The sequence below is a fragment of the Mustela lutreola genome, chromosome 2, assembly GCF_030435805.1.
Source record: "Mustela lutreola isolate mMusLut2 chromosome 2, mMusLut2.pri, whole genome shotgun sequence".
NCBI classification, from domain to species: Eukaryota; Metazoa; Chordata; class Mammalia; order Carnivora; family Mustelidae; genus Mustela; species Mustela lutreola.
Genome location: NC_081291.1, coordinates 7,717,023 through 7,786,041, shown reverse-complemented (window position 1 = coordinate 7,786,041; position 69,019 = coordinate 7,717,023). Strand labels below are relative to the sequence as shown.

The window sequence follows — 69,019 nt, the reverse complement described above, 5'->3', positions numbered from 1 at the left end:
CAGCAGGGAGTCTGCTTCCTCCTCTCTCTCTCTCTGCCTGCCTCTCTGCCTACTTGTGATCTCTCTCTGTCAAATAAATAAATAAAATCTTTAAAAAAAAAAGATTTTATTTATTTGACAGAGAGAGATCACAAATAGGCAGAGAGGCAAGCAGAGAGAGAGAAAAGGAAGCAGGCTCCCTGCTGAGCAGAGAGAGTGGGATGCGATGTGGGGCTCTATCCCAGGACTCTGGGATCAGGACCTGAGCGGAAGGAAGAGGCTTTAACGCACTGAGCCACCCAGGCGCCCCTAGATGAGCTTTTAAAAAAATAAGTACATTTAAAAATTAACTTTATAAAATCAGTATAAATGGCAAATCAGTTATCTCTTGCACTGAAAAATAACTATTGTTCCTATGTCCTCCGGATCCCCAAGCTGGTAGGTGCTAGGATTATTACCACTTCACAGGGAAAAAACTGAAGCACAGACAGGTCGAATTAGAGACCTGTCCCTACAGAGCTAGAGAATGAGAGAGCCGGGCTTCAGACCCCGGTAGGCGAGTTTCATGCGCCTCTAGATTGGAGAGAACTAAAAATTTAAGACAAGGAAAAGCCAAGCAGGAATCCTGCGACCATTGGACCGTGAGGCCTGAACTGTGTGGGGTTAAAGGGAGAAGAGCGGGAACGCCTGGGTAGCTGAGTCCGTTAAGCATCTGCGCTGGGCTCAGGTCATGATCTCAGGGTCCTGGGATGGAGTCTGGCATTGGGATCCTTGCTCAGCGCGGAACCTGCTTCTCCCTCTGCCTGCCGCTCCCCCTGCTTCTGCTCTCTCTGACAGAGATAAATAAAATCTTTTTTAAAAGGCGGGGGAGGGGGGAGGAAAGCGGGTCGGAGAGTGGAGTCATGAGCTGAGATGACGAAATCGAGCCGGTGGAAGGGACAGTGCGAAGTGGGGACAGACCGGACCGCCCCCCCCCACTCCAACCCAACCCGCGGCCTTGCGCCCTCGCCCACTCTTTGCCCAGGGGTGCCGGGCACCTGCGGGAAGGGCGGGGAATCGCGGCTCCTTCCCCACCGCGCCTCTCCGCCCTCTCCCCGCCTCCTTCCCCGCCGATCGGAGGCCGCCCCCCCCCCGCCCCCGACGTCCAAGACCCCGCAGGCCTCGCCGCCCCAGGGCCAAGGTTCCCCGACGGCTGACGCGCCATAGCGAAAGTTAAGCGGGAGTCGCTCCCGGCCGGGACGCGGACCCTCGGGTTTCCCGGAAGCTCTGCGCGCGGGTGGCACCACTGTGCCCGGAGCCGCCTTGGTGCCCCGGGCATCCCCACCCCGCGGCAAGAGCTAGAAGGCTACGCGGCGGCCGAGGTGAGCTCGCCGGCCGCTAGGGCTGTCCACCGATCTCCAGTGCAGGCAGGGGCGCACCGGGCCTCGAACCCGAGGGTCTGATTCCCGGCGGCTCGGACCACGCGACTGGGTGCGCCGCGCCGCAATGACAGCCGGAGTGGTCGCCGCGCGGGGGCAGCGCAGCTTGGTGACTGGCGGCGGGGGCGGGGGGAGCGGCCCCTCTGCCCTCCCAGCCGCGGGAGGCCGGGGGCCGCGGGGACTTTTATTCTGACACGGCCGGCGCCCGGCTCTGCTTAGTCATGGTGACCTGCGCGCGCTCCACGCCTCCCCCCGGCGCAGCGATGGAGGCGCCCGGGCCTGGGCGACGGAGGCGGAGCTCGCGCGCGGCCATGGCGGGGTGAGTGAGGCGGCCTGCGCCCGGGCTGTGCGAACGGCGGGCCGGGAGTGCCCCGGGGGTCGGGGAACGGGGCGCCGCGGGTCCGGTGGCCATGGGGTTCCCGCGGCCTCGCGGAGGGCCAGGAGGGCGCGGCTCTGAGTCCTCGGCTTTTGTTGGACGGCGCGACCCGAGGGGTGGCCCGGGAGCTACGCACGCGGGGCGAGAGGCCCAGGGAGTGCCCCTCGGACCGAGGGCCCGGGAGTCCGGCGCGCTGGGGAGTTGGTCTGCGCCTTGGGGTTGGCAGTGAAAAGGCCGCACGGCAGGGGTCACTTCCTCCCTTCTCCAGGCCTTGGTGGCGGCTCCGGCAGGACATGCGCAGTCTCCCACTGATCGCTTCGTGGGGGAGAAGTGCCCGGTGTCCTAGGGGCACCGTTGACCGACTGGCCAGAGATCAAGAGGCAGGACAGGGGCCTCGGCCGGGGAGAGGCGGCCAAGCGGCGCCCTGGGCCCGGCGGAGGAGGGTGAAGTGGCAGGCACAGTGAAGTGGGCAGCCAGCCAGCCGCTCGCTTACTGACCCCTGAGCAGTGCCAGGCCCCAGGCAGGACGTGGGGGAGGCACATGGGAGGGTGGGCACAGCCTTGACCTACACAGGGCTCCCTGCCTTCAGAAGCCCTGCCGCTGAGGGCCAGAGACATGGGCCATCCCTCAACAAGCAAGCAGTGGAGGTCATTATGGTTTCTGACAAGTGCTGTGGTGGAAATGAAATAGAGAGGAGATGACTCTGCTGTGAGTCCGGGAAAGATCAGTGGAGAACCTGGAGGGCCTCTTGCAAATCCCCATCTTCTCAAAGCGGATCTTTCAAAACACAGCTCCTGCCCTGGCCCTCCAGACTCCACAGGTTTCATGGAAACCTATGTATCGCTCCTTAAACTTCTCTCTGACTCTCCAGATGGTCTCTCTCATTCTGCCTCTGAGCCTTTGAACTTGCCATTCCCTCTGCCTGGAAAACCCCTTTCACATGTACATCCTTCTTGTCTCAGCTCTAACACAGCCCTGGACTACCCGATCTAAACTAACTGCCCCAAGGCACCCTGTCACAATGCTGTTGTACTTTTTTTTCACAACCCCAACTTCTCCTCAAGTCTTGCTTATTTTACTTATGGCCCATCCCTCCCCAGGTGACATCTCCAGGGCGGCACAGTTTATGTCTGCCTTTCTCCTCTGCTATGTCTCCAGTGCCTAGAACAGTGCCTGGCACACAGTAGATACTGTGAATGAGCTAGATAATGCTCTGTTGGGAAGGGATAGAGCTGGTAGGTGGAACAGAGTGAGCAAAGGAAAGAGGCGGACAGAGGCTGACTGTATATAGGGTAGGACACTGCAAGAGTTTCGTTTTACTCTTCATGCCATAGGGAGTTGGGGGGGGATTCTGAGCGGCGGTGGGGGGGGAGGGGAGACATCGTCTGACCTGTGTTTTAGGATGGACTCTTGGGCTCTGAGGCCATGTGGTAGTTAATGAGCACAAATGGACATTGCTTCATCTGGGCTTGGGAAGGAAAACTGGTCTAGGAGTCGCTTTATCTTAAAAAAAGGAGGCCTGACCCCCAGGCCCTGCCCCCAGCCCTGTGCTCTCCCTCCTCCAGGCCTCTGAGTGCCAGTGGTGGTGTTGTCCCTTGTCACCTGGAACCCCATGCAGCCGGAACCCAGGCCTAGCGGGGCTGGGGCCCGCACCCGATTCCTTCCCCTGAGGTCACAGCGCCCTGAGGGGGCAGGGGACACGGTGATGTACGCCTCCACCGAGTGCAAAGCCGAGGTGACGCCCTCCCAGCACGGCAACCGCACCTTCAGCTACACGCTGGAGGACCACACCAAGCAGGCCTTCGGCATTATGAACGAGCTGCGGCTCAGCCAGCAGCTGTGTGATGTCACACTGCAGGTCAAATACGAGGACGCGCCAGCCGCCCAGTTCATGGCTCACAAGGTGGTGCTGGCTTCATCTAGCCCCGTCTTCAAGGCCATGTTCACCAATGGGCTACGGGAGCAGGGCATGGAGGTGGTGTCCATTGAGGGCATCCACCCCAAGGTCATGGAGCGCCTCATTGAGTTTGCCTACACGGCCTCCATCTCCATGGGTGAGAAGTGCGTGCTCCACGTGATGAATGGTGCCGTCATGTACCAGATCGACAGCGTCGTCCGCGCCTGCAGCGACTTCCTCGTGCAGCAGCTGGACCCCAGCAACGCCATTGGCATTGCCAACTTCGCTGAACAGATCGGCTGTGCCGAGCTGCACCAGCGCGCCCGCGAATACATCTATATGCACTTTGGAGAGGTGAGTGGCTGGAGGAGACTTGGGGCCTGGGCTTGGGGGTGGCATCAGAAGGACCAGGGACAGATGGACAGACATCCCTGTCTTCCCTTGACATGTGAAGAGTTAGGTCAGGTTGCTGGAGAAAAATTGGGTTCTGAGGTCCTAGTCTGTATATCGGGGTGACTCTGGGAAACAGCTGAGGAAAGTGAGAACTTTCTGGGTCTATCCCCGACTTCTCTGGAAACAAGAGTAGGGACAGGGTGCAGCGAATGCTGACAGCTGCTTAACCCTGGGGTGTGCTAAAGGAGGGCCCAGTGCTTCACACAGTTTGCAGATACTTACTGAACACCCATGACATGCTGCCTATCTCACATGTGACCCTTAGGCATGTTTCCTCTGGTCCACGCAGTGTTGTCCTTACACTGTTGTTGGTTTCATTTTCGTTTTTAAGTGGAGGAAGTTGTGAGCAGAAAATCAGCGATTCCTTGTAAAATCGCAATGATGAGCCCAGATTCGTGGGTGGCGGGCACTAGAGGTTGTGCCCTTGGGGATGACAATAATAATAAGGGTTTTTGAGCACTTGCTGTGGGCCTACCCTTGTTCTGAGTGATTTCCATTCTTCAAATCATGGGATTTTCCCCACTATCCTATGAGGAAGCACCACCCTTAGCTGTGGCCCAACAGGGCTATACCCCAGGCCCCGTGCCTTAGGGAGTCCCATGCTTTAGAGGGCCCTCCTGGAAGTTTTCAAAGTCCTCCCCCAGTGGCTGGGATCAGCTGAGGTAGATACTGTCCTGGTTTCTGTTTCTCTCCTTAAGGGCTGATGTTCTCCTTCCCCCTACCCCACGTGTGGGGTTGACCAGATGCCCTGAGGAGGCTGGCAGTAGTCCTAGGGCCTCTGGCTTCCAGAAAGGTGGTCTGTGAGCTGGGCTTTCCCGCAGGCCTGTGCGGTGTTTCTTTAAAGGGATTGCGTGGGCTTGGGGTACCAGAGTGTTGGTGACCTGCTGATGAGGGGCAACTGAAATTATTTATATAGACTGGTGCCTGACAGGAAATATTTGCCTGGGGCCCTGTATGCCCTAGGAGTAGCCCAGCTGTGAGGTAGCTGCTAATAGAGGAGGAAAACCAAGGCACGGAGCATTGCCCAAGATCACCTAGTTAGAAACAGGGGGCCAAGTTGCAGCTCAGCCTTCTTTCTTTAGAGCCTACACTTTTTCTAGGATATTCTGTGGCTATTATTTTTTCCTTTTTAGTCAATCTGCCCTTTTGAAAAAGTAATTTTGTTTAAAAAGTAACAATTGCGGCACCTGGGTGGCTCAGTGTGTTAAGCCTCTATCTTCGGCTGGGGTCATGATCTCAGGGTCCTGGGATCCAGTGGGCTTTCTCCTCAGCAGGGGACCTGCTTCTCCCCCACTCCTGCTTGCCTCTCTGCCTACTTGTGATCTCTGTCTGTCAAATAAATAAATAAAATCTTCTAAAAATTAAAAAAAAAAAAGGTAACAATCTTGTAGTTCAAGCACAAAATGATACAAAAAGGTACAAAGTACATTGTGTCTTTGCCCATTTGCCTGAGTACTTGGGTAGTATATGCCTCCCGTGGAGTATTAACTCTAATCGTCCCAAGCTATGAGGTTCACACTGTTTGAATCCCCGTTTTACAAAATAGGAGACTGAGGTTGTGAGAGGCAGGTGGAGTGACCTGTCCGCAGTCATACTGCTGTCATGGGGAGTCAGCCTGTCACAGTAATGCCCTCCGCAGGTGGCCAAGCAAGAGGAGTTCTTCAACCTGTCCCATTGCCAGCTGGTGACGCTCATCAGCCGAGACGATCTGAACGTGCGCTGCGAGTCCGAGGTCTTCCACGCCTGCATCAACTGGGTCAAGTATGACTGCGAGCAGCGGCGCTTCTACGTGCAGGCGCTGCTCCGTGCTGTGCGCTGCCACTCGCTCACACCCCACTTCCTGCAGATGCAGCTGCAGAAGTGTGAGATCTTGCAGTCGGACTCCCGCTGCAAGGACTACCTAGTCAAGATCTTCCAGGAGCTCACCTTGCATAAGCCCACGCAGGTGATGCCCTGTCGGGCGCCCAAAGTCGGCCGGCTCATCTACACCGCCGGCGGCTACTTCCGCCAGTCGCTCAGCTACCTGGAGGCCTACAACCCCAGTGACGGCACCTGGCTCCGACTGGCAGACCTGCAGGTGCCTCGTAGTGGCCTGGCCGGCTGCGTCGTGGGTGGCCTGCTGTATGCTGTGGGCGGCCGGAACAACTCGCCCGATGGCAACACCGACTCCAATGCCCTGGACTGCTATAACCCCATGACCAACCAGTGGTCACCCTGTGCCCCCATGAGTGTACCGCGCAATCGGATTGGGGTTGGGGTCATCGATGGCCACATCTATGCCGTTGGTGGCTCCCATGGCTGCATCCACCACAACAGCGTGGAGAGGTGAGTGGCAGGGCCCAGAGAAGTGAGCTCTGAGGTTCCCATTGCTAACAGGTACTAACCCACTGGGATTTGGGGATTCCCCCTATTGTTAGGTACCTGTCTCTGCACTCTGCCTTCAGGGAGTGGAAGCCTCAGGTGAGGCTAAATCCATGGGAGATTTGTGGTCAGTGACGTTGGATGATGTGTCTGGGCCTGGGAATTGCTTACAGGGCTGTCACAAACCCATACAACTCCTGCAGATTTGGAAGGAGTTCTGTCAGTTTGAAGATGTTGTAAATTGCCAATTTTATTACAGCATGACACCTTACTGCCATCTGCCCCCAAACTGCCGTAATAAACGGATATATGAGATCTTCTATGTGGAAGGTGACTCCTTGTGCAGTGCACAACCTGCACAACTGCATGGTGACCCTGTGTTAAGAGGCTGAGCAGTTTTGACTTTCAACTTTTGCACAGTCAGTCCTTCGCCTTCTCCTCTTCTAGAAGCATGATCCAGGATACAGTACTCAGCTGGAGAACTTGTTAAAACAAACTTCCTAGTCCACTGCTAGAGATCTGGCATCAGTGAGTTTGGAGCGGGGCTAGGGAATGGGAATTTTAAACAAACAGCACACTTTGACAGAAACCAGCCTAGTTGTTAGAATTAGGATTCTGGTGTCCTAGAAGCCTGGGTCAGACCCCCAGCCCCACCTCCACGGTGACCCCGGGACATGCCATTTCATCCCTCTGTGCTTCTGTCTTGTCATCTGAAGGTGATGGGGAAGTGGGAGATGATAATGAGGACCACCTGTCCAACAGGCTAAGAGGGTTTTGGGGGCACTAACAACACGCAGCATAGGGCCTGGCAGTGGTGTATGGTGGATCCACCCTCAGCGTCCAGCAGACGTGCAGGTAACCTTGAGCAGATGATGGCTGTGAACCTGTTTCCTCAGAGACACGCTACGAGGAGTAAAGAGTTCAAGTGCATAAAGAACAGGCGGCATGTCGGGGCATCGTGTTCCATACAGGGCAGCTATGGTCACCATTGTCATTGTTACTATGCCCTTGCAGGTATGAGCCAGAGCGGGACGAGTGGCACTTGGTGGCCCCAATGCTGACTCGAAGGATCGGGGTAGGGGTGGCTGTCCTCAACCGTTTGCTCTATGCCGTCGGGGGCTTCGATGGAACAAACCGCCTCAACTCAGCCGAGTGTTACTACCCAGAGAGAGATGAGTGGCGAATGATCACACCCATGAACACCATCCGAAGTGGGGCAGGTGGGTGGGGGCTGCCAGGAAGGGAGCGTGGAGGAACACCCCCCCAACCCTGGGGAATGAAACTCGGCAAGGCCTGTGGGAGGCTTCCTGTTTCAGTTTTAAACCCTGTGGCACACCCAGGAGAGCTAGATCCTAACCGTCTGAGCTCTTCTCTGAAGGGTGCCCCAGAAGAGGGGAGAGGGGAGGGTGCCCCCAAGAAGGCAGTGCCTGGGGCCCCCAGCGCCAGGCCCTGGAATCACTCTCTTTGCATGGTACGGTTTAGGAGTCTGTGTCTTGCACAACTGCATCTATGCTGCGGGGGGCTACGATGGTCAGGACCAGCTGAACAGCGTGGAGCGCTATGACGTCGAGACAGAAACGTGGACTTTTGTAGCTCCCATGAAGCATCGGCGAAGTGCCCTGGGGATTACTGTGCACCAGGGCAGGATCTACGTTCTCGGTGAGGCCCTGGGGGCGGGGACCTGGGTGGAGAAGCCTGATTAACCCCATCTTTGGGGTCAGGCTCAGATCCCCATAGGAGGGCTTCTTGCAGTTCCTTCTCCCTCTTTCTTTCCTCTCCCTTCAGAGGGGGTGACTGTCTCCTCTGCTCCCCCTACAGGAGGCTACGACGGTCACACGTTCCTGGACAGTGTGGAGTGTTACGACCCAGACACAGACACCTGGAGTGAGGTGACCCACATGACATCTGGCCGGAGCGGGGTGGGTGTTGCTGTCACCATGGAGCCCTGCCGGAAGCAGATCGACCAGCAGAACTGTACCTGTTGAGCCACTTGTGTTTCTTGGGCAAAAAAATGGTCTGATCGAGAGTATTGTTGTTTTTGTACAAAAACAGGGACAAAAGAAAAGGCAGCAGTGCAAATGCTTATCCTTCAAGATGGGAGGCTGAGGTGCCTCAGTGTTCAGATGACAACTAGAAAGAAAAGAAGGCCACAGCAGAAACCCATGAGCCTGTCAGAGTTGTCCCAGGAATGTCCAAGAGAGCCTTCCTGGGAAGGGGGTGCATGAAAGGCAGGCTCCCAGGAGAGAGGCCTCTGCACCCACTACTCTGAGAGTAGGCCTGGGTCCCCAACCAGCAGCTGCCACCTCCCTTTGGGGTGAAAACAGGTGCTGAGGTCAGGTGGGGTTTTTGTTCCTTGTGTCTTTGTGGTTGGTTCCTGGAGGCCTGGGAAGGAGCCAGCTGAGGCCTCTGGGGTGAGGCTCCTGTGGAGGTGTGGACCCCAGGGATGGGCCTGTACATAGAAACCACTGGATATCTCTGCCCTGGATAGTCATTTTGTTGATAAGTAACCCTATAACTTTCCAATGAAAATAAAGAACAAACTAACTAGTGTCTTCCACCCGGGCTGTCAGCTGGAGATCTCAAACCTGGGGACAGAAGGGACTCTTTGGAAACGTACTCAAGTCCTTGATTTTGAGTTTGAATTTGAAACCAGTTCGTTATCTCTGCCCATGGCATCTTGACATGTAGGGCATCTGTCTCCCCGTGGGCAAGCCACACAGGGCTCACTTTGTCACGTAGGGCTGCTTTGAAGACAATGACCTAACTCCTTGACACCTCTCTTTTAGGTCTCCCTGGAGTTCTATTTTCAGGCAAACCATCCCCAACATGCCTTTCAAATCGGTGAAAATCTATCCGGTCATTTTTATGCGCTTCAGTTGCACAGACTGAGCCTTTTATTTAGGTGCTGGGGTATTAAAAGGACAAAAGGGGCTCTTGGGAATTTTCTTAGGCAGAGGGCTCGCTGGAACCTGGTCTCCTCTTCTGAACAATCCCTGTGAAGGCAATATACGGCCTGGCTCTCTCCTTAAGGCAATGAGCTATTTGTACTGGGAGTGTGGAGCAAAGAGGAACGAAGTGTGGTCTCTGCTGTCAGGAATGTCCCAGGCTCTCCCAAGGGGCTTAGCGAGGAGACGTTTGATTCCTTCCTTTCCAGGGAAAACCTTAACCTCCCGTCTCACAGCTTCATTCACTCAAGTCACCTGAAGGTTGTCTTGGTCGCACCGCTTCCTTGGTCCTCTTCTAAGGTTTTATTGGAACAAGAAAATAAATCTGCATTGGGTGCATTGAATGGGTGGGGAAGGACTAAGAACTGAAAACAGTATCTGGACACCCTTTTAGCATTTGCGGTTTTTTGCACATTACTTGATCCTCAAGAGTGCTGTGAGCTAGGAAGGCAAAGCCTGCGTTCTTTACAGATCAGAGGTTCAGGGAAGTGACTTGCCCAAGGTCATGTGGCCACAAAGTGGTAGGGTTTAGATTCAACTCTAGTGGACACTAAGCAGCCACAGTGTGCGCTAACCCTGTGTGTGAGAAGGGACAGGAGGTCCCGTGGGATCAGTGTGTCTATCAGTGAAAGTTCCAGAAACAGCGATCTAATCTAGAGTCAAAAGGAATTTGCATGTAATCCGGTTGCCAGAAGCCACACAGCCTATCCCAGAGTGGTGTTTCCTTCTACAAGGGTTAGAACCCTGGTCTTGAGGTCAGGTTTCAACTGATTCAGCAAAGCAAGGTGAACAGTTTCTTACCTGCAAAAATGGTACTTGAACACCGACTGGGCATGTAAACTTGCTGGACCAACAAAGGTGAGTATCGACACTCCCTTTCTAACTCTGCAAAGACAGCTGTTGCGCTAGGTATCAAAGGGGCTAGGGTCATGAACAGGCCCCAGATGATCCCCGCCCTCGTGGAAATTACAGCCTGGGAGTAGGGTGACCAACTCGTCCTGGTTTTCCCCAGGACAGTCCCAGTTTGAACACTGAAAGACTGGCATCCCAGAACCCCTCAGCCTCCCACCCCCACACCCCGGGGTAAACTGGGGCACCTCCGCGGGGAAGCCAGATGCTGAAGCAGTATTACAACCGTGCTGAGTGACAGGCTGCTGCGGGTCATGGTTAAGTTCCCATTTGAAAGTCAATGGCTCTGGAAGCTACATGGGCATAGGTGGCTGCCGACTGGAGTGCGTTGGAAAGGTGAGGCAGCTATTGCATTAGGCAGGCGAGAAGACACCAGTTTGGATGAGGCTGTGGGAATGGAGAGGTCGGATCCACAGTGAGAAGACTGATGAGATAAGGAGGGCAGAGATTTCGGAATGTTCCTGTGTGGCTTCAACCTTAATCAGCAGCCAGGGGTAGAGAAGCTTTGAGGAGGCTGCAGGTATAGAAGAGAAGTAACCATGTTTGGGGATGTGTCAGGTTTGAGGCCTCAAGGTAAAATTGTTTTAGGAGGGTGTAAAGTCATTTTTCTAGCCTCCAGGCTTTAATGCTTCCAACAAGTAGTTCTCAAATGGCTGTTTTATCAGACCTGAAGTGAGGTGTTCAGACACAGTGAGGAACAGGCATGACACTCAGAGAGCTGGAATGAATGATCACAAAATACACATGTAATTAGGTTCAAAGGCAAGCCCTCTGAAGGCCAGGAACTTGACCTAGGTCAGAGGCTCTGAGAAACCATTGTTGAGGTGGGGGTTTTCTCATAGAAATCCAAAGGAACTGATAGTGTAAACTTGATGAGGAAAGGAGGGCAAGATTCTGGATGGAAGAAGCATCACATGCAAAGGTCCTGTGGCACTGGGAAGCAATCTAGGTGAACTCTGAGAGGGAGGAGGAACATGGTGTCAGAAGAGGCCCTGTGGGCCATGCTCATTTCTCTTTAATTGTTAAATACCTAAGTATTACCTCTAAAAAATTGAACATTATAGATAAAGCTGAACATTATAGATAAAAGCTTACTATTTCTCCATTCCAGCCCCCTCTCAACTTAAAACAAACTGCAGAAATGTTCTATGTATTTCCTTAAAAAAATGGTATAATGTTGCCTGTATAATTCTGCAATTTGCTTTTCCCCCTCAGACTTCTAGATCTTTTTGTCTGTGACGTCACAATCCTTTTGCCGGGTACTATGTTCTGTTTTATCTTTTCCAGTACCTACAATGTTAGGTCTTTTCATTTCTCAGAATTACGGATAAGGCTGAAATGCCCACTCTTTTTTTTTTTTTTTTTTTTAAATTTTATTTATTTATCAGAGAGAGAGAGGGGGAGAGAGCGAGCACAGGCAGACAGAATGGCAGGCAGAGGCAGAGGGAGAAGCAGGCTCCCTGCTGAGCAAGAAGCCCGATGTGGGACTCGATCCCAGGACGCTGGGATCATGACCTGAGCCGAAGGCAGCTGCTTAACCAACTGAGCCACCCAGGCGTCCCTGAAATGCCCACTCTTAACCATGTCTCCTTGGGCACAAATGTGTGTATTTCTCCAGGGGGATACTAAGAGGTGGAACTTACTAGATCTTAGGGTAAGCACAGCTTTCCTTATATCCTGCCAGATTCCTCTCCAAAGTGGTTGTAACAAACCACATTCTTACTGCTTCTAGGAGCTCTTTATAGATTTCACACAGTTGAATTTATCACTCTTCCTTGATGTTTTGTCTCTTCTGTGTCATATTTGAGGACTTTTGCATTTCCCGTGGCTTCCTACCCATTTGTTAAGTTGTTGTCTCCTGCCCATACATTGTTTCTGCTTAAGGTAACCAGACTCGGTTTTTGTTGGTTTTGTTAAAACCAAGAATCCTGACTAATAGAGACACTAGAAAATTTTTGTGCTGTTTTTCCTTCAGATATGATTGTTTTGTTTTTGTACCATTTTTAAATCTAACAGGAATTTGTTGGTATATATAGTATCGAGTAGGAATTTAATTTTTTGCATGGATAGCTATCGCTGCTTAACCATTTATTTTTCAAACCATTTCTTGACTAATTAATTCTTTATCCATAGTTCTTAAATGCTATCCCAATCATACACAGACTTCTCATGTATGTGTGGGACCTCTATTCTGTTATATCAGATTACTACTGTTTTACCTAACTATCCATTTTTGCATCAATTTTATCATTTAAATTACTGAAGTTTTAAATCCCTCTCCCTTTTCTATTTTTTTAAACAAACAAAAAAAACCCCTGAGCTATTCTGTTATTGCATATTTATTCTTTGCTTCATGAATGAAATCCCATGAAAAATTTAATTGGGTTGCATTAAAATTATCAAGTTGGGGTGAAATAATATTTTTGCAATATTAGGTCTCTCTGTTCGTGGACTTAGTGTACCTGTTTAGTGAAGTCTTCTTTGCTGTCCTCAGGAAGGCTTTATAATTTCTCCACAAAGGACTTGTGAAGAAGGGTTTATTCATGGGAGTTTTATGGGTCTGGTTGTTGTCAATGAGATCTTTACTCCTGGATCTTTTACAATTGGTATTTCTGGGAAAATATAATAAAATTGGTATTTCTGGTATATAGGAAAGTTTTGATTTAGATATCTTGATCTTCCACCAGCCTTTTTCTAGTTTTCTGGTTTTTTTTTTAAAGCAGAGAGTTAAATCGTCTGCAAATAGTAATAGTAGAATGTCATCCTTTTCAGTAGTCACACCACTCATTTCTTTTTCTTGCCTTACAGCATTAGCTAAGACCTTCTGGGAAATGTTGGTTAGTTGTGGGAATAGTGAGGAATAGTTATCTTATTCCTAATAGTAAGGTGAGTGCTTCTAATGTGCCACCACTCAATCAGATGTTTGCTGAACGATTTTCTGTCACCTATACCTTAAGCTTTGCTGGAACTTCTTCCAAGTTCAGGAAGCTCCCCTCTATACCTAGTTTTTTTTTTTTTTTTTTTTTAAATCATAAATGAGTGTTAAATTTTCCAGAAGTCCCTCACTCTATAGGTGGGTCCCAAGAAATTGCACTCCTAAAATTCCCAGTTGATGCTGGTGCTGCTTGTCCAGGGACCACATTCCAAGACATACTCTTGTAGAACAGAAACAGCAGCGGGTAAAAGCATATTCTGAGGGGCACCTGGGTGACTCAGTGCGTTAAGCCACTGCCTTCAGCTCAGGTCATGATCTCAGGGTCCTGGGATCGAGCCCCGCATCAGGCTCTCTGCTCAGTGGGGAGCCTGCTTCCCTGCCTCTCTGCCTACTTGTGGCCTCTCTCTGTCAAATAAATAAATAATTTTTTTTTAAAAAGCACATTCTGAGAAACACTTGAGTAAATGGAAGAGAAGCCCCAACAGACAACCACAGCAGAAAAACACGAGAAAACTAAGAAAAGTATAGTGTCACAGAGGCTAAGAAGAGAAAAAGTTGAACACAAAAAATTTTTAGAAGTTTTTAATTTTTTTTATAAACATATAATGTATTATTAGCCCCAAGGGTACAGGTCTGTGAATTGCCAGGTTTATACACTTCACAGCACTCACCATAGCACATACCCTCCCCAACGTCCATAACCCCAACACCCTCTCCCTACCCCCCTTCCCCAGCACCCCCTCAGTTTGTTTTGTGACATTAAGAGTATCTTATGGTTTGTCTCCCTCCCAATCTCATCTTGTTTCATTTATTCTTTTCCTACCCCCCAAAACCCCCATGTTGCATCTCCACTTCCTCATATCAGGGAGATCATATGATAGTTGTCTTTCTCTGATTGACTTATTTCACTAAGCATAATACACTCTAGTTCCATCCACGTTGTCGCAAATGGCAAGATTTCATTTCTTTTGATGGCTGCATAGTATTCCATTGTGTGTATATACCACATCTTCTTTATCCATTCATCTGTTGATGGAGATCTAGGTTCTTTCCATAGTTTGGCTATTGTGGACATTGCTGCTATAAACATTCGGGTGCACGTGCCCCTTCGGATCATTACATTTGTATCTTTAGGGTAAATACCCAGTAGTGCAATTGCTGGGTTGTAAGGTAGTTCTATTTTCAACTTTTTGAGGAACCTCCATGCTGTTTCCCAGAGTGGTTGCACCAGCTTGCTTTCCCACCAACAGTCTAGGAGGGTTCCCCTTTCTCTGCATCCTCGCCAGCATCTGTCATTTCCTGACTTGTTAATTTAAGCCATTCTGACTGGTGTGAGGTGGTATCTCATTGTGGTTTTGGTTTGTATTTTCCTGATGCCGAGTGATGTGGAGCACTTTTTCATGAGTCTGTTGGCCATCTGGATGTCTTCTTTGCAGAAATGTCTGTTCACGTCCTCTGCCCGTTTCTTGATTGGATTATTTGTTCTTTGGGGAACACAAAAATTGTAAGGAATAATGCTATGAAGTGCAAAGAGCTTCAGAAAGATAGACCCCTTCAAATGCCTACTGGATTTGGTGACTGGAAAGCAATCTTATAGCGAACCACTTCAGGAGACTGGTGAGGGTAAAGCAACAGATCCCTACAGTAAAAACCTAGGGAGTGCCTCCTTGAAACAGGTACAAGTGCTGAGAAGACAACACTGAATCAGCCAGGAACACTGAGGAAGAGAACATCTCTTCTGAGGCATTTGGATGAGAAGAGGCAGAAAAAGACTGGGTGAAAGCTAGAGAGGAACAAAGAGTTCAGGGAGGGCTTGGGTTTTGTTTTTGAGATTCAGAAAATAGCATGTTTATAAGCTGAGGGGAAGTTTCAGTATAGAGAGATCATCAAAGGGCACCTGGGTGGCTCACTGGGTTAAGCCTCTGCCTTCAGCTCAGGTTCTGGTCTCAGGGTCCTGGGATTGAGCCCAACATTGGGCTCTCTGCTCAGCAGGGAGACTGCTTCCCCCTCTCCCTCTGCCTGCCTCTCTGCCTACTTGTGATCTCTCTCTCTCTCTGTCAAATAAATAAGTCTTAAAAAAAAAAAAAAGATTATCAAAGATGAAGGTGAAAGAGGATGGAGTCCTAGTCATATAGGAAACAAATAACTTCCCACTCTTAGTCAAGTGGACAGTGTCTAGGGTAACCTTGAGCTCTTTGAAGGTCACGGTCATTCTGGATGCTAGAGTCCCCTGGTTTGTGCAGTACAACATGCCTTCAATTCAGTGACTATCTTCTCCCTTGGGTGTGCATTCTGTTTTGTTTTTAAGATTTTATTTATTTGTCAGAGAGAGAGAGCAAAGGCAGAGGGAGCCGCAGGCAGAGGGAGAAGCAGGCTCCTCACTGAGCAAGGAGCCTGATATGGGACTCAATCCCAGAACGCTGGGATCATAACCTAAGCCAAAGGCAGACGCTCAACCCACTGAGCCACCCAGATGCCCCTGCATCTGGTTTTAAAATATAAATGTCAGGCACCCGGGTGGCTCAGTGGGTTAAGCCTCTGCCTTCGGCTCAGGTCATGATCTCAGGGTCCTGGGATTGAGCCCCACGTCTGTCTCTCTGCTCAGCAGGGAGCCTCCCCCCCCACCTACTTGTGATCTCTGTCTAATAAATAAAATCTTTCAAAATGTATAATATAAATGTCAGTGGAACTAAATTTTGCAAAAGATAGAACTGAAGCAGGGGGTGGGGGACGGGAAAGAATACACTGGAATCAACAGACTAGGCTTGAGACGCATATCTGGCATTCAAACTTGGTGCAAATCCTGTCTGTGCCTGGCTTTCCCTGTCTGTAAAATGGGGATAATAACCACCTAGCACCTAGCGCACAGTAAGATACAATAAATGTAGTGTTACTGATAGGAATGAGGTAAGTACTGGAAACCTGATATGCTAACATTGATCGGGGTTATCGAGGTTAAGGTTAGCAAGGTAATGGTATAACATTTACTCACCTCAGACTACTTTACCTGTGCTACTTAGAATTCCTCTCTGGCTCTTGTAACCTGCGAAACATCAGTACTTCCACCAACCCCTCGCCTTATTTTGCGAGGGTTTTGTAGCTGCCCCTAACTCTGGGCTGATGCAGGAGGTGTGGTCTAAAAGGAATGCAGCACCCTCTTGTGGGCTTCCAGGCAGAAAGAGGAACTGTTGCCAGACAAGGAGAGCTAGAAAAGGAACAAGATTGGAGGGGCCCACGGTGCAAAATTACCTGACCTTGGATTGTTCCTATTTTTTTTTTTAAATTAGCATTCTTCAAGACTTCTGGGTAAATTATATTTATAGTAAACGAAACACAACTTCAAATGCATCAGGAAACTCGCCCCTATTTAAAGAGCTCTTCCTTCCATGAGCCCCAGCGCCCCTTCCACACCCACACCCCATCCACATTTTCCTAGGCCGCATGTTAAACAGGGCCCTCAGGAACACTTTTCAGACTACGTATCCCAGGATCTGCCTGGATTCAATCAGCGGCTCCAGACAACTTCAGTGGGAAATTTTAAACGGCTCTGCTGACTTCAGCCGCCTCTGCCTTCACTTGCTCGTAGCCTCAGGGTCAGGAAGGATGAGTTGCGTTAGCCAAGGAGTTGGCATTGAAATCTCAGCTAGACAGGTGCTTCTCTTTCATCTCTACCGCGTGCCTTTCCCTTACTCATCACACCTCATCCGCCCCCGCCATCTCTCAGCCCCACTAAAGAGTCACCAAGTGAAGCGCTGGGGGCATGCACAACAAACTCTTCCGTGCCAGCCAAGTGCCAGGCACTGGGTAGAGACAGCTAGGAGCAGACCGTTTCCGCCTTCCTGCAGCTTGTCGCCAACCAGGCAGGGGACAGATTGTTCCTTAATGAACAGCCAGAAACCATGAGGGAGAAGCAGCGTCACTTGCAGAAGTCATAAGCCCCGTATGTGGGAGCCTTGTCATGGGAATTAGTCTTCTGTCTTGCTCACCGTTTGACGCACTGGCGGCAACAGGAAACTCACATGGATTTGAACATGGACGAGACAATTCGCCATCACAGTGGCGGGAGGATGACTCTTTGCAGGATCGAATGCAACTGGCCAGGTCCTCCCGGCTGCGGATTTCCCCCGCTCTGTGCTCAGCCTTTTAGGATTTCTTTTAGGATTTCAGTTCAACAGAGGCAGGGAAGCCCCTGCGACCTCCCTCTAGCCCCATCAGATCTCTTGAGACGTCATGGGCCACAGCAACCCCTCTTCCAGGGGACAGTCCTACACATGCCCAACCACTCCACAAGGACCTGCTGACCATGACAGGGACCGTGGGAAGCACTTGAAAGATATTTTAAGGCAGCTGTAGAGCTTTCGCGCGGCTCCCATTTTAGGAGAAAGAGCCCCAATTCCTTAACCGATTACTCAGGCGACACGGCGAGTTCCTGTGTCAGCTGGTGTCCCCCTCCACACATGCACATACACTGGGACCCCTCCAGGAAGGGGACTGACACCCGGGTCCCCTCAGGAAGGGCTGATGAAGCCGGGGCCCACCCGAGGGAGCATGAATGGCGTTGGCGTCCCTCTCAGGGAGAAAGGACGAGGCTAGGGTTCAGCTCCAGAGGAGAGAGGACGCCGGGGTTGTCCTCAGGAAGAGGTTGTCCTCAGGACCCTCAGGGGTCCCTCTTGGCGGGGGGGGCGGGGGGGGGGGTGTCTCGGGGGACAAAAGGGCGAGCAACAACGCCAGGGAACTCTCAGGAAAGGAGGTTGACGCTGGGGCCCCCTTAACGAGTGGAAACGACGCTGGGGCTCACTCTCAAGGAGTGACGCGCGGTCCCCTCACCCGCCTTGAGGTTCGCGCACCTGCCGCAGCCTGAACGCCGCAGCTTGCTCCGCCCTCGGGTTCCCAAGGCGAAGCGGCAGCGCCCCTCATTGGCGGTCTTCTCGGCTAATGACAACCACGACAGCCAATCGTAGTGCAGGAGAAGTCTCCCGCGCGTCTTCGCCACGCCTTCCACTCGACCTGCGCGTGCGTGCATTTCTGAACCTGCTGTAATTCCCCAGCTGCGCTCGGGGAGGCGCTTGGGGGCTGGAGTTCCCAGACTGTGACCCATTTGTAGTAAAATCTTTTATAAGGCTGTTGTGAGAATTCAGCGCAATAATTGACGTAAAACAAACAGTGTCTGGCACATATCAACCTGGGCAGTTATTATTTCCATTTTACAGCAAGGGAAACTGAGGCACAGAACAAATAAGTAACCTGCTCGGAGGAACGCAGTCATTAACTAGAGGCGTGGGAGCTAGAATCCAGGCAAGCTGAATCCGGAGTCCGTGTGCTTATCTACCATGCTTTTGTGCCTCCCAGATAACAAATACCGGGTATTTCTTTACCCTGATTATAAAATAACTTTTCCTGTGATTATAAAATTAATACGCGGTCACTGCTAAAGTTCAGAAAATATCAAAGACTACAGAACAGAAAATACAGATCTCTCTTAATCCTACCACTGGAGATGTTAATATTTTTTTAAAATTTTTAAATTTATTATTAGAAGAGAGAGAGCGCGAGAGCAGCGGGAGGGGGAAGAGGGAGAGGGAGAAGCAGACTCCCCACTGAGCAGGGACCCATGCTTGGGAACTCCAGGTTGGAACTCGGGGATCATGACCCCAGCAGAGGACAGCCACTGAACCGCCTAAGCCACCCACGCGTCCTTTTAATGTTGGACATTTTTCATAGTACGTCGCTATTCTGACCAATACTACAACGGGCATTTTGTGCCTTCACCTTTAGGTTTTTATCCAGCTGTTTCTTGAGGATAAATATTGTAAAAACTTCAGTGGGTAGGTCAAAATGCATGCATTTATATTTAAAAAAAATTTTTTTTTAAGATTTTATTTGAGAGAGTGAGAGAACACAAGCAGGGGGAGTGTAGAGGGAGAAGCAGCAGCAGGCTCCCTGCTCTATCCTAGGACTCTGGGATCATGACCGGAGCCAAAGGCAGACACTTAACTGACTGAGCCACCAGCGCACCCCCATGCAGTTATATTTTTGATAAATACCGTCAGACTACTTTTAGAAAGCTGTATGTGCCAATTTCCACCAACACTAATGAGCTATGAAAGTTTTTTGCTTACCCAAGGATGGTCCATCTTTTCATTATTTGCCAGTAGCTTAAAATAAATAAATATACGTTAATTATATATAATATTTATTATTTTTATATATCTATATTTATTTATTTATAATCTTTTAGGGACTGGCTGGCTCAGTCATTGGACCCCTGAGATCAGGGCCCTAAGATCAAGATCACACTAGGCAAAGATCTTACTTAAAAATAAACTTAAAAAATAAAAATAAGTGTTTTAATTTACACTCATAATTTTATTTTATAGAAGAGGGAGAAATATTATCCATTTGTACAGGTGGAATAAAGTAGCAATCATAGGAGCACCTGGCTGGCTCAGCTGGTGTAGCATGTGACACTTGACCTCGGGGTCATGAGTTCAAACCCCATGTTGGATGTAGGGCTAAAAAAATAAAAGGAGCAATAATAATGAAAGTATCAGGTAGTTATCTGGCAGCTATCATTGTGGGACAGACAGCTATCATTGGTAACTAGACGCGAATAGAGCACGGTAGGCAGGTCACCTTTCCTTAGATCCAAGGAAGCTGCCCTCATTTTGTTTCAAAACACACATGGTGTGAATATATGCATGTTGATTCCACTGCGCTGAACCACTTAAGCCCTGAGTGTGTCTGTGTGTATCTCAATTAACTACACCCCAGAGGCAGCCCGTATTCTAAACCAAAAGCTCGAATGTGAAGTGAGGTCTCTGCCTTTCCTGGACAGGGTTAGATCACTTCCAGGCCTCAGTTTCCTGTAATGGTGTATATCTCGAGGACTGCTGGAGAGCCAATAAGATAATCCATCTAATGAGTTTAAAGACTTTTAAAAATTTATTTATTTGACAGACAGAGATCACAGGTAGGCAGAGAGAGGAGGGGAAGCAGGCTCCCTGATGAGCAGAGAGCCTGATGTGAGGCTTGATCCCAGGACCCTGGGATCATGACCAAGCTGAAGACAGAGGCTCTAACCACTGAACCACCCAGGCACACCCCCCCCCCCCCCCCCATCTAATGAGTTTAGCACAGGGCACAGCCCTTGAAAGACTGGAAGAGCCAGAGCCTTTTGTCCCAGACCACGTAGCTTGTTTGCAAGTGGTTGATGTCAACTTAACGTGGACTCCACCCCTTCCCCAGGTCTCCCTGTCCTATCTGGATTACAAGGCCTTGCAGCTGTGCCCCACTACCCTTGGTCACCTTTGACTGAGGAAAGATGAACTCCCCATCACGAGGATTTTAAAGAGCCAGCTGATGGTCACATGCCCACCTCTGGCCTTTGACCCGCATTCTCAGATTGTCACAGTGTCCCAGCAGAGGAGGCATTTGGGACATCATGCTACACTTGGGGAACCTGAGGTCCAGAGCAAGAAGTCTCATCGATCTTCCTGTGTAGCCCGGGATTGGTGCTGTCATCTCCTGACCCTCAGCCTGACACCCTTTCCCCGACTCTGCCTCCCTTTGAAATACCCTTGGGAAAACGTCTGTGTCTCCTCTTTACTGCTTGCACAAAATTCAGATTCCCTGGAAACTTCTACCTAGTTTTCCCAGCCTCCCCCCCCACCCCTCTGGCTCCAAGCTTTCCCCTACTTCTCTGGGCCAGGATATTTACGTACTGTCAATCTTCAAACCGCAGTGAACCAGACAAACCTTAGTAACGCTAAGCCTACACGTTCACCCTCTCAAGTTCCAGAATTGTGTAGTCTTAGACGGTAGCCATTAGCCGCATGTGGCTACTTAATGAAGAGGGAAATGAAAACTCCAGTTCCTTCATGGCACTCACATCTCAAGTGTTTAACAGCCACGTGGGGCTAAGTGGCTACTCCCACATTGGAGACGCATGGACAGAACATTACCATCATTGTAGAAGGTTTCACCGGTCAGCCCTGCCCTAGACTGACTGGGACTTTTGTTATCCTCATTTTAGAGATGAGACAGCAGAGATCACACCCAGGGTCACACAGCTGGAGCTGGGATCTCAGCCTCTCCTTGGTAACTAGACGCGAATAGAGCACGGTAGGCAGGTCACCTTTCCTTAGATCCAAGGAAGCTGCCCTCATTTTGTTTCAAAACACACATGGTGTGAATATATGCATCTGTTGATTCCACTGCGCTGGCTGAACCACTTAAGCCCTGAGTGTGTCTGTGTGTATCTCAATTAACTACACCCCAGAGGCAGCCCGTATTCTAAACCAAAAGCTCGAATCAGTCACTTCTGTTATCCTTATCTTCATCCACTTGGGAAGGTTCGCTCATTAACATAACGAATATCAGAAACACTGGTGAAATCAAGGGTTTGTTAATTGCCCTGATAGAGGTGGGAAAAATGGGATCCCTTGAGTGGAATTTACAGTATTCAAACATGTGGACTGGTTAAAATATCTGAGAGTCTCTCACTCCCCAACCTCCACCGAACACGTTAGCTAAACAGCTTCAATCCCAAACCAGTTGTGTGTGAATTTGGAGGATTTAAATCGCCTGATATAGACCATAAGTCTTACAGGCTCAAAGCAACAGAGCCCTGCCTTTATGATTCAGGTTTGGGGGTATCCGTCTGGCTCAGTCAATAAAGCATGCTACCCTTGCTCAAAGGGCCGTGAGTTCGAGCTCCACATTGGGTGAAGAGATTACTCGAAATCTTTAAAGAAAAAAAAAAAGATATTCAGGTTTTTTTTTTGTTTTGTTTTTTTTTTTTTTAATGCAACATGAAGGTTGCAACACCAAAATGGTCAGGATCCTGGGAATTCACAGAATTTATAGTGGTAAGAAAATGCCCTTGTGCCTGTTTATCAAGTTTAAGGTCTGCACAGCAGCATTTGACTGGAGGCCTTCTATCATGGCCTGGAAGCCAGATGGTAGAGGCTTCATTAGTCAGGCTCCCTTGAGGTTTCTAGGAATTACTCTGAGGTTCCAGAAGTACCCAAGAGTTGTGTCAGATATGCTGTAGAGAAGAAGTGGGGTTTACCTGGGTCTGCTGGCCTCCAAAGACTGGTCTGAACTTCCACTTTACAACCTGGAGTCCTTGAGCAGGCGTCCAAAGCCCAGGCCTCGGCGGGGGTGGGGTGGGGTGGGAGTGGGGACAGAGGCTGCCTCCTGCCACACTTGCTGCCCCCCCTCCCTTGGGTTCTATCTGCCTGGGGAGGGATATGGACAGAGCTTCCATTTCCCCTTACCCCCACCCCGGGCAGACAGTGTAAGGAGAGGCGCACCTGCCAAGAAGAGGGTGGGAAAGGAAGTCACATAAGTCAGGAAGATCAGTGAAAGCCTCGGTTTAATTGGAGACAATGATTGATTTATCGATCAACGGACGGACTGATTGATCGTCAAAGTGGACAACACAAGAGCAGCTCGGGGGGTCCTGCGCCCCCCCTCCTGGGGAGAGGAGCCCTGATTGGGGGTGGGATTCCATCTCACCAGTCACACCTGGGTAAGGGGGAAGGGGCAGGCTCTGCTCAGCCCTCGCCCCCTACAATGACACGACTTCCCACTGAGCGGCAGCGCGGAACCCACGCTTTCGGGGTTTGTGGTACAGTTTGTATAATACAGAGTGGGAATGAGGACCCTCTCTCTGGGAGACCCCACCCCTCCTTCCCCTGACCGGGGTCAGCTGGGGGAAGGGCAAGTTTATTTTCCCTTTTTGCCTCTGTAGAATAATTTACAAACCAACCATACAATATGTACAAAAAAAAAAAAAAAAAAAAGAGAGAGAGAGAAAAGAAAACCATAAAGAAGTCCCACTCCAGTCACTGGTAGGGGACAGAAACTAATGTCGCTACAAAAACGAACCCTGTACAGCATCATGGGGGTGGGAGTGGGTGGTACTCCCCACCGGGACGGACAGACAGATGGAAGGCTGCGGGCAGCTGGGGGCTACAGTACCGTGTGCTCAGAATTGGGGGTGCGGGAGTGAGAGAGAGGCCCCGCCTCGCCCGGCTGCAGAACGGGGCGAAGGGCATAGAGGAGGAGAAGGGGGGTGGTCTTTCCTTCCAAACAGTCCCCCATGGCTTGGAGAAAAATGGCCTTGCATCTGTCTGTCATATTGCTCCAGGAATAGCTAAGGGGTGAGGGGGAGGCGTGGCCAGATGGGGGCAAAGCAGAAAGAACTTTGGTTGGTGCCAGGGTGGGAAAGGGCTGCCCCGAAAGGGGATGTGGGTGTACACTGTTATTGCTTCCTCCTAGGGCAAAGGGTCATGAAGGGGGTCAGGAGGATGCGGGGCGTGAGGGGGGACGTGCCCAGGATGGGGGCTCTGGGCCTGGCCCCACCCCACCCGAGGTGCAGGTGCGAGCCACTGCAAACCCCTCTCCCAGGGCCACGGGAATCATTAAGGCAGAAACAAGAGGAGAAGCAGCTGGAAGGAGGGGTGTGGTTCAGAGCCCTCTCCCCCCAAATGGAGAAAATTCAAACAGAACCCAAAATGGAAGGGCAAGGGGATGGCAAGCGGAGGGGGGATCAGGCCCTCCTCGAACCTCAGACCCCGGGTTAGTGGTATGAATGTCTCTCCGACACCTCCTCTCCGCTACATCTGATAGCACACAGCTCCTCTGTCCCCGCCCCTGTCCCCGAAGTTAGTATTGCCAGGTTTGTGCAAAATGAGGCGGAAGACTTCTGGGGAGGGGGGGTGGGCAGTGAGCCAGACAGGGGTCACCCTGGAGACAGCCCCCCCCCCCAGAGCCCCCGCCCAGAATGGCTATTCCCGGTTGGGTTCCAGAGACCCTCCAAAATTCAGAGGAAAAGCCCCGAGGGAGAGAGGGAGGTGCGATGCCTGATGCCTGCTTGGGCCCAGGTGGGGAGCCTTAGGAGGCCGGAAGACTGAGCCTGGGACCTGGGGGGAGGCACAGGAGGGGAGGCGGGCAGGGGGGGACACGAGGGGTTTAGTCCGGAACAGGAGCGTCTACAGTGGCTGTGTTTTATCCTGGTTTTTTTTTTTTTTTCTTTTTCTAAAAATGTAACAATTAAAATTCCAAAAATAAAATCCCTTCCGGGACCTCCGCCCCTTGTTCCCCAGCCCCCACCTCCAAAAAGAGGCCCCGTGGGTGGGGGTGGGGGAAAGAGGAAAAAAAGAAAAGAGAAAAAACCCCACTTTTCTGTTTTCTTTTTTCTCAGGAGGCCCAAGAGTCTTTGAGGCAGTGGAGGAGGTGGTCGGGGGGTGATGGTGGTGGAGGGAGCCGGGGAGAGCAACAGGATGGAGGGGCTGGGGCTCAGGTAGGACCTCCAGCTGACCCCCACCCACCAGGAGCTGGGAGTGGGGTGGGCTCCTCGCCAGATGTTCCCGTGCAGGCACTGCACGCCCTCTTGGCAGCCTGGTGCTCTTTTTGGGCCCCCACCTCGGCCGCCACGGAGGGGAGGCCCTGGAGGCCCGGGGCTTCCTCTGGAGAGGGTGGGGTCCTCAAGGAAGGCAGAGGGGGGCTCTCAGTGGACAGGGCCAGGGGGCTGCTGCGGCCCCCAGCCTCCACGGATGCGTCTGGGGACATGGCCCCGTCCTCGCCCGTAGCCACACTATGTGCTGTGTCGCCTTGCTGTGTGACGCCAGGTTCCTCTACCTTCACCTCTGTGGGCAGGACGTGGCCATCCACCTCCCACGGTTCCTCAGCCGGGGATGGATCCTGAGCCATGGTCAAGTCCCGAACTTCAAATGCACCTGGGGCGGTAGACACCTCCTCTTCCTCTTCCTCCTCCAGAGTCAGCTCAAACTGGAACTTGTCCGGTGGGGGTGGGTGGCCTGGCCCTCTGGGCTCCTCGTCAGGTGGCGGGGAAGGGCTCTGCCGAATGGCGCTGTAGTACCAGTCCCGATTGTCCTCCAACGTGTCCAGGATCTCCTGCGCATCTGGGTGGACCAGGTCAGCCCACGTCTCCCACAGCGGGTGTACAATATAGTCAATGAAACCCACCTGGGAGAGAAGGGAGAAAGGCACAAACTAGGGGCCCGCTGGTGCAGACCGTCCTGCCACGCTGTGGGATCTAGCAAAATTCAAAAGAGGCTGATGGCCGTTAATTTTGCAACCTTGCTTCTCAGGATCCACCCTGGAAAAACTCTTGCATGGGTAAGAAAAAAAAAAATCTCTACATAGGAGATTTTTGCAAACCCTGAAACATATATCCATAGATTTGTCCATATCCACATATCTGTCAATCGGGAATTAGTTTTAAAAAATTGTGGTTGGGGCACCTGGGTGGCTCAGTGGGTTAAGCCTCTGCCTTTGGCCCAGGTTGTAATCTAAGGGTCCTGAGATCGAGCACGAGTAGGGCTCTCTGCTCAGTGGAGAACCTGCTTCCCCCTCCCCCTCTGTCCGCCTCTCGGCCTGCCTGTGATCTCTCTCTGTCAAATAAATAAATAAAATCTTAAAAAAAAAATTGTGGTAGGGGCCCCTGGGTGGCTCAGAGGGTTGGAGCCTCTGCCTTCGGCTCGGGTCATGATCTCAGGGTCCTGGGATCAAGCCCTGCATCAGGCTCTTTGCTCAGTGGGGAGCCTGCTTCCCCCTCTTTCTCTGCCTGCCTCTCTGCCTACTTGTGATCTCTCTCTCTGTCAAATAAATAAATAAAATCTTTAAAAAAAATTGTGGTAAACCTCAGATATTAATAACATTTTTTTAAAAAGATTTTATTTATTTGCTAGCGATAAAGAGAGAGAGTACACACAAGCAGGCAGAGAGGCAGGCAGAGGCAGTGAGAGAAGCAGGCTCCCTGCCGAGCAAAGAGCCCAATGCGGGACTCGATCATAGGACCTTGGGCTCATGACCTGAGCCAAAGGCAGCGGCTTAACCAACTGAGCCACCCAGGTGTCCCTAATAACATTTTTTTTTTTTTTTTTTGCAACAAAGAAAAACTAGAAATAACCCTACGGCAGAAGATTGGCTAACCCACTCTGATAGTATCTTCCCTCCTCCTTATTTTTTTTAAGCTTTTGAAAAAATGTTTTACTTATTTATTTGTCAGAGAGAGTGCGAGCACAAGCAGAGGGAACAGCAGGTAGAGGAAGAAGCAGGCTCCTGCTGAACAAGGAGCCCGAAATGGGATTCGATCTCAGGACCCTGGGATCACAACCTGGGCCAAAGGTAGAGGCTTAACCCACTGAGCCACCCAGGCGCCCCAAACACAATTTTGGGCGTCTGAGCCAAAGGCAGACACCTAACTGACTGAGCGACCTAGCTGTCCCTCTTCCCTCCTTCTTAATAACAGAATCTTAATTTTTCTTGGTGGAGGCAATGCTTCCCTCACACAACTGAAAACTACATTTCCCAGCCTCCTTTGCAAAAGAGAGATGGTGGCAAAGTGACCACAGGTGGATGGAAGATTGGAGCTGGGGTGGGAACGGGGCCGGGGGGGGGGGGGGTGCTGCCTCAACTGGCAGAAACCTTTCTTCCCTGCTATGTAGCCAAAATCCCTAGAGCTTCAACAGCATCTGTGATCATAAGAGGCATTTCTTGGGACAGAGGACCGAGGCTTTGGATGATAGAAGGGAATTCTCTTAGATGCCTGACCACATCAAAGGAGTGATATTATTTCTCTAGGCTTTTTTACATAAGAGGAAATAAACCTGAAGGTCTACCTTGTTTGAGTCACTATGAATTTGTAACCCGTCAGCACCTAAATGATCAGCCATGGAGAAAAAACAAGTCTCTCCAGAAACCATTAGCTCTCTATACCTTTGAGAATACTATACAACAGTCAAAAAGGACAGGCTAACTATGTGGAAACACTTGGACTGATCTCCAAGCACTGTTTGGGAGAAAAGGCAAGCTGTATAAAAACAGATATATATTCATAAAATTCTTATTTTTAAAAAAAAGCAAAACCCATGAACTATTAAGTTGTCTGTAACCATAACTACATAATAGAATGTATGAAACTGGCTTTGCCAGGCGTTGGAGGATGGGGTGATCTACACGCTTGGGGGACATTTGGGAGTGTCCAGAAATAGGTTGTTATCACTGAAAGGGGAGAGTGGAGGCCAGAGATGCCGCTCTACATCTTCCAAAGCCCAGGGCGGCCCCTGTGACAGAGAATGATCTGGCCCCAAATGTCAACAGTGCCAATGCTGGGTAACTCTGGTCTGGAAGGGCAGGCACAGTGAAGCGGGAAAAAATAGGTCTCACCGGGGAGGAGATTGAAAGTGGGGAGGGTGAGACTCTTTCTTGTTCACACTTTACAAACAAGATTGTGTTTCTGTACCTCTTGTTAAGTTAAATAAGCACACGATGACGAGTCACTGCATTCCATTTCAAAATCCACCCCAAATCAAGGGAAAGCATCTGCCTTCGGTCCAAGTCATAATCCCAGAGTCCTGGGATCAAGCCTCTGCATCTGGCTTCCTGGCTCCCTGCCCATGGGGAGGCTGCTTCTCCCTCCCCCTCTGCCCTTCCCCCCACCCCTACCACTCCTGCTTTTTCAAACAAATAAGTAAATAATCTTAAAAAAAAAAAAAAAATCCACCAGGGGCGCCTGGGTGGCTCAGTGGGTTAAGCCTCTGCCTTCAGCTCAGGTCATGATCCCAGGGTCCTGGGATCCAGTTCTGCATCAGGCTCTCTGCTCAGCAGGGAGCCTCCTGCCCCAACAACCGTCTGTCTCTCTGCCTACTTGTGATCTCTCTCTGTCAAAAAAAAAAAAAAAAAAAAAAAAAAAATCCACCAAAAATCAAGGACAAGATAGTGGTTACAGGGAAAGTGAGAGGCTATATGGACATAAGGTCTGTAACTAAGAGCTGCGTAAGTATTATTATTAGCTATTTGGTGGCTACAAATGAGCTAGAACTTGTTTGACTCAGGTCTACACGCGTTGAGTCCAGAGGCTCAGTTTGGTTGTTCTGGAGGAGAGAAAATGTTGCAAATTTCCCATCAAGATAGAAAAGAGAAAAAAAACAAAAACAAAAACAAACCCAAAACAGAAAAACTTGAGTTTGTGGAGGGGCAGGTCAGGAGCGCCTGGACTTCTCCGGGCTCCAGGCCAGCGTGGGATGGGGAGGGCCGCCCTGCTACCTTCCACCGGGCTGCAGCGCTGTACCTGAGACTTCTCCACCGAGGCTGTGTGCTTGTCACACATAGGGCTGATCTCCATGCCCCGCTCCCGCTCCCGGTCCCCCTGCTGGAAGAACTCGGCCATGATGCGGTCCGTCCACTGTCGGTACAGCTCCAGTGGTTTGGTGGGGTTGCTGAGGTCGGCACAGTGCACCATGTTGCGAAGGACCTGCACGAGGTAGGGGACCTTCAGAGGCCGTGCCCCTGTCCCAGGGTGGGACCTCGTACTTCCTTACTTCCCCCTTTATGGGCAGAATGAGGAGAAGGGGTGGTGGAGATACGGAGAGGGAAGGGAAAAGGGGAGGAGAGGGGAGAGGAAGAGAGAGGGAGAGAAAAGAAAGAGACGGGTGGGGGAGAGGAGAGAAGGCGGTGTTGGGGGCGGCAGAGGGGACAGGAAAGGGCTGATGGAACAGAAGAAGACATGAGGGATGGGGGGAGACAGAGGCTGGGATGGAGATGAGAGGGAGAGAGAAAAAAAAGAGACAGGAAGATGGGCAGCATGGGAGCTGGAGGCTGAGGGAGGGGAGCCACCCAGACCCCAAGGGGAGAGGAGAAGTCTAGTCTAGAGAAATCTAGAGAAGCTCTAGTCTCCTTATACGGCGGGCGAGGGGGCACCTGGATGCGGTCGGAGTAGTTGTCCAGCAGGAGGACACCCGAGCTGGTCACTTTCTTGGTCTCCACCATGGTCTTCAGGTCAGCCAGGAGGGTCATGTGTTTGGACATGTCCGTGGCCAGCACCTGCGGGCGAGGGGGGCATCACAGGGGCCGCTGAAGCCCTGCCCGGGGCTGCCTGGACCCCACCTGCGCTCGGCACAACCTGTTCCCAGCCCCCACAGGGACGCCGCTCCCGCTCCCGGGGCTTCCGGTCCTGGACTCAGACCCTGCCGCTCTCCCCAAGCCTCAGAGGCGATCTTTCCTGTCCGGTCCCCGCCCCGGCCCCGCCCACCATGTCGATGACCATCTTGCGCAGGCTCTGCCGCTGGCGCTTGCTGAGATTCTGGAAGATGTCGCAGTTCTCTTCCTGCAGCAGCTTGAAGCCCACGGCCAGGTGGTGGTTCTCCAGCACCGACTCGTCGTTGTACATGAGCGCCAGCTCCGAATCTGCTGCCCAGGCCCAGGCAGGGGGTCAGAGGAGCGCGGAAGCCAACCCGGGCCCTCCCCTACCCAGCAGGTCCCGCCTCTGACAGGGCAGGCCCCGCCCCTGACCCGGCAGGCCCCGCCCCCGTGGGGGAGGCCACTCACTGGTGTTGATGAGGAACTGGTTGGAGACCCCAGGGTGGTCCACGTCATGAATGGCAGCTGCAAAGAGGGCGGCAAGAATCTCCAGGTCCGTGAACACAGCCTAGGGGCAGAGAGTGGGGGTCAGAGAGAGATGGGTGAGAAAGATGGGGGGGGGTCTGAGAGATAAGAGAGAGATGGGGGTGTCACAAAAGAAGGGGGTCAGGAGAGAGAGATAAGGATCAGAAAGAGGAACAGGAGCAGAGAGGAACGGAGGTCAGAGACCCAGGGGCACAGAGACCAACGGGAGATGGCAGGTGGGCAATGAGAGAGATGGGGGGTTGGGGGTGCGCGGGGGGGGGGGGGCGGGAGGCTCACATCGAGCGCGGGCGTGGCCAGCAGCACGTGTGTGGACTGCAGCACATCAGCCGCGTGCAGGCTGTTGTGGTAGGCCACGTCGGGGTGGTAGTGGTCCTCCAGGGTCAGCATGTAGGTCACCATGGTGTCCACTGGGATGCGAAACTTCTTTAGCAAGTCCCGCTCCTGGGGTAGGAACGGGGTTGGGGGGGGGCAGTGAGTCCCGCGGGCTCTCCGCTCTCCACGCTGCACCCCTCCCTCGCACCCTGCCCCACTCGGCCCGCCCTACCTGAAATATCGTGTACATGATGCAGCTGAGGGAGCGGCCGCCCGCGTATTCCGACACGCAAAAGATGTTCAGGCCCCACTTGTTCAGGTTCTCCAGTTCCTGACCGAGTGGGGAGGCCAGAGGTCAGGAGCCCTCAAGACCCAGGGCCAAGCCCCTACCCACTTAGGTCAGAAGTTCTTCATGGTTGACCTTCACCCCTCTCCGCTCTTCCCTAGCAATCCAGAGCTCTGGTCTGAAGGCAGCACCCTTATCGCTCACTTTGGGGGGGGGGGCGTGCTCAGCAGCTGGGAACTTACCCAAGGGGCCCTAAGATACAACACAACCACAGCCACTGTGTCCTGATTATTATCTGCCCAGCATGACTCGGAGTGCTTGATCTCGTTTGGTTGGTTTGAGAACCAGAGCCCGGAGGAATGATGAGACTTCCCCAAGACCTTGTATCTCATGAGGGGCCAAGTCGAAATGTGATCTCAGCTAGGCTGACCCCAGAGCGCAGTTTCACTTCTGAGCTAAACTGCTCATCAGCGCCAGGGGGAAGGGAACTTGGGCAAGTTTTCCATGTCTCCCCAGAACCCCCCAAACAGTGCCAGCACACAGTAAGTGCTCAATAAATATTGTACAAACCCATGTGGGAGCCAGGGCTCCCACATGGAAGAGCCAGGGGCTGAACCCAGGTCTGGCCAGTAGTGGGTGCTATGGGGGTTCTGGCCAGACCCCCTTCACTGATGGGTGCACCCATCCCCCACCTGCTGGGACTGTGGCCTACCAAGACTCACACCGCTCTGTTCTCCAGGAAACTGCTCTTCGTGCCCCTATGGGAGCTACACAGAGGAGGTAACGCTGTCCACTCTGGGGGCAGCCCACAGACAATGACTGACACAGGGGTCAGTGCTCTTGCCTCAACGTGGGCTCAACTCGGTGGTGATGTTCACACTCCGGAGCTCTTTGAGGGGTCGGGCTGAGAGGCCATGCTCGAGCTCACGCCACCTCCCGACTCAGCTCCGTCCTATCCCGCTTCCTTTATTCCCTCTCTCCTGAGAGTCTCATAACCCCAGTATACCTGAATCCTCATTTCAGACTGGCCCAATGCCCAGTCCTTGGCTGGGCCCCAGCAGACACCTGTCCCTCTCTGGTCTAGCCCCTGCGAAATCTCCACTCACTTGGGCCAGGAGCTCCTCTTGGTCGGTCTTTACCCCAAAGCGGGGGATGCTGGAATCATTCAGGCTGCTGCTGTGTCTCAACTTCTTCACCCCTGTGATCTGAGACATGGGCTGGAACTGTGTCCCGGGGGGCGGGGGCTGCTGGGAGGGTCTCTGCCGTGGGGCTGGCTGTTTTTCTCGATCCTTCATTGTGGGCGATGAGATCTCCACTTCATTCTGCTTGTCTGCGAGAAGCGGAGGCCAGACAAGCATGAGCAACCCACAGAGATGCCCTCATCTGGCCCTCAGTTCCCCTCCCCTGCTCCCCACTGCGCCCTGGGAAGGCTCACTCTGGAGGGCAGACCCCTTCAGGATGTCATGCTGTTGGTTACTTATAGGCTGGAAACCAGAAGGAAAGTAGGAATTCTTCTGGGACGTACTGGGCTGGAGTGGGGACCCTGAGGCTGGCCCGGAGCTATGGGGTGGCTCCAGTCTGATTGCCAGGTTTGGCAGGGGGGTGGCATGGGAAGTCAGGAAGGAGGGTGGGGGTGCTAGAGAGAGTTGCTGCCTGCCCTGTATAGGCAGGGAAACTTCTTGGACTGGGGGGACACCTCCGTGGTGACTGAGAGTGCTGGTGGGAGTGGAGAGCAGGGTGAGGCGGGAGGGAAGGGTAGCCTCTGGCTCCATGAACCCTCCCACCAGCCCACCCCTTTGACACCAGCCACCTGGGGGCCAGCCCCAGGAGCCTTCTTCCTGAGCTTTCAAGGGCTTCCAGAGCCAAGCTGGGGCCACCCATTGTGACCTGGGGCCCTGCCACTAAATAACGGGGCCTAATAGGGCTTATTTGCATGCCGTGCTCCCATTGGCTGGATGTCAGAACTCGGCACGGCCACACCCCCATTGGCGGGAGCCTTTGAAACTCCGAACACTTCTCTTGAGCTCGGTGCAGGACGGTTCTCCAGAATTTGGAAACCTTTGGCGATAAATTGAGAGGGTGAAATTATCCTGAGATTGTGGGGGACAGCCTCAGCTTGGGCTCTTGGGTTCAGCGATTAGGACGAATTGGAGGTCCCCATGGGCTTTAGGGTTCTAATGAATTTGAGGTATTCTGTATCACCGTATCGGGTATGGAAAGTTCGCAGGAGTCTACTGAATTTGAGGGTCATACTAAGTTGGGCGATTCTCCTGAATTTGGGAGACTTTTCAGCTTGGAGTGTTTTGGGAAAGTTTGGGGGTTCTCTTCTGGACTCTTAAGGACACCAACTCCCTTAAGTTTGGGAACCCTACTGAATGAAGGTGAGCATCTCTCTTAGGTTTGTGGGATCTCCTGAATTCGTAGGGGGTGGAGAATCCGAATTGGGACATTCTACTGAATTCGGGGAGGCCTTTCAGCCTGGTGGCATTTGAAGTTTAAGAATTCTATTTGAGGGGCACCTGGGTGGCTCATTGGGGTAAGCTGCTGCCTTCGGCTTAGGTCACGATCTCAGGGTCCTGGGATCCAGCCCCGCAGCATCTGCATCTAGCTCTCTGCTCAGCGGGGAACCTGCTTCCCTCTCTCTCTGCCTGCCTCTCTGCCTACTTGTGTTCTATCTCTGTCAAACAAATAAAATCTAAAATTAAAAAAAAAAATTCTATTTGAGTTTGTGGGATTCTTGGGGTCTTGAGTTTGAGAGTTCCATTGCGGTTCCACTGAGTTTGGAGGGTCTTTTCTGCTTGGAGAAATTTTTTAATGTGGAGGTTCTAGAAAGTCGACATCCCTCTGCGTTTGGGGGCATCGAGAGTATGGGAACTCTTGAGAGTGATAACCCTGATCTTTGGGGAGTCAGGAGCCAGGGTCCCTGGGGCAAATGTCACCAATTAGACCTGTGGTCTGGGACAGCCCCCTCCAGTCCAGGCGTGCACAGTCCCCACATAGTGCTACCCTTCACTCACCCAGGAATGTGGTGGAGATGTACTCAGAGACCTGGTTTCCTGACCTGCTCATCTCTGACAGGTGTGTGAGTTCTCGGTTTAACATCCTCTTGAACTAAGGTGAAGGAGGCAAGAAGGAAGGAATGATGGGGAGACAGGGCATCAGAGGGTGGGGGAGGTCAGTGCCTCCCAAGAAACTTCTGAAGATCCCATGAGCCCCTCCTACTTCTTTGCTCTGCCAAGAGAGCCCTCAGCAGGAGGGGAGGGGGTCAGCCCTTCCTCTCCTCCCGGTCTGGATGGGGACTCAGGTCGGGAATTCGGGACTCAGCATGCCCCTCCCTTCCTGAGGAAGGGGGGCACCCCTCCCCAGACTTCCTCCTCCTCCAGCCCAAAAGGAGGAGCCAGAGGGGCACCTGTGGAAGGGAGGGGCTCCTGCCTAACAGTGAGCCAATGGGGTGTCAGGAGAATCCCGTCGCCATGGTGATGGGAGTCTCCTTAGCAACTCCCCCTCCAACCAGCTGCAGAGCTGGGGGAAAGGGGGGCAGGCCTCAGGACCCTTAACCCCTGCCTTCCCAGAGCCCCCCTGGCCCAAGTCTTCCCAGATATGGACCCCACCCCCAAGGCGTCCTGGCCCCCAGCTCCAAACCCAGTTTGGAAGGAGAGAATACAATCTCTCCTTCACAGGAGAGAATGCAAGTTCTGGGTGAAGAGAAGGTTTGGCAGGGCAGGGGAGAATACTGAGCTGAGGAAACCTTGTTCGGTCACCCAGGGGAGGGGGGTTCCCATCACAGCCCCTCTCCCCCAACCTCAGAGGGGTGGGCACATGCACAGATGAACGGAGTATACACAGAACCAGGCCTGGCAGTCCCTCCTGGTCCCCCCATGCCACTTCACACAAGCGTCTGCTATGACATTGTGCATGGAGGAGAAAGGGCATTGGTTCCCCGCCCCCAAGCTCCGCCAAAGCACCCCCAAACCAGAAGCAGACTCCATCCAGAGAGGCAGGAGGGACGCTTGGCAGGAAGGGTGAGCTCACGTAGCCCACACCAGGATGGGGCGCTTACTCCTCCCAGTGCTGCCAGAGACCCCAGTTGCACAGAAAGATACATATACACACACAAGATGGACCTACAAAGTCACACAACCACACAGAGAGCCACAGACTACCATCTTACACAGTTCTACACAGCCACAGCCATAAGAATTGAGGGGCATACACAATAAGGCAGTCCCTGATACTTGGGGTCACATGCCCCAGAAAAATCACACAGGTCTGGGCTCCCAAACACATCCCAACACACACCACCACAAACAGCCATATGATCTCAGAGATGGCCCCATCATGACCCAGGCAAACAAGCATATGGTCAGACAGCCCCACACCACTGCAGACACACACACAGGCGAGTGAGGACAGTCACACCCAGCAAGAGACCCACATCCCCAGACACCCACTCTCCCAGCCCAGTCCTGGGCCACACACAGAGACAGACAGTCACAAGGTTTCATGTTCAGGCCACACACGTGTACAGCGGCACACACCAGCCCAGACCAGGGGCTGTAGGATCCAAGGTGGGAGGGCCGGGGCCGAGTCTCCTGCCCACCCTCCACTCCGAGTTCCCCTACCTGGTCCCACCAGCCCACCAGCCACGGCTTGGAGCAGGTCTCACAGAAGAAATCCACCAAGGGCATCTTGGAATCTTAGCCCCGCTTGGGGCTGCCGCACAGAGAGGCTGGGCTTGGGGAGTCCTGGGGTTAACAGCCACTGCGTGGGGGGGGGGCGCTCTGGGCAGGTGGGCAGTGCAAAGGGGAGCCGCGGAGGGGCCTGGGCCGGCCCAGCAGGGCTGGGGGCTCCCCTCCCCTCCGCGCTCCCGGCAGCAGCCCTGGTTACATGGTCTGCCAGCCCCTGGCCCTGAAGGGCCCCCCCGCGGCAGCGGCTGGAGGCGGCCTGGGACCCCTGCCCATGAGGGGGCAGGGCGAGGGTCCCGGGAGGTGGCTTTGGAGGCTCTGGGCTCCGTGTGTGCGCCTGTGTGTGTGCGTGTGCGTTCTCACTGCAGCACTGGCAGGCTGCATGCGACGTCAGGTGGTGCCGGGGGTGGGGGGGGGCGTTAAAGGGGCATCGGAGCCCACGGGCCTAAGCCAGGATCCAGGTGGGGCTGCCAGGGATGGCAGGGAGGCACACACACCCTGGAGAGGACATGTCCCCTCCATGGACACACCCAGAGACAAAGACACACACCCAGATGCTCTACACATTCACAGATATACAAACACTCTGAGACACACCTTCCACACCAACCCGTATGCAGGCACATACCACACAGTCACAACTCTGATGTCCAACACATTTACAGGTAGACCGCTGGACACACAGAAGGTAGACACCTTCAGACACAGCACTTCCAGGAACACAGAGTCACACCCAGATGTGGAGACACACACCAAGGGACAAACACCCAGGTATACTGGCACACTTAACGAACACTCAGCATAGCCACAGACACACTTTCAAACAGACACAAAAACCCATGTGGCCCTGGGTACCAGACAGACCCTGAGAAATCCACGAGGGAATGCTCACACTCACACCCACAAATACACAAACACACCACTGCAGAAACACAACCGAAGACCTACATTTAGAGACAGTCACACTCTCAGATGCTCAGCACACCCTCAGAGACACCATCACCCTCAGACTTGAATGTTCCCAGACATACCTCCACCCACAGGTGTAGGCACCCACCCCCAACACAGACACCTCCACAGGCATACTCGTTTCCTGATAGGCTTCTTCCTCCCACGAGGGCAACCACTGTGCTGCACAACAGAAACATCATTCATATTGCCTGCTTTCTGAATGGTGTCCTCTAGAGTTGTGCAGTCCACAATCTGCACAACTGTGCATGGGAGCCTTGCACCCTCCCCTGTAGCCCTGCATGCGCTCGCACAGAGTCACAAACACATGGAGATGCACACTCAGATTCATTCCTAGGCCAACTCACACTTGTAAACATACTCACCCCTCTGGCACAGGCCCCCACGCAACTCAGTATAATCGTCTGTGCACACCCATATATCCTTCGTAGGTACACATCTGCATACCGCTCCTGATGTGCCCTCTTAAAATATCCCCTCCCATCCCACCTTGTGGTGAGAATGTGTAGCCTGCAAACTGACAGCCACACAGACCCACGGGCACATACACACTTGTAGACTCTAGCATAAGAGCCCCGCTTAAGAGAGACGGTTGTCTACATGCAGGTGTACAGACACCCATACCCATCCACACACACCAGGCTCCCCCACCCCTGGGAGAAGTCAGCACCCACGGGAACAGGCAGACTAGGGGCCCCGCCTAAGGATGGACTCCCACCCCATATGCCCCACATACTGATTGACCCCGCCCCATTCCCCACCCAGCAGTCAGCCCCAACCCACAGGCCCAGGGAATGGTCCCCCCTCATTGGCCCTATCCAGAAACCAGCCCCGCCCCCAAGGATGCCCCGCCTACAGGTCCCACCCAGCGGGTGGCCCCTATCCCCAGGCCCCGCCCAGGGGCTGCTCCGGCCCTGGGGCTCCAGGTCCCCTCACCTTGTGAGAAGCCATCTCGCTCACGGAGCGGTATGTCTGCATGGTCTCCAGCTGTTCGAGACACCAGTCCAGCTCCTCCAGTGTCTCCCGGGCCAGTTGCTGACATGTCTCTTCTGGAGAAGGGGCAGCACAGGTGGTGACCCAGAGGCCCCAGCCCGTGATGATGGGGGTCTACCAGGTGAGAGGGGTGCTGGGAAAGGACAGTTACGACAGCCACCCCGACTGCGAGGACCCCCACCCCAGCAGCAAGAGGGCCCCTTTCCCACCCCTTGGGCTTTGTTACCTGATAGTGTGGCCTTGCAGACTGGGGTTGGGCCGCCCAATGGGGACCGTCTGCAAAGAAATGGACCTCCAGCATCAGCCTGTGCGTCCGGATTCCTGCTTCCCCCCCTCCATGAATAATGCCCATTTTCCTTTTTCTGAGCGCTCACCGTGTCCCATTTACTCAGCCTGCAGCCTCTCACAGAGCCCCAAAAGGACCCATTTTACAAATGAGGAAACGGGCTCCAAAGAGTGACAGGGCTGGTCAGAAGTAGGGACAGGTCCTTTGTCTCCAAAGTTCCTACTTCCTTGAGCATCTTTCCCCTAACTCCTGGAGGGACCAGCAGTTCTCAGCCACACCCCTCTTCCCACATAATAACTACCGCTTTTTAGTGCTGAACAATGTTCTCACACTTTCCTGTGTATCATCTTCCAGACTCCTCACAGCCACATCTAATGGAGGCGCTATTAAATTCCCATTTTATGGAGGGGGAGCAAAGGTACCACAAGATGCTATTGCCCAGGAAGTTGGCATCGGGGCCTGCAGTGGCCCCAAGCTTAGGGTAACTGGCTACCCTTGGCCTCACCACCAAAGTGTCTGGACCCCTTGGTCTTTAGTTTTAAGTTTCTGTCTTAGGCATTCAAATCGCAATGGTTTACTGGCTCAGGGGGAGCTGTTGCCTGAACAGAGGCTCAGAGAGATCAAGTTCCTGCCTGAGGTCACACAGCGGAGGTAAGAGTTGAACCCAGGTGTGCTTAGCCTTACAATCAGGACCGATGGGGACCAGCCCTGACTTACTTGTTGCTGGGAATGGGTACATTGGTCAGGAGTGAGAAGTTGCTGCGAACACTCCGGAGACTGGCCAGCACCTGGGATAGGGAGCAGCAGTGAAAAGAGGGAGCCACGTGGAGAGGCGGCTGGGGCTAGGCACCATCCCCAACTGTGGGGGAGGGTTGGAACCCCTTCCCTCCTTCGGAGAGGGGTCTTACCTGGGCAAAAGGTGTCACAATGAGGTCCTCAGCGTGCCTGCAATCAAGGACAGGGGCAGGTCAGGAGTCCTTGCCTCGGGACACCTATGGGCCTGGGTGGGGAAGGGCTAGGGTGCCAGAGCCGCAACTCTCTAGAGTGGGTTGGGCCTGGGGAGGTTGGTGGGCTGGGAGCGGAAGCTCACACAGGTCAGGGGAGACCTCCCAAGGGTAGGCACCCTGCAGGGGCTGGTCCTGAAGGAAATGGTGGTCAGAGAGAGGAGCTCACGTGGGTGGGCAGGGAGGGGGTGTGCAGAGACAAAGGGGACAGCCATAGCTACCCTGCTGGGGCTGGGCTTGGGGAGAGCAGTGTGGGCAGGAGGGGGTGGGGAGCAGGAAGGAGGTGGGGGTGCTGAGGCGGGTGCCTGGATGGGAAGGGCCAGGACTGGAGGATCCAGTGAGAGGGGAGAGGGTTGGGCAGGTCTGGGGGTGCTCACACCTCAACAGGTGGTCGTGATAAGGGGGGCTGGCTTAAGGAGGCCTGGGGTCGGGGAGAAGGAAAAGTGGGCTCAGCCAAGGTGGGCAGTCCGTAGGAAGAAATGGCAGCAGGGAGGGGCTCACGTGGAGTTTTCTCCTTGTTGGAGGGACAGGGCCGAGGGGGGGCCAGACCCCAGCTGCCAGTGGGTAGGCAGACTGAGCCCTTGCTATGGACAAGGGGGCTGTTTACTTTTCACTGGAAGGGAGAGGTGGCCCGGGGCTTGGGCAGTGTCCCCACTCCCTACTGGCAAGGGCAGCTCATGTGGGCGCAGGCCTGGAGGGTGACAAGGGGGTGCTCACGCCTCGCTGGTGACCGACGAGTTCCGGGACATAGTTTTGGGGGACATGTCGTAGTCGCTGTCTGAGCGGTACAGGAAGGACTCCCGGCGCTGGCTGGTGGCGGCCCCAGCATGCAGCACGAGGCCCGGGCTCGCCTGCGAGTCCAGGGGGCTGCGGCCGGGAGACGGCGAGGGCCCATTCTCTGCCTCAAAGCTGTAAGGGGATGGGCAAGAAGACGGGTCAGCGGGGCTGAGATGACATTGAAAAGGAATGTACAAGGAAATTCCTGTCGAGGTCGGGAGGGACAGATAGGAGACATTAAAGAGAGACAGATACCCCAAAAGAGATGGGGAGTTGTGGAGCTCAAGCTACTGAGCGCCTCTGAGAGCCAGGCTCTGTAGAGATGTGGGGATCCAGCAGTGACAGACCATCCTCTGTCCTTCAAGGACATGTCATGGGGAGGCTGGACTATAAACAGGTTAGCCTGGCCGCAGTGCACACCCCCAAAGTGTGGGGGCCTTCTTGGCTCTATGCCCAAGTCTACTCAGAATCTGTCCACTTCGCACCCCCTCTTGGGTCAGCCCTGCCTCAGGGCTTGCCTGGATCTGGACCAGTACATTTGTCTCTGCCCTGGTCCCTGGCTCCTGTCTTTGCTCCTCAATCTGTTCCCCTCCACTGTGGCCAGAGGGAGCCTTTGAACACTTGTGTCAGGTCCCATCCTTCTTCTGTTCAGATCCTTCTGTGGCTCCCAGCTCACCCTAGAGCAAAAGCCCAAGTCCCCCCTGTGGCCCACAGGGCCCTGCCCAATGACCTCCTAGTCCACCCCTCACTTACTCCACTCCAGCCACAATGGCCTCCTAGCTGTTTCCTAAACATTCTAGATACATTCCAGCCGCAGGGCCTTTGCACAGGCTGCTTCCCCTGCCCAGATCTCCGGTGGCTCCTCCTTTACCTCCTTTAGGCCTCGGCTTAAACATTATCTTCTCAGGAGGCCTGAGAAGATCTGAATTTAAGATCTGAATCTCTGTCCCAATATTTTTATATCTCCCTTCCTTAAAAAAAAATACTACTTACCTGACATACTCTATATTTGATTTCTTTACTATTTGCCTTCCTTTCTAGAACTAAGCCTTGGAGAGAAAGGATTTTTGTCTGTGTTGTTCACTGCTATATCTCTTAAGCCAGGAAGATGGCCTGGCACACAGTAGACACCCATACATGTTTACCTAATAAACCATAAAATGTAACGAATGAATGTATGAACGGGATTGTGCCATGCACAGAATTAGAAACCAGGTGGGTGACTGAAAGTTACTGGAGAGGTGATTTTAGCTGCTAGTTGAGCCAGGCCTCTTTGAGGAGGGGACAAGTGAGTGGGGCCTGAAAGATAAGAAGGAGCAGGCCACTGGTCAGGAAATAGGAGAAAACACTCCAGGGGTGGGGGTAGGGTGTGGGGAAATACCAAGTGCAAAAGCCCTGGGGCAGGATTTGGCTTTTGTGTGAGGACTAGCAAGGAAGCTGGTGTGGCTAGAGTGGGGATACAGACTGTGACTGTAGAGACACAGCTACAGAGAGACGGGAGGAAGATGGGATCCAGCCTGGGGGCACTGGCAAGACAGAGATCCTCAGGAGGAGGCAGGGAGATGCTGGCTCTGCCAGTTCCCAGAGGTATGGCTGGATTTCAGTTTCCTCATCCACAAAATGGGGACAAACACCACCTCCTTCGGGGCATCCAGGTGACCAGTGTAAACACGGGTCAGAATTCAAACTGGTTGGCTGCTGCCCTCTACCTGCTCAAGCCCCATTCGAACACATTCCTACCATTAAAGCAAATGTTCCCAGGACTCAGGCATCTGACACCAAAGGCAGGGTGATGCTGGGGGTCCGGGGCAACCGGGTAGTCCAATTTTAGGAAAGAAATCACAAATTTTATTATTTTTTAATTATTATTTTTTAAGTAGGCTCCACACCCAGTGTGGAGCCCCCCCTAGGCTTGAATTCACAACCCCAAGTACAAGCCCTGAGCTGAGATCAAAGAGTCGGAGGCTTAATCGACTGGACCACCTAGTGGCCGCAGAAATCAGAACTTTTAAGCAGCCAAAAATTCAAACTTCTTTTAAAAATCAAACATCTGGGGTGCCTGGGTGGCTCAGGGGGTTAAGCCTCTGCCTTCAGCTCACGTCATGATCTCAGGGTCCTGGGATCAAGCCCTGCATCAGGCTCTCTGCTCAGTAAGGAGCCTGCTTCCGTCTCTGTCTCTGCCTGCCTCTCTGCCTACTTGTGATCTCTCTCTCTCTCTCTGTCAAATAAATAAATAAATAAACATAAATAAATAAATAAAAATCAAACATTATTTAAAAACTCTAAAAACTTCTGCTCTGCAAAAGACACAGTCGAAAGCATAAAAAGACAAGTTACATACTAGGAGAAAATATATGACAAAGGACCTGTATCCAGACTATATAATGAAGACTCCAAACTCAATAAAAAGAAGACAAGGAATTCAATTTAAAAATGATCAAAAGTCTGGACAGTTCGCCAAAGAAGATATACAGATGGCAAATAAGCAAAGGAAACACCATTACTCTTTAGGGAAATACAAATTAACACCCGGAACCATCCCTTCATACCTGCTAGCATGGTTCAAATAAACAAACAAGAAACAGACAAGAACTGAAGACAATAATGACAATTGGTGACAAGGATTTGGAGCAACTGGAACCCTCATCATGCATTGCTGGAAGGAAGACTCCAGCAGGAAGTGGCTTAGCCACTCTAGAAGGCAGCTGGTCAGTTTCTTAAGCAATGAACTGTACACTTACTGGGTGATCCGAAATCCCACTCCTGCGTTTATATCCAAGATAAGTAAAAATACGGTAGACCCTTGAACAACAAGAGGTTGGGGTGCTACCCACCGTGAAGTTGAAAATCCACATATAACTTTTGGTTCCCCAAAAACTTGACTACTAACAGCCTGCTGTTGACCAGAAACCTTACCAATAACAGGAACAATCGATTAACATGTATTTTGCATATGTATTATATACTGTAGTCTTACAATAAAGTAAACTAGAGAAAAGAAAATGTTATTAAGAAAGTTACAAGACTGGGATGCCTGGGTGGCTCAGTTGGTTAAGCAGCTGCCTTCAGCTCAGGTCATGATCCCAGTGTTCTGGGATCAAGTCTCACATCGGGCTCCTTGCTTGGCAGGGAACCTGCTTCTCCCTCTGCCTCTGCCTGCCATTCTGTCTGCCTGTGCTCACTCTCTCTCTGACAAATAAATAAAATCTTAAAAAAAAAAAGAAAAAGAAAAAAGAAAGTTACAGGATGAGTGCCTGGATGGCTTAGTGGGTTAACCCTCTGCCTTCTGCTCAGGTCATGTGGGATCAAGCCCTGTATCCGGCTCTTGGAGCCTGCTTCCCCTCTCTCTGCTTGTATCTCTGCCTACTTGTGATCTCTCTCTCTCTCTCTCTCTCTCTCTCTGTCAAATAAATAAATAAGATATTTTTAAAAAAATAAAATAAAAAATAAGAAAGTCATGGGAGTGCCTGGGTGGTTCAGTCAGTTAAGCGTTTGCCTTCAGCTCAGGTCATGGGATTGAATCCTGCATCAGCCTCCCTGCTCAGCGGAGAGCTCTCCCTCCTCTGCCGGCAGGTCTCCCTGCTTGTGCTCTCTCTCTCCCTCTCTCTTTCTCTCCCTGGGTCAAATGAATAAATAAAACCTTTAAAAAAAAAGATCATGGGCACCTGGGTGGCTCAGACTGTTAAGTGTCTGCCTTCGGCACAGGTCATGATCTACACAGGTCCTGGGATCAAGCCCCATGTCTGGCTCCCAGCTCAGCCAGGAGTCTGCTTCTCCCTCGCCCTCTCCCCCTGCTTGTACTCTCTTTGTCTCTCTCTCTTTCTCTCAAATACATAAATAAATATTTTGAAAAAAAAATCATAAGGGGGGGCACCTCGGTGGCTCAGTTGGTTAAGTGTCTGACTTTGGCTCAGGTCATGATCTCCCGGTCCTGGGATGGAGCCCCGTAACTGGCTCCCTGGTCAGCACAGACGCTGTGTCTCCCTCTCCCTCTGCCCCTTCCCCCCAACACTTGTGCTCCTTCTCTCTCTCAAATAAATATTTTTTTAAAAAGAAAATATACATTTCCAGTCCTGTTCATTTTTTTTTCTTAAGATTTTATTTATTTATTTGACAGAAAGAGAGGCAGCAAGAGAGGGAACACAAGCAGGGGGAGTGGGAGAGGGAGAAGAAGGCTTCGAGCTGAGCAGGGAGCCCAACTCGGGGCTCGATCCCAGGACCCTGGGATCATGACCTGAGCTGAAGGCAGACACTTAACGACTAAGCCATCCAGGAACCCCTGTGGAGTCTGCTTAAAAAAAAATTTTTTTTGAACTACTGTGAAATAATAAAAAATATATATTTGGTTTCTGCCCTGGTTTCCTGTCACCCAATTCTAAAAACCCTAGGAACGTCTGCAGTGAAAAGTGTCTTTGCCTGCCAAGAGATGACTATCTGCTGGGGACACCTGGAGAGCCTCAGGATGGAGACTCCTTGCAGGGGCAGGAGGGGGTGAGATGGGCAACCATGTGATTAAGTGGGTTAGAGCTTTCAGTCCCCCTCCTTGGACTGGAAGGGAAGGGGCCAGGAGGATGAGTGAGTCACCAATGGAGCAGCCAATGATTTAATGAGTTGTGCCAAAAAATGAAGCCTCCATCAACATCCCTGAGAGTTTCCGGGTTGCTGAGCACGCGGAGGGGCTGCACCTGGAGAGGGCATGGAGCTCCAAGCCCCTCCCCTAAGACCTTGCTCTCTGAATTTCTTCCGTCTGGCTGTTCCCAAGCTGTATCTTTTCCAATAAACCAGTGGTCTAGTAAGTGCACTGTTTACTGAAGTTCTGTGACTAGCTCTAGGAAATTAACCAAACCTGAGGGGGGGGGGATTTGTCATAACCTTGACTTACAGCTGGTGGGGCCAAAGCCCATGTAGACACACCCTGGACTTGAGACTTAAGCTAAAGTGGGGGCAGCCTTACCAGACTGAGCCCTTCACCTGTAGGATCTGTAGTAGCTCCGGGCAGTTTGTGTCAGAATTGAAACAGAATGTAGTTCACCCAGTCCGTGTCACAGACAACTGCAGAATTGGTTGGTGTGTGTGTGGGGTGGGGGGAACCACACATGTTTGGTGTCAGAAGTTAAGAGTCAGCAAGAGTAGAAAGAAGCAGCAGTTTCCTTTTTAACTCCTGATACACAAAACGACTTGAATCAGTCTCAAAAGAATTTTGCAAAGAGAAAGAAGCCAGCAGTGGGGATTACCCGTGTCAAAACTCAGAACTGACTAATAAATGAATTTAGCAAAGTCGCATGATACAAAGTCACCAAAAATCGGTTGCCTTTCTGTACACGAACAATGAATAATCCAAAAAGAATATTATAAAAACAATTCCATGTACAATACCATCACAATGAATAAGATGTTAGGAATGAACTTAACCAATGGGACAAAAGTGCACGGAAAACAAAAGTGTTGCTGGAAGGAATTAAAGAAGGCACAAATAAATCAAAAGGCATCCTGCATTCAAGAATGAGGAGATGGGGGGCGCCTGGGTGGCTCAGTGGGTTAAAGCCTCTGCCTTTGGCTCAGGTCATGATCTCAGGGTCCTGGGATTGAGCCCCCATTGGGCTCTCTGCTCAGCAAGAAGCCTGCTTCTCTTCTCTCTCTGCCTGCCTCTCTGCCTCCTTATGATCTCTCTCTCTCTCTCTTAAAAAAAAAAAAAAAAAAAAAGAATGTGAAGACAGGGCGCCTGGGTGGGCTCAGTTGGTTAAGCGTCTGCCTTTGGCTCAAGTTGTGATCCCAGGTTCCTGGGACTAAGCCCCACATGGGACTCCCTGCTTGGAGGGGAGTCTGCTTCTCTCTCTTTCCCCTGCACGTGTTATCTCTTCCTTTTTTAAAAAAGAGAATCTTGAAAAAGAAGAACAAAGTTGGAAGACTCACACTTCCCGATTTTAAAACCTACAAACCTACGGTAATCAAAACAGTGTGGTACTGGTATAAAGACAGACTTATAGGGACGCCTGGGTGGCTCAGTTGGTTAAGCAGCTACCTTCCGCTCAGGTCATGATCCCAGTGATCCATGTTCTGGGATCGAGTTCCACATCGGGCTCCTTGCTCGGCAGGGAGCCTGCTTCTCCCTCTGCCTCTGCCTGCCTCTCTGCCTGTGCTCGCTCGCTCTCTCTCCCTCTATCCCTGACAAATAAATAAATAAAATCTTAAAAAAAAAAAAAAAAGACAGACTTATAGACCAACAGAGTCGAGTGAACCCAGAAATAAACCCTCACATACATTGTCAAATGATTATCAGTATGGGCAACAAGACCACTCAATGGGAAAAGGACAGCGAGTCTCTTGAACAAATGGTGCTGAGAAAACTGCTTATTCACATGGAAAAGGATAAAGCTGGATCCTTACCTCACACCATATACAAAATTAACTCAAAATGGATCAAAGACCTAAATGGAAGAACTAAAAGGTATAAAACTCCTAGGAGGGGCGCCTGGGTGGTTCAATGGGTTAAGGTCTCTGCCTTCGGCTCAGGTCATGATCCCAGGGTCCTGGGATCGAGCCCCGCGTTGGGCTCTCTGCTCCGCGGAGAGTCTGCTTCCTCCTCTCTCTCTGCCTGCCTCTCCGCCTACTTGTGATCTCTGTCTGTCAAATAAATAAAATCTTAAAAAAAAAAAAAAAACTCCTAGGAACTTCATGACATTGGACTTGGCAATGATTCCTTGGATATGACACCAAAAGCACAGGCAACAAAAAACAGGGGTGCCCAGGTGGCTCAGTCAGTTAACTGTCTGCCTTCGGCTCAGGTCATGATCCCAGGGTCTTGGGATCAAGTCCTGCATCTGGCTCCCTGCTCAGTTGGAGCCTGCCTCTTCCTCTCCTATTCCCTTTGCTTGTGCCTTCTCTCTCTCTGTCAAATAAATAAATAAAATCTTAAAAGAAAAAAGAAGAAGAAAAGAAATTGTACCTCAGAATTATCAATTTTTTGGCACCAAAAGGCACTATCCAGAGAGTGAAAAGGCAATCCATAGAACGGGAGAAAATTTTTGCAAACCATGTATCTGATAAGGGATTGATACCTAGAATATATAAAGAGCTAAAACTTAACAACAAAAAACAAACAACCCAGTTAAAAAGTGGGCAAAGGACTTAAATTAAACATTTCTCCAGAGAAGATATGGGCATACCTCGGAGATATTGCAGGCTTGGTTCCAGAACACTGCGATTAAGCATGGCAACTGAATTTTGTCTATTTCCCGGACATATAAAAGTTATGTTTACACCACACTGTGGTCTATTAAGTGTGCAGTAGCATTAGGTCTAGGAAGTTCATAACCTTAATTGAAAAATACTTGACTGCTGGGGCACCTGCGTGGCTCAGTGGGTTAAGCTTCTGCCTTCAGCTCAGGTCTTGATCCCTGGTTGGTGGGATCGAATCCCGCATCGGGCTCTCTGCTCAGCAGGGAACCTGCTTCCCCCTCTCTCTGCCAGCCTCTCTGCCTACTTGTGATCTCTCTCTCTCTGTCAAATAATTAAATAAAATCTTAAAAAAAAAAAAAGAAAAAAAAAACTACTTGATTGCTAAAAAATGCTAACCATCATCTGAGCTCTCAGTGAGTTTTAATCACTGGTCCCAGTTTGCCCTAACAAATACGATGAGAATGAAAAAGTCTGAAGTGTTGCAAGAATTACCAAAATGTGATATGGAGACACGAAGCGAGCAAATGCTGTTGGGGAAATGGCACTGATAGACTTGCCTGACGCAGGCTTACCACAAACCCTCGATGTGCGAAAACCACAATATTTGTAAAGTCCAGTAAACCAAAGCACAACAAATAAGATATGTGTGCATACCGATGGACAATAAACACAGGAGAGGATGCCTGACAGCATTAATCATTCGGGAAATGCTAATCAAAGGTGCAATGAGAGAGCAGCACATACTCATTAGAATGGCTACTATAAAAAATAGGGTCTCCGGGCTGGTTGAGTCAGTAGAGCGTGTGACTCTTGATCTCAGGGTTATAAGTTCGAACCCCACATTGGGTTACTTAAAAATAAAATCTTTAGGAGGGGCACCTGGGTGGCTCAGTCACTTAAGCGTCTGCCTTCGGCTCAGGTCATGATCCCAGGGTCCTGGGATATAGCCACTGCATCCGGCTCCCTGCTCCACGGGGGGCCTGCTTCTCCCTCTCCCTCTGCCCCTAACCCCACTCACGCTCTCTCTCAAAATAAAAATACATAAAATCTTTTTCTTTTTTAAAGATTTTATTTGTTTGACAGAGAGATAGAGAGAGAGCACAAGTAGGCAGAAAGGCAGACAGAGGGAGAGGGAGAAGCAGGTTCCCTGCTGAGCAGAGAGCCTGATGCAGGGCTCGATCCCAGGACTCTGGGATCATGATCTGAGCCGAAGGCCGACACTTAACCACTGAGCCACCCAGGTGCCCCCAAAATATATAAATCTTTTTTTTAAAAATAGGAAATACTAAATACTCAAGAATTGAAAGCAAAGCTTAAACAGGTATTTGTAAACCAACGTTCACAGCAGCATTGCATTATTCACAATAGCCAAAAGCTGGAAACAACTGAAGTGTCCACCAGTTGTTGAACAGATAAAGAAAATGGTGGCGTATATTGCCAATGGAATCTTATTCAGTCTTAAAAAGAAAGTGAAATTCTGACACATGACACCACATGGATGAAGTTGAAGGCATTATGCAAAATGAAATAAGCCTGACACAAAAGGGCAAATATTGTAAAATTCCACTGTGAAGAGGTCCCTACAGCAGTCATATTCCTAGACACAAAGTAGAATGGTGGGAGCCAAGGGTTGGCAAAGGGTGGGGACAGAGCTGCCTTTTGAGAAGATGAGAAAGTTCTGGAGACAGACGGTGGTGATAGTTGTGCGCGTACTTAATGACACTGAATTGTACACTCCGTGAGGGATTAAAATGGGTAATTGGATGTTATGTATACTTTCCACAATAAAAAACCCCTCATATGGTATATACTAAAAAGGGTAAATTTTTCTCGACATTAATTTTTAAAAGTAAAAAACAAAAACAAAAACTCGTAAGGGATGCCTGGGTAGCTCAGTCAATTAAGCATCTGACTCAGTATCAGCTCAGGTCTTCATCTCAGGGCTGTGAGTTCGAGCCCTATGTTGGGCTCTATGCTAAGTGTGCAGCCTACAAGAAAGAAAGAAATAAAGAAGAAAAGAAAGAGAGGGAAGAAGGAAGGAAGAAAAGAAATAAGAAAAGAAAAGGAAAGGAAAGAAAAAAACTCTTAAGGTGGAATCTTCTTAGATCATGACCTTGGGGCCTTTGATGATAAAGCCCATTTACTGAGCATCTGCTATACCCAGGCCAGGTGAGATCCTTGTAGGTATAAAGCAATAATAACAAGCTACTTACTGAATCTTTTGCCATGTGCCTGGCACACTCCTAGTGCTTTACGAACACGAGCCCGGTTATGTCTCCCGCCAACTCTGTGAGCTGTGTTAACATCCCAGCTCCACAAGGAGAGTGAGGCACAGAAGGGTGGCAAGGAGTTGGTGGCCTCGCTGCCTGAAAACTACGTCCTCCTTCCCAAGGCACAGCCTGGATGTTCTGGTGCTGCTGAGTGCCCCTGGGGCGGGGAGAGGAGCTTGCCTACAGACTCAAGATCTCACCTTTGCCCAGGTCATTGAAGCCAGGTAAGGGAAGGTGAGAGCCAAGTCCCAGAGGGTGCCCAACCAGCATGGCTAGCCCATCCTGCAGCCCCAGGGGACGCTGCTCACGTAAGCAGGAGCCCAGAGGCCAGGATGGGAACAGGCTCCCTGGGGCCCCCCCGCTGTTTGTGCTTCCAGGAGCTTCTGTCCCCCGGGCTTTGGAAGGGCAGAGGGGCGGGGATTGGGCCTTTGGAACTGCAGGTTGAGTGTGTGTGTGTGGGGGGGGGGGGTAGGGGTGGGAAGGGTTTCAGCTGCCCTCCAGAATTGCACCCTGGGACGATGTGGAGTTGTCACCTTTCCCTGGCCTGCGGCTGCTCAGGGTAGAACAAAGTCAGCCCGGAGCCTGCTCCATTAATGTCCTAAAGGGACCAGGCCATAAAGTGGAGTCAAGGGCAGCCAGGAGGCCTTGACATCATAGCCACATGCCCAGACACTCCACCAGAAAGGAAAAAACCTGCACAAGACTCCCCTTCAGGGACGCCTGGGTGGCTCAGTTGGTTAAGCAGCTGCCTTCGGCTCAGGTCATGATCCCAGCGTCCTGGGATCGAGTCCCACATCGGGCTCCTTGCTCCGCAGGGAGCCTGCTTCTCCCTCTGACTCTGCCTTCCACTCTGTCTGCCTATGCTCGCTCTTGCTCTGACAAATAAATAAATAAAATCTTTAAAAAAAAAAAAAACACTCCCCTTCAGAGGGGCTGACCACTGGTGGCACCCTTGGAGGAAGCTGCCACCTGCCTCCCTGTCCCTCTCCCATCCCTGGGGCCCCTCCGCCTGCCCACGTGGGCTCCCCAAGCATTGAACTGGGCCCCTGGAGGACAGTGCAGCCCAGGAGCAGATCACGGCTCCAGGGAGTTCTGCTCCACGGGGCCAATGGGCAACAAACAAGCCGGGAGTGGAGCAGAAGAGAAAGGAGACACGTTCCAGTTGGTAAAAATCCTAACCACCACGAAAGTAGCCAACTGCTATTAAATGCCTCAGACACCGTGCTGTGTCTGGACACATACTAATGACCCATTTCTTTCTTTCCTATTTTTTTTTAAGATTTTATTTATTTATTTGTTAGAGAGCACAGCAGGCAGAGAGAGAAGCAGGCTCCCCGCTGAGCAAGGAGCCTGATGCAGGACTCAATCCCAGGACCCTGGGATCCTGACCTGAGCCGAAGGCAGCCACTTAACTGACTGAGCCACCCAGACGTCCCCTAATGGCCCATTTTCAAGAGAAATAAACTGAGGTACAGACAGGATGAACAACCCAGTTAGCTGGAGAGGAAGGATTTCAGCCTGGGCAGCCGGACTGCGAAGCTGTGCACCAAATCACTGGGTGTCTGTCTTTCTTCCAGGCAGGCCTGGCATCTCCCAGGGCTCCCTGCCCCACTCCACCCGACTCCCTTGCAGGAGGTGCCAGGCAGCCTTTATGGAAAGGCTTGGCATTTGCTTCGTGAAGGTCACACAGAGGTTGAGGGCGGGCGCTGGCGTGTCTGCCAGGCAGGCTTGTGGTGCCAGGTGACATGGCTGTTTGTAAGGGCTGGGTGTGCACAGAGGGTCTGTGTGTGTGTGTGTGAGAGAGAGAGAGAGTCATAGCAGACGTGTGCTCCGGGGTACCTGGGTGGACAGGGGTCTCCATGCGGATTTGGTCACCCGAGTGTGTCAGTGGGGTCTGGGGCACCTGCATGAACCTGTGTGTCTGTATCTCTGTCTGTGAACCTGTGTGACCTTGGAAGAGTGCACCTGGGTGCCACACCTATGCTGTGACTGTCTCTGAGTACTGCCTCTGGATGAGGTGCATTCCTGCGTGTGGCTGTGTGCAGCCGGGAGTCAGGCGCGGGGGTGTGCCGTGGTGAGTGTGTTCCTGTGGGCAGGGAGGTGTATTGCACTGCAGGAGATGGGGGGTTCTGGAGTGTGTGCATCCCCTCACCCCAGGGTCAACTGTGAGAGGCTCTTCGGGTTCCCACGAGCTAAGAGACCCGTGCCTTACACAGTAAACACCAGGTGACCCCGAATACCCTGTGTTCGGGTGTCCAGTGTAGCTACGGATGGAGAGTGTGTGTGCGTGTGCCCATGTCTGCGTCTCTGTGTGTCCAGGTGTCGGAAGGGTTTGGCGGAGGGAAGCAAGATCAAGGCTGGAGTACCCGGAGACCTCTGAGAACCTCTCCCCTCCAGCACTGCCCAGCTGATTCTAAATAACCTCCAGGAGTTCCAGCGCAAGCCTCCCTCCCTCCTCTGCCCCAGCTTGGTTTTCAGCCTGGCAGCCCCAGTAAGGAGGGGGTGGGGAAGTCTGGAGGCACTGAGCAGAGCAGGGCCAGAGGGACCTGGCTCCGGGCCGGTGGCCTGGGAGTGGAAGCCAGGTGACGCCGGACACCCATATTTGCTGCCAGGATGAGTGCCAGAAACCCAGGTTTAGGGGCACAAGAGGGTGAAGGGATCCCATCTTAAATAGGAAGGGGGCAGGACCCAACATTCCCTTGGAAGGCTCTCACGTGCAGGAAGCCCTTAGCAACACCAAGAATTTTAGGGCCGGGAAAGGGGGTGGGGCTCCAGGCAGACCCTAGAAGCCACCCTGAGGACTCCCCAAGGAAGATTGGGTACCCTTTCCCCCCAGCCAGAGCCCTTGATGGTAAAGGAGGAAATTGGCCACCTGCCTGCCACCCACCTGACAGATCTGCCTGGAGGGTGCCAACGGGTGTCCTCGTCGCTGAAGGAGAAGTGGACCAGGGACTCAAGGCGCGCAGGGGGCAGTGTCAGGTCAGGGGGCCGGGGCCTTGCCCGGGGTGCTGTCCCCGAGCGCATGGGTGCCAAGCGCTGTCAGGGCGAGCATGGGGACAGCGGCATGGTGGTGTGGCGAGCAGTGCTCGAAGGCGAAGGCCCGAGGTGTCTGTGGCCACTGCTGGCACCGCCTCCACACCCGCCCTCTCGGTGACCCCCCCAGGGACGGCCGCGGGCATTCGGGCGTCTCTCCGTGTCCCCAGCGCCAGGGAGGGCTCCGCACAGGCCTTCTACTGCGGAACTCAGGGCACATTTCCCCCCTGCCCCCCTCCCTCCGGACCTGGGGGGGCAGGGGTGCCCAGGCTCCCGCTTCCCGGGCTCTGGCCCCAGGCCCACACCCCCCTCGGCCACGCCTTGCCTCTGGCCCCGCCTCCCCCCTCTCTGACGTCGAGCTGGGCCCGCTGGAGCCGTCTCCAAACGCCGGCGCCCCTGGGGGAAAGAGACTCCCCCGCACCAGCAGAGTGCGGGTCCGGTGACAAAAACCCCCAGGAGGGGGACGACGGATGCGGGGAAGGGGGTGGAGCAGGGACAGGAAAGACAGAAGTGGAGACAGAGACAGACACACAGAGAAACTCGGAGAGAGGCACTGATTTCCCACAAACATACCCCGTCCCCCACTCCACGCGGGGCTCCCGACCTCTCCTCCGCTTCTCTGCCCTCCCGGATCTCTTCCCCGGGGCCAGACGCTGAGCCTGTCTCCGCAGTGTCCTCTCCCAGAACGTCTCAGGTTGTTTGGGCTCAGGTTCCAAACAAGCGCGTGCGGAGAGTAGGGGTTAAGGGAGCAGGTAGAGGACCCTTTTCTGGATCTGGAGAAGCCCCCAGAGCCAGCCGGCTCCCACCTGGGGGCTGTCAACCTCCGTTTCCAAGATAAGCGGACACCGGGAAGCCAGACCGGATGTGGTCTCCAGGCTCCTCACCCGAAAGCTTCCAGCCCCCTGTCCCAGTCCGGGTCTGGCCAGGAAGAGAAAGTCCGTTTGCCCTCCGTGCCTGATGCACCCGATAACATCACCGTGCCTCCTGGCGAAGCAACCCGCAGATGGCAGCGCTGGCCCCATTTCACAGGCCCTTAGACTGAGGCTCGCAGAATTGAACACACGCCCTCAGATCACCCAGGAGGGCAGGTGGGCCTCAATTCTCCAAAGCCTGACTGCAACCTCAGGTCGGCCCAGGAAGTGGGAGGAACTTAACGTTTATTGAGTGCCTACTACATGCCCTATCAGATGTCTCCACAGCAACGCTGGAGGGCAGGGATGATTTTTATCGCTGCCCTGTGACGGAAGAGGGGAAGTTACGCTGGGGAGGGCCAGCTAGGAACCCCAGACCCGGCCAGCGCCAGGCGGTCAGGGGAGATTCGAACCCACCACCGCTGGCGCGCACTTACCCCACCCACGCCTGGCGGCCAAAGTCCTGGAAACTGCGGAGAAGCCGAAGACGCCTGCGGAAAGTTGGGGACGGTATGGCGAAGAAGACGGGCGAGGAGGGCGGCGAACGTGGGCGGCGGGGAGCGCGCGGGGTCGGTGGTTCAGGCAGGAACGCCTCGTCCTCGGCAGCCGCCACCGCCGGGAAGGCCGCCAGCTGCAGTTCGGCGATGCGGCCCAGGCCTCGCGGCCGCGCCATAACCACAGGGGGCGCGGGGCGGCCCGCCTCGGCGGGCGCTGGGGAGCTGCGCCGCCCGCCAGCCCCGCGCAGCCCACGCAGGCCGGCCGCCCAGCCCTGGGGCACCCCGCCCGGCCGCCTCGGCCCTTCCGGCTTCGCTCTGGGGCCGCCCCTGGGGCGGAGCGGGACCCAGGCGCCCACACGGCTGCGGCGAGGCACCCCTCAGACCGCAGGGGCACCCGCAGTCCCCTTGAGGTCCTTACAATCACCGGAAGCGTCTCTACAAACATCTGGGGTGCCCCCCAGATCCCTGGGGTGCTCTCACAAACCACTATGACTCTCACAAACCCCAATGGCGTCCCCAAAGTCCCTTAGCTGTCCCCACAGTCCCTCAGATGTCCCCACAATTCCAGGGAGTGTCCTAGCTATCCCTGAGGTGTCCCCCACAGAATCCAGAGGTGCCTCCCCAAATCCAAGAGTTCCCCCCAAAAGCCAGAGGTGCTCTGAGAGGCCTGGTAGACTCTGAGACAATCCCTTAGCTTCCCAAATGTCCCCACTAGTGTCCTCATTATTACTGATATATTCCCACAAAACCCAGGGGCAACCCAAGACTCTCAGGATGCACCTGCAAATGAAACTCAGTCAGATCCCAGGATCATCACCAAGTTTCCTCAGATGTCCCCCAAATCTCTTAAAGTACCCCCACAGTCAGGCAGAGATTCCCAGAGCACCCCTAGAATTTCTCATAGCCACAGAGTATTCCCACAGACCGCATGAAGGCCCCCTGAATTCTAGGATCCCTCACAGATCCTAAGAATTCTTCCGCAGCTCCTCAGAGGTCCCCCAATCCCCGAGTGGCTCCAAAGCATCCCTGAGATGGCCCCACAAGTTCAGAGACACCAACATAACCTCAGAGGTATCTTCAGACTCAAGGGGTATTCCCATAAACATGTAGCTGCCCCCCAAATCCTAGGGTCCCCTACAGACCCCAGGGGCACAATTAGATTCCTCCACAGTTCCCAAGACAGTCCTATAACCCTAGGTTACCTTCTGGAACCAATCCTTGGGGACAGCTCCACAATGTCCCCCACAGCTTCTGCAACATGCCTTATAACTCCGAGACATCCCTAGACGCTGAGGGTGCTCACGGCCCCTAGACACTCCTGAGATCTAACCCCAGTCCCGCCACCCCTAGAATCTCTGAAGCATCTTAGAATAGGGGCCCTCCACAGCTCATGAGGTGGCCCCAAGAAACCGACCTCCCCTGGGCAGAGCAGTACAAGCAGACAGGAACTTTCTGGAGCCCCTGCATGTCCAGTCACTGTGACTCTGGGGGAGGGGGCATGGGATCCCCTATCGCAGAGGAAGAAAGGGAGACTGAGGAGGTGAAGATTCTAGAACAAAGCCGGCCAGCTGGATATAATTCCAGAGACTACCCCAAACTGTCTGTGGCTCCTTGGGGTTAGGAAGTGGGAGAAGCTTGTTTTAAATAAGAAAAATGGAGCGACTCTCTATTTTAGGACCTTGCCTCTGTAAATACCTTTCTCTCTCTCCTTGTGGGCTCTGTCGTCATGGGCCCCCGAACTGGCTGGCCTAGGCTTGAGTCTGGCCTCCGGCGCTTCTTAGTCATTTGACTTTGGGCCAGTCACTTCATTTCACCGAGCCTCAGTTTTCCCACCTGTGAAATTGGCATAATACTACGCACCTCATGGACGGACATGTTAAAAAGGGGGGGGGGTCAGAAAAGCATTTGGATGCAGTAAAGTACTCACTGAATATTAGCTATGATTATCTGACAAAATATTTTCTGGAGAGTTTATAATGTGCAAGCCACTATACTAGCCAGAGGATACAGATGAAGATGAAGATGGTGACGGTGATAGCAGCAAATCTGCTGCTGAACATTCAGCGCCTCTAGCTCTGATTCTCTTTTAATCCCCACCAAATATCTGCAAAGGGACATAGTGTTGTCCCTCTTTTACAGATGGGAAAACTGAGTCTTGATGAAAAACAACCTGCTCAAGGTCACATAGCCAAAGAGTGTCTGAGCCAGGCTCTCGACCAGCGTGGCCACCCTTTATTTCATTATCCCCTCCCTGCCCAGAGGAATAGCCTGCGGAGATGGTCCCAAATTGCCTTCTCTATGAAACGTTACAGCCACTGACACACAGGCGTACCTCAGAGATTCCGCGGGTTCGGTTCCAGGCCGTTGCAGTCAAGTGAGCATCCCAACAAAGCGAGCCAAATGAATTCTGTGGTTTCCCGGTGCCCGTAAAAGCCATGTTTACACGACACCGTAGTCCTACTAAGTGTGCAATAGCATTATGCCTAAAAAAGTGTACGTACCTTAATTTAAAAACGCTTTATTGCTAAAAAACAAAAAACAAAAAACAAAAAACAAAAAACCACTGACCACCATCTGAGTTTTCAGCAAGTTGTACTGTTCCATTGTGATCATGACATTGCAATGAGGCTGTCCCATCTTCAGGCTCGGCGCCTAATTCCGCTCCTCACTGTTCCGACAACACGGGCAGGTACTTCCTCCCTGGAAGTCTAGAAAGCCCTACCCAAGTCATCCATGAGGGTGGGGATCCACTTCTTCCAAACTCCTGCTCCAGTTGACATTGTGACCCCTTCCCAAGAGTCAGAATGTCCAGAACAGCATCAAGCACAGTGAGTCCTTTCCAAAAGGTTCTCAATTTCTTTTGGCCAGACACATCAGAGGAGTCACGGTCTACGGCAGCTATGGCTTTATGAAATGTGCTTCTTAAATAATAAGACGTGATAGTCAAAATGACTCCTTAATCCCCAGGCTGCAGAATGGATGTGGTATCAACAGGCATGAAAACAACATTAATTTCATTGTCCATCGCCATCAGAGCATGCCGGCAGCCGGGCACAGTGTCAGTCAACAGTCATATTTTGAACGCAATCCTTTTTTTTTTTTTTTTAGAAGTAGGTCTCAACAGTGGGTTTAAAATATCCAGTAAACCATGTTGCAAACCGATGTGCTGTCATCCAGGCTTCGCTGTTCCGTTTACCCAGCAGACTAGATAAGTGTAGCCTAATTCTTTTTTTTTTTTTTTTAAGATTTTATTTATTTATTTGAGAGACAGAGAAAGCAGGAGCAGAGAGCAGCAGAGGGAGAGGGAGAAGCAAGCTTCCTTCTGAGCAGGGAGCCTGATGTGGGACTCCATCCCAGGATGCTGGGATCATGACCTGAGCCGAAGGCAGAAGCTTTAACCCACTGAGCTACCCAGGCACCCCTAGCCTAATTCTTAAGGGCCCCAGGATTTTCCAGGATGGCAAGTGAGCCCTGGCTTTCACTTAAAGTCACGAGCTGCACTGGCCCCTAACAAGAGAGACGCAGCCTGATCTTTGAAGCCAGGCGTTGACCTTTGCTCTCTAGCTATGAAAGTCCTAGATGGCATCTTCCAATAATGGAAGGCTGCTCTGTCTACACTGAACGTGTGTTTAGTGTGGCCGCCTTCATTCATCATCTTAGCTCGAGCTTCTGGATAACTTGGTGCGGCTTCTAGATCAGCACCTTGTACTCACGTAATAGAGTGGCTCCTTTCCTTCAAGCTCAGGAACCGACCTCCGCTAGCTTCGAACTTGGCTTTGGCAGCCTCCTCACCTTCCTCGGCCTCCACAGAACTGAAGAGAGTGAGGGCCTCCTTCTGGATGAGGCTTTGGCTTACAGGAGTGTTGTGGCGGCTTTGGTCCTCTATCTAGACCACTCAACTTTCTCCAAATCAACAATAACGCCATTTTGCTTTCTTATTCCTGTGTTCGCTGGAGCGGCACCTTCAGTTTCCTTCGAGGCTTTTCCTTTGCCTTCCCAACTTGGCTCGCTGGTCTAAGGGGCCTACCTTTCCGCCTGTCTCAGCTTCCAACATGCCTTCCTCATTAAGCTCAGTCAATTCTGGCTTTTTTTTTTTTTTAAGATTTTATTTATTTATTTGACAGAGAGAGATCACAAGTAGGCAGAGAGGCAGGCAGAGAGAGAGAGAGAGGAGGAAGCAGGCTCCCTGCTGAGCAGAGAGCCCGATGCGGGACTCGATCCCAGGACCCTGAGATCACGACCCGAGCCGAAGGCAGCGGCTTAACCCACTGAGCCACCCAGGCGCCCTCAATTCTGGCTTTTGATTGGCAGTGAGGGATGTGCCGACTCTTCCTTTCACTTGAACACTTAAAAGCCATCAAGGTGCCTAATGTCAATATTGCTGTGTCTTAGGGAATAGGGAGGTGCAGGGCGCCTGAGTGGCTCAGTGGGTTAAAGCCGCATGCCTTTGGCTCAGGTCATGATCTCAGGGTCCTGGGATCGAGCCCCATATCAGGCTCTCTGCCCGGCGGGGAGCCTGCTTCTGCCTCTCCGCCTATTTGTGATCTCTCTCTCTCTCTCTGTCAAATAAATAAAATCTTTAAAAAAAAAAAATTGGAAGGCACAAGGAAAGGGAGAGTAGGGGGAGAAAACATCGGTGGAGCGGTCAGAACACACACACAACACTCACGGATTTCGTGTGTCGACTTATAGGGGCCCAGTCTGTGGTGTTCCCAAAATGATTACACTGTCACAACAAGATGATCACATGTGCCTATAATAAAAATAACGAAAAAGTTTGAAAATCTGCCAGAACTACAAAAAATGTGACACACAGGGGTGCCTGGGTGGCTCAGTGGGTTGAGCCTCTGCCTTGGGGTCAGGTCATGATCTTGGGGTCCTGGGATCGAGCCCCGCATCGGGCTCTCTACTCAGCAGGGAGCCTGCTTCCCCCTTTCTTTCTGCCTGCCTCTCCGCCTACTTGTGATCTCTCTCTCTCTCTGTCAAATAAATAAATAAAAATAAAAATATTTTTTTTAAAAAAATGTGGCACACAGAAACAGAGTGAGCACATGCTGTTGGGAAAATGGCGCTGAGGGACTTGTCCAACGCAGAGTCTCCACAGACCTTCAATCTATAAAAAATCCAGTCTCTGCAAAGCATCGTGAAGAGAGGTATGCCTGTATTGTATGCCTATTTACATATTATGTGAATATTTGGGCTTTATACGTAAATGTAAGGTTTGTTGTTTTTTTCCTTACACATCTACCCATCAATGTTCGCTTCCTTGGAAGTGATATCTGCTCTCTGGGAATGCAGGGTTTCCCAATCTTGGCAACTGTTGACATCTAGGGCCAGGTAATTCTCTATCTACTAGTAACTAGAAGCACCCCTCAATCATGAAACTAAAATGTCTCCAGGCTTTGCCACATGTTCCCTAGAGGCCAGAATGGCCCTCAGGTGAAATCTCCTGGTCTTGGGGCGCCTGGGTGGCTCAGTGGGTTAAAGCTTTTACCTTCGGCTCAGGTTATGATCCCAGGGCCCCGGGATCGAGTCCCACATCGGGCTCTCAGCTCAGCAGGAAGCCTGCTTTTCTCTCCCTCTCTCTCTCTGCCTGCTGCTATGCCTACTTGTGAGCTCTTTCTCTCTCACTCTCTGTCAAATAAATAAATAAAATCTTAAAAAAAAAAAAAAAAGAAGCAGAAGAAAACTCCTTGTTAAGACCCTTTGCGCTAACCATCAGGACCCCTTGGTCCAGCTACAACCAGAAAGGAAGAGCTTTCTTACTGACCTGCCCTTGGGCTTCCTTCCATTGTTTTGCTGACTCTTTAGGTCAGACTTTGGAAATAAGGTCCTGAAGAGGCCCATTTCAGAAATGAGGAAACCTGAGGCCCAGGAAGGGGAAGTGACATGGTCAGGGTCACCCCGCCTGGAAAAAACAGAGCTGGAGGATGAGCCCAGTTGTCTGACTCCCAAGACTGGGATTTTAGCCACTAGGCTACACAGGCCCTTCATGGTTCAGTCTCCTTCCAGCTCAGTGACCTCTATTCCGATTCCTAGAAAGTCAGAGAGAAACTAAGGCCTAAAGCCAATCCCCCCATAGGCCCTGAAGCCCTGAACGAGCTGCCCTTTCGCCTCCCCGCCTCCTTTCCTTCCACTCGCCTCTGGTTCACGGTTGCCACACTTGCCTCTAACGTAACAGACACGTTCCTACCCCAGAACCTTTGAACTGGCTGTTCCCTCTGCTTGTCACCTTTTTTCCTCAGGCCCACTTAGCCTCCAGGGTCACTTCACTTAGGTTTGTACTAAAATGTCACCTCCTCAGAGAGCCCTTCCCTAATCCCAGGGTCCCTCTTTGCTTCCTGTCCCATGTGGTGTCACCCTCTGGAATTATCATATGCCTTTACCTATTACTTCTTCCTCATCCTCTGGCCTGAGAACTCCAGGACAGAGGGACTGGGTGGCGGGGGGGGGGCGCGGGGGGGGGGTGTCTGGCTCATTCTTTGCCACAGCCTGAAGATGCTCAATTACCGTCTGTGGCATGAATGGCCCTGTTCCAGATGAGGAAAATGAGGCTCGAGCAGGTGAATCCTCTCCCCAGGTCACAGAGCAAGTCAAGGGCAAAGGCAGGATTTGAGCTCTAACTCAGGAGCGAAGACGATGGGCTCAGATGCCCCCTGAAACTCTGTCCTCACTCTGTCAGTCTGCAGTTCCCTCGGGCCCAAAGCCGGACCTGCAACCCAGAGGAACCCTGCAGTTAGTCTGTGACTGGTAAAGTTGGGGGGCACCCCAGCAGCCAGGGCCCAGGATTGTGGTTTGGAGGACACCCCCTTCTGTGGGCAGGTGTCAGAGAGATGTGCTTTGCAGAAGTGCAGATCTCAAAACTCCAGCTCCTGGTTTGCTCAGCCCCAAAGTCAGCCCTTGGAGCCTTACCGCAGCCCTGGGGGTGGGCAGATCTTATGCCCATGCAGTAAGAACACTGAGGCTCACGGAGGCATGACCAAGGGCTCCTGGTCCCACAGAGACTCCGGGGGCAGGGCTAGAATCTGATTCTCACCCACCAGTCTGGAGTCCAGGAGACCTGGGTGTTTACCCCAACTCTCTGTGCGACCTTGGGCAAGTCACTTCTCACTTCTCTGCTGGGCAGGAATGGTGAGCCAAAGACACTGGGAGTTAACACGCAGGTTGGTGCTGGGAGGCCCTGGCACAGGCAGGGGCAGGGCCAAGCGCCGAGGTAAGCCGGGAACTCCGAGTCCGCAACTTTTCTGCCAAGTTCCTCTGCCTCCACCAAGCGGCCGTCCCCCCTGCGCCCGTCTGGACAGGAGAGACGCCTGGTCCCTGCCCGGGGAAGGCGAGGGCCTCACCCGCAGTCTGCGGTCAGCCGACCTGGCGCCCACTCTCCAAGGCGCTCGATATGCATGAAATAATAACCTGGGGCCGGTAGTGGCGGTGGCCGTGACTTTGCTCTCCTCGGGGACTAGAGCCTCACAGGCACGTCCCGACTCCGAACGCACACTCAGCCTGTGCCTTTTTCGTCGCCCAGCAGAGGGCGCGCGGAGGGACCCGTTCCCAGGGCACCGCCAGGGATAAGGGAGAGCCAGAGAGGAGGGGAGGCGAGGACCCAAGTGGAGACAGAGGCCACGGGCCAGAGAGACACCCCAGTCCAGCTGCCTCCACCCCTTCCCGGGGCTCGGCAGTGCCTCTCACGGTGGGAAGAATTTGGAGGTACAGAGGGGCACAGGGCATAGGGGTCCGTATGTTGGCCCTGCCCCCAACTTAGGCAAGCCCTCCTCTCCCCGCCCCCACTACCACCGGAGTCTTTCTCTTCCTCCAGCTCCATCTGCCTCTTGACAGATCGTGGTGGTGCCGTGACTCAGCCCCGCAGGGCGCCAGGAGCACAGGCTCATACATCCCCAGGTCTGGAGGGGGGTTGTGGATGCCATCTCAGATGGAGGGCAGTGCCCTATCTCTGGGGGTTCCTGTGACTCAAGTCTAGGGCTGTCTGGATCCCCTTTTTGGTGGCTGCAAGAACTGCAACGTGGGTAGCCCTGGAACGCCCTGTGTGCGCTCAGAGAGCCCCCTTTCTGGAGAAACAGGCTGGCAGAAAGCCCATTCTAAGAAGCAAGGTTCCCACTGGAGGCCTTTCAGTTCCCCCTTCCTCCTTCTGCCTAAGGGTGGGGGGAGGCCGCTGGCACCCATGCCTTCCCTCTGGCCACAGGCGCTGGAGACTACACAGGCCCCGGGTGAAACAGAAACCTGAGCCCTGCCGGGATGTGGTTGAGGTTCCCGTTTTTAATTCCCAACCTGGCAGAGCAGGGTCTGCTCAAACCCCAGCTCCTCTCCTGAGTCCAGGTCCCTGAGTGACTATCTACTGAGCACTCGCTGTGTTAGGTCCTTTACACACATCCCCAATCTCACAACTCTCAAACAACCCCCCACCAACAGAGCAGTACCAACAGCCCCGCTTCACAGATAGGGGAAACCGAGGCCCAGAGAGGGCAAGACCCTTGTGCCAGGACTTAAGGCATCAGAGAGGTGCTGGGATCTCAGCTTTGCCATTTCCTGCTTGTGTGGGCTTGGGCATGAAGGAGAGCCTTTGCTCCTTTGGGCCTCAGTCTGTCCAACAGGAATACCACCCCAGGCACTGGAGACGAAGACATGTGGAAAAGTCCCCGGCACGGAGCCGAGAGTGAGCCATTAAGAGATGGATACCACCAAGAGAATGACGATCATTACCACTAAGCCACTGTCCCCTGAGAGTGCCCAAACACCAGGGTAGGGGGAGTCCCTGGGGTCTTAAAAAGGAAGAGGACCCAGTCTCGAAAGCACCCCTCACGCCTTCACTGGTCTCTCAGGATAGTGACCTGAGCCAGTTTGGCGGGCAGCCCCCGGTCTTGGCATTTCCTGTTGATTTCAGCTTTTGTTTTCCTTCAGCTTCTCTCCAGTTCCCTTTGGGAATTCTCAGGCTATGTGTGCTGGGCCCAAGACACTTGCTTCCTGCCTGGGGGCAGGGGTGCCGGGGCTGGGTATGTTTCCAATGAGAGTAGGTGGGGTGTTTGGGGGGGAGGTGTAGGGCCTGCTGGAAGGCTCCAGAGAGAGTTAGAATTGTAGGGTCACAGCCTAGAGAGGACTCCCCCAGAACTCCAGGGTTGAGAGGCCTGAATCTGACCATCTTAGAGATGTCCCAAGCAGAGGGGCACCCGTGGGGGTCAGACACAGCACACAGGCGAAGCTGTCAGTCACCCAGAGTCAGACCTCCGAGCACAACTAGAGTCCACACTGTAGCCAAGAACACCAGGTGGTTAGAGCACAGGAGGGCAGGCGGACGGGAGCACACCCCAGAACTCAGAGGACTCCTCGGCTCCTCGGCTCAGGGGATGGAGGCGGCAGAGAGCATGTCCATCTTAGTCAGTATCCCTGGGAGCTCAGACAGTCCAGCTGACACGATCACACGGTCCCAGGGCCACCATCACTGCCTCCCAGGAATGCCTACTGTCACAATATGTGCCTCAAGAGCACACGCAATCACTGTCACAATTGCTGTCCCCGAAGCATACACTGTCACATCCTCATGGTCCTGGGAGCTCAGGGGGTCCTACCGTCACAATTCCTGTGACCCTAAGTACACAAGTCACACAGTCACTAGTCACTGTCCTGGAAGCACGCCATGTATCACAACCACGCTGTCCCGAAGCACACACACGGTCGTGCTGTCACAGTCATTGTCTCGGGAGCACATATGGTTCCACTGCCATAATCACTGTCCCTTGAGCACACATAATCCTATGTCACAGTCGCAGGTCTCCAGAAGCCCAGGCAGCGCCTATAGCTAAGACACAGCTAGTAGTACCCCAACAGCTGGAGCCAACCCCGGTCAGGGAGAGGATGCCATCGAACCAGCCTGACACCTGCCCTCACTGACAGTGTCCCCTGGGGGAGGCAGGGAATCCCTTACTACCCTGTGCTGGGACCATGCACTCTGCGGGCATCCGTCCCTCCCTCTGGTGAGCTACTGAACCCTAACACTCCTGCCCTGAGAGGGAGCTCCAACGCAGCACACAGGCCCCCAACACGGGGTTCCCCTAAGAGGCTCCCTCTGGATTTCTGACCCCAGCTGCTTCAGGGCGAGTCCCCAAATGCTCCCCCGCACCCTATAGAGTCCTCCACCTCCTCAGGGGACTCCAAGAGCCCCTCAGCCTGGAGGAAACATTGTGATCTCAGCAGGCGCCCCCTACAGTGCCCCCCAGGAAAGTCCCTTCAACTACCCAGCCTAGCCACCGTCCTGCGCTGGCATCAACTAAGGTTCACGCTGCCAAAGCTGCAGCCCTCAACCAAGACATCCTTAATACTACACGCAGCATGGCGCCCCCTAAGTTGACCCCAGGACCGGCTTCAGCAGGAAGGGTACTCGTGTACAGGGCATCACCAGGGCCGCGTCCCGGACGCCCCCCACAGTAGAACTCCCCCTCCTCTCCACACCCCCGCGAGTCACTCGGACTCCACCCGCAGCGCAGCGCCCCCTGCGGTCAGCGGGGCGAGTTGCGTCCTCTCTGCGCGCCTATCCGCTCCACGCGCGTCCGCCGCCCGGAGTCTTACCGCCTGCAGCTGCCTCCGCTCGCGCCGCCGCTGCCGGTGCCGGTACCGTGGAAGGACGAGGGCCAGGACATGCGGGAAGTGCGCAGGCCGGGCCGGTCGCCGGTGTCCACGGCGTCGGCGCGCTCTATGGGCCGGTGTGGCGACCGCTCGGGCTCTGCGCGCTCCGCGCTGTCGGAGTAGCCGCGCTGCTGGATACGAATGGGGGTCCGCGGCTGCCGCCACAGGTGCTGGGGGGGCGGCTTCAGGGTGGCCTGGCCCTCCCGGGGCCCGGGCAGAGACAGAGACAGGCTTCTCTCCGAGGGGGCGGCCGGGGGCTCCATGGCGCCGGCCCCCTACTGCGTCCCGGGGGGCCCCGGCCTCTCCAAGCTGCACCCTGCTCAGCGGCGCGCTAGCCGACGCGTCCGAGGCCCCGCGGGTGCGCCCGGCCTCGGTGGGGCCATGGCGCCCCGGGGACAGACCCGGGGGCGCTACGGGCCGGTCGCCCCCGGGCCGGGCGCCGCGGCTTTCAGTCGGCGGCTGGCGCTCTGCTCCGCGCCCGGCAGCGCTCTCCGCGCTCGGCACCCCGCTCCGCGCCAGCCCCGGCTCCTCCGCCCCGTCCCGCCCCTCCCCGCCCCCCGCCCGCCGCTCTGTCAGCGCCGCCCCCCTCCTCCTCCTCGGTCCCGGCCAGTGGGGGGCAGCCACCCAAGGAGGGGGGCCCCTCCCCGCCCACGCAGAGCCCCGCTCCCGGAGGGGAGGGGGCGCCGGAACTCGGCTCTCTCCGGAGCGCCCTGCCTAGCCGCGGCGTGCACGGGAAAGAAGGAGTTAAACGGTTAATCCGATCAGGAGGAAGACACCCGACTGGTTGCCGGTGTGTCAGTCAGTCCGTCCATCATGGCGGGGGCGGAGCCCTATGCTGGCGTGTCCTCGCCGCTACCCCTGGCCGGGGGGAGAGTGTGGGGAGTGGTCCCGGCGCCGCCGGTGCGGTCTCTGAGGCTGGCAGCGGCGATGTTCCGGGATTCTCCTGTTGGTGGGTCGGAAGATGGTGATGATGTGCGCCCTGGGCGGGATGGGCGTGCACGTGGCCCCTTCCGAGGGTTGTCTGTGTTTTTGGTGTCGGCTGGAAGTGTGTGTGCGCACGTGGTTGGCTGCTGCGGTCTGCCTGTTTCTCTGGATTTCGCTGTGTGTGTATCAGTGTGTCTGTGGGTGAACGATGTGTGCGCACGTGTGCTGCTTGTTTGGAGGGTGTGCGCCGCTGTGGGGTCTGTTCTGGTGGCCTGGGGCTGTGCATGTGTACCCACGCGTTTGGGTGTGTGTTGTGGTCGGTCCGTGCTTGCCGAGTTGTGCAGGCAATTCAGCCTCGGCTGTTTTACTGTGGTGATTGAGGGAGTCTGCATGCGTTGGTGTGTGTGTGTGTGGTCCGCCCGAGGGCCGCTTTGGGGTGTTTCTGGGGTGTGTCCCTTTGGTTCCCGTGTGGCTCCAGGAGGACACCCCGGCTGCCCGCCCACCGCTCTGTGTATCACTGCCTCTTTTAAAGCGCTTCTACAGGAGGTAAACTGAGGCAGGTCTCCCGCAGCCGCGAGATGCACCCCCATGCCCTTTTCAGGCGAGTAAACAGCCGAGCCTCCTCCCTGCGGCCCCCGCCGGCAGAGCCCCCCTTCCGGCACCTAAATCGGGAGTCGCCGTGACTCACGCTCCCGCCTCCCCCAGCGCCGCGCCGAGCGAGCGAGCGAGCAGAGAGCGAGCGGGATCCGAGCGCCACCCTCCCCCCATCTCTGCCGCCCGAGCCGCGACGGAGCCCTGGCGGTAGCCGGGCTGGGAGCGCAATCTCCCGGGTGTCCCCCCTCCGGGGCCCACGCGCTCTCGGACGCTAAACGGCTTGGGTGCGCGTCCCCGGAACCAGGTCCCTGCCCCCGCGAGTCCCCCTCACGGACTCCCCAGGGCAGGCCGTGCCGTCTGCCACCGCCCTCCTCCCTCCCGCGCCCCCCCACCAGCACTGTTCTTATAAAAAAAAAAAAAAAAAAAAAAAAGCGGCCGTCTCCAACCCCCACAGCCGCTTTTCTCCCAGCCCGAGGGGGCTCCGGGCGTGGGCGAACGCCGAGCAAGAACCCGCCCCGCATTAGCAGCCGCGGGGTATCCCAGAAGCCAGAACTGTGTCTTCCGCTTCTCTCGGGGACCCTCCCCCAACAGTATATAGTCAAAACGGCTTCTAGGGGATTGGCAAGGGCTGCCAGTCCTCTCCAGATCATTTGAGGGTCCTGGGCTGGGCCAAATTCTTGGGGCCTGGAGGCTGTAGCGTTGGCCGGAGCTATCAGTGGGTAACTACGGATCAGGGTGGAGGTGGGGGGGGGGCTGTGGACCACGAGGGGGGGGCGGTTTGCAGAAGGGCGGAAGGCAGTGGGCTAAGGCTGGTGTTTGGAGCTCTGCTCTGAATCCGGGTTAGACAAGGCTGGACCTGAACCTGGCAGAGGGTAGAAGGATGATTGGGGTTGGGGGGTGGGGGGGAGTTGGAGGGAGATACATTAGACCCAGGGAGGAGGGATAATAGTCACTTCCTTCCCCCATCTGGAAATGAAGCATTAGCTCATGACCCAAGCAGAGAGACCCTGGAGATCTCCAACTGAGTAGATAAGGGGATGGCAAGATTGAGGCTGCAGACCACAGTGGCCTGGGGAGGGCCATAGGGTCAGGGGCCTGGCCAGCAGCCAGGGCAAGCTCAATTGTCCAGCTTTTGAATTCATCCTCCGCCAAGATAGGGGCTGAAGTGCCCTCAGAGGACCCCAGATGAGAAAGAGCAAGGGGCTCACACATACCTCTTACATCTCCTCCCAAGAGAAAGAAAATGCCAGTCCGGCCCTCCACCAGGGTCTCACCATCCTCTTTAAGGCCTGGAGGAAAGTGTATCCTCCCACGCAGCTGACAGGTGGGAGCCCCACTGCCTAATCTGCCCCAGCTCTCTGTGGGGGCATGATGGGACTGGAGGACTGAAACCCTTTCCACAGGCCTGCCTCTTGCTGACTCAGGGAGTTGCAAAATGGAAGAAAGGATTCCTAGAGGCAAGGGGCACCCTGGGGAAGGGGCGGCACAGCCGGACCCACAGGGGTCCAGAAATTTCAGCTGACTTTGTGAAAAGCCAGGGGCCTGGAACATGGAAACAGCTGGTGGCTGGACCTAACCCCGGGCCATGAATCTCCATCCCACCTCCCAGCCTGGTCCCCTCCTATGTACCTGTCAGCCTGGGTGATGGAAATCCGCGGAGGGACCAGCAGTGGCAGCGTGGTGGGCCTTGGCGGCACTGGGATCCCAGGGTCTGAGGGCTCAGTCTCCGCCCAGCCCAGGCCAGGACCCGTGGAAAGTCGACGGCGAGGGCGCCAGAGGTCTGCCCCCAGCATGCTGGCGCTGGTGGGCTCTGGGGTCTCCCACAGCCTCTGAGGAGGGACAAGGACAGGATAGGGGCATGGCCGGTCTAGGCTGCTCTGAGCCCCTCCCTCCAATAACACCCTTCCCTAGCCACCTGAGAAAATGGCTCTTGGGGCCATAGACTCCTCGTGTCCCCCTCACATCTTAGCCACTCGCTGATCCCTCCCACAAAGGGCGCTTTCCCACGCCTTCTCAGCCATAATTCTTACAGGGCTTCCTTTTGATGTTCCTGCCCTGGGGCTCTGGACCCTCATGCCTGTACACTGTGTGCCTCGCTGTGAAACCCCACTAACATATCCCCACCGGGCACACCTACGAGGCCCGACCTAGCCTTCCTGTCTGTGGCCCCTGCCCCCCATCTTAGACCCTCAAGACCTTACCCCCAGCACCCCTTCTTCACCCTACAACTCACTCCCCACATGGGAAGCCCCTTGGAAGCCCCTGCGTTCTGTCCCGGGCCTGAGAGCCTCTTGGTCTAGGCAGCTGGAAAATTATGGAATCGAGGGAGTAAACTGAGGCACAAGGCGACGACACTCCTCAGATTTGGTAACGTGAAGCCACACTTAGTGAACAGCCATAGTCACAAGAGGGCGCCCGTCTCCCCCGCGGCCCAAGCCCCGCCCCCAGCCCGGGCCCCGCCTCTCGTACCTCGTCCCCTGTCCCGGCCACCGACAGAACACTGCGACTCCTCTTCATCCCGCCAACCTAGCGCGCCGCTGGGGCTGCGAGGGTCATGTCCTCCCCGGCCAGCGGCTCCTGAAGCACCAAGCCAAAGACATCTGCCGTTAGTGCCCCGGGGCTCCCCCTGCCGGCGGAGTCCGAATCCTACCCTCCCTCGTTAGTTTTCTCTCCCGTGGCGTGACGTCAGCGGGTGGCTGACGCACTGCCCGGGGGGTGACGTCGCCTGCCCGTTGCCAGAGCGACAGCTGACGCACGGCTGGGGTCTGGACGGCGTCAATGCCCGGGATGGCCACTGGGGGGCCGGGAGCCTCGGGACCGGGTCGCCCCAGCCCCCACCCGTCCTCCCGCGGGGGCTTCCCCCGGCCTGGGGATCCCGCAGAGAAGACCGGGAGCTCCCAGAAGCGGCCGCGTGTGGCGCGTGGTCCGAGCCGGGGGCCGGAGGAAGCGTCTCCTCCGAGCTGTTGGGCTTTTATGCCTAAACCCGAAATAGCTCCGATGTGCGGGGGCCGGGCGCAGCGAGACGGCGGCTTGGGCACAGATGGGGGACGCACAAGCAGAGGCGCGCGGAGACAGACAGGGACGCGTGGAAATAGAAACAGACAGACAGGGACACAGACGCAGCTCCCGATGATGAGTGCGCTCTGCCGGCGGCGATCCTTGCCTGAAAGCCTGGAGGAGGGGGAGGCTGGTTCACTTCACCTTCCCACCCACGTGAGGCTATTGCTGTGTGGCCATGGGTCAATGACAAGCTCTCTGAGCCTTGGTTTCTCCTCAATGAAATGGAATGATCATCCCTACAGGTTCCATGTGAGAATGAAATGAGATCATACCACACTGAATTCTCACAGGACAGTGTCTGACACCCAGTAAGTGCTTAATACCACCAATATGTGAACCTGAGAGAGTCTGTTAGAACCCAAGATCATGTCCCTCCTCTGGCCAGAGCCCTCCACGGCTTTTACTTTCCTCAGAGGAAAAGTCGCAGTCCTCATGAGGAGGCCCATACAGTCCTGGCACAATGTGCCTGGTCACTTCGAAGTCCATACCTCTCACTCCCTCTCAGCTTCCGTTTTATCCACAATGGTCTCACCTGTTTCTGGACACAACAGGCACACTCTAGCCTCAGGGCCTTTGCACCTGCTGATCCTGCTGCCTGGAACTCTTCCCTTAAATATCCACAGGGTCCTCACATTCTTCGGGTCTTTGCTCACATCTCACCTTCTCAGACATTTTTCCTGGAGTGTCTCTCCACCTCACCCCTGTTTAATTGCTAGCCCTTCAGGACTCCCAATCCCTCTTATCCTGCTCTATTTTTCACAGGTCTTATCACCTGATAGCATTCTATGTGATTTATCTATTACACTTATTGTCTCTTCCCGCATTAGAATATCAACTGCAGGAGGGCAAGAATATTTTATCTGTTTTATTCCTTACCATATCCCCAGTGTGCCTAGA

At 53.5% G+C, this 69,019-nt stretch overlaps 2 protein-coding genes across 9 annotated transcripts; one reads left to right on the top strand and one right to left on the bottom strand.

Moving 5' to 3' along the window:
* Positions 1 to 1,117: 1,117 nt before the first annotated feature.
* KEAP1 (kelch like ECH associated protein 1) lies at positions 1,118 to 9,041 on the top strand. 3 transcript variants are annotated; one of them, XM_059159956.1, is made up of 6 exons: positions 1,118 to 1,340; positions 3,339 to 4,024; positions 5,763 to 6,448; positions 7,499 to 7,704; positions 7,967 to 8,143; positions 8,303 to 9,041. In XM_059159956.1, the coding sequence occupies exons 2-6, from the start codon at positions 3,386 to 3,388 to the stop codon at positions 8,467 to 8,469; spliced, it is 1,875 nt and encodes a 624-aa protein (XP_059015939.1). In that variant the 5' UTR covers positions 1,118 to 1,340; positions 3,339 to 3,385; the 3' UTR covers positions 8,470 to 9,041. The 3 variants fall into 3 exon arrangements, with proteins under 3 accessions (XP_059015939.1, XP_059015937.1, XP_059015940.1); XM_059159954.1 differs by lacking the exon at positions 1,118 to 1,340 and adding an exon at positions 1,561 to 1,716; XM_059159957.1 differs by lacking the exon at positions 1,118 to 1,340 and adding an exon at positions 1,573 to 1,716 and having other exon boundaries at positions 3,317 to 4,024.
* A 13,590-nt stretch (positions 9,042 to 22,631) lies between these two features.
* Positions 22,632 to 67,634, bottom strand: PDE4A (phosphodiesterase 4A). Of its 6 annotated transcripts, XM_059159948.1 has the most exons (16): positions 67,532 to 67,634; positions 66,692 to 66,891; positions 38,963 to 39,154; positions 38,150 to 38,186; positions 37,959 to 38,029; positions 37,182 to 37,231; positions 36,899 to 37,011; positions 33,326 to 33,419; positions 31,415 to 31,638; positions 30,255 to 30,353; positions 29,987 to 30,151; positions 29,633 to 29,732; positions 29,337 to 29,491; positions 29,006 to 29,128; positions 28,377 to 28,559; positions 22,632 to 25,267 (listed from the first exon to the last, which is right to left on the bottom strand). In XM_059159948.1, exons 1-16 carry the CDS (start codon positions 67,577 to 67,579, stop codon positions 24,578 to 24,580), a joined length of 2,544 nt encoding a protein of 847 aa, XP_059015931.1. In that variant the 5' UTR covers positions 67,580 to 67,634; the 3' UTR covers positions 22,632 to 24,577. The 6 variants fall into 6 exon arrangements, with proteins under 6 accessions (XP_059015931.1, XP_059015930.1, XP_059015932.1 ...); XM_059159947.1 differs by lacking the exons at positions 66,692 to 66,891; positions 67,532 to 67,634 and adding an exon at positions 63,488 to 63,959; XM_059159949.1 differs by lacking the exons at positions 66,692 to 66,891; positions 67,532 to 67,634 and adding an exon at positions 52,853 to 53,184.
* Between the last annotated feature and the right edge of the window lie 1,385 nt (positions 67,635 to 69,019).

What these genes read in the sequence shown, in the direction of transcription:
- KEAP1 (XM_059159956.1), top strand. Translation starts at nt 3,386, where the DNA reads ATGCAGCCGGAACCCAGGCCTAGCGGGGCTGGGGCCCGCACCCGATTC. An exon ending in CACCACAACAGCGTGGAGAG is followed by an intron (nt 6,449 to 7,498) that starts GTGAGTGGCAGG and finishes ATGCCCTTGCAG; the next exon opens with GTATGAGCCAGAGCGGGACG. An exon ending in GGGCAGGATCTACGTTCTCG is followed by an intron (nt 8,144 to 8,302) that starts GTGAGGCCCTGG and finishes CTCCCCCTACAG; the next exon opens with GAGGCTACGACGGTCACACG.
- PDE4A (XM_059159947.1), bottom strand. Translation starts at nt 63,807, where the DNA reads ATGGAGCCCCCGGCCGCCCCCTCGGAGAGAAGCCTGTCTCTGTCTCTG. An exon ending in TTGTGACACCTTTTGCCCAG is followed by an intron (nt 38,030 to 38,149) that starts GTAAGACCCCTC and finishes TCCCTATCCCAG; the next exon opens with GTGCTGGCCAGTCTCCGGAG. An exon ending in CTGCAAGGCCACACTATCAG is followed by an intron (nt 37,012 to 37,181) that starts GTAACAAAGCCC and finishes CCCCTTCTCCAG; the next exon opens with AAGAGACATGTCAGCAACTG.